General features: G+C 45.1%; 3 protein-coding genes across 3 annotated transcripts in view; 1 reads left to right on the top strand and 2 right to left on the bottom strand.

Annotated features, from left to right (window-relative positions):
* Positions 1–4116, bottom strand: part of SYNGR2 (synaptogyrin 2) — a 5378-nt gene extending 1262 nt beyond the window's left edge. Inside the window, exons 1-3 of the mRNA XM_056861296.1 lie at positions 3987–4116; positions 1334–1571; positions 361–500 (exon numbers count right to left, since the gene is read on the bottom strand). Of these exons, the coding sequence (XP_056717274.1) occupies positions 361–500; positions 1334–1571; positions 3987–4091 (483 nt within the window). The 5' untranslated portion in view covers positions 4092–4116. The remainder of the gene's footprint in view (positions 1–360; positions 501–1333; positions 1572–3986) is intronic.
* A 6992-nt stretch (positions 4117–11108) lies between these two features.
* Positions 11109–27525, bottom strand: TMC8 (transmembrane channel like 8). Its single transcript, XM_056866991.1, has 15 exons — positions 27491–27525; positions 26071–26219; positions 24650–24802; positions 24440–24519; positions 24010–24149; positions 21337–21484; positions 20156–20314; positions 19099–19247; positions 16980–17103; positions 15611–15708; positions 15048–15231; positions 14255–14385; positions 14012–14167; positions 11333–11411; positions 11109–11187 (listed from the first exon to the last, which is right to left on the bottom strand). Exons 1-15 carry the CDS (start codon positions 27523–27525, stop codon positions 11125–11127), a joined length of 1848 nt encoding a protein of 615 aa, XP_056722969.1. The 3' UTR covers positions 11109–11124.
* Positions 27526–39752: 12227 nt separating this feature from the next.
* Positions 39753–67517, top strand: TMC6 (transmembrane channel like 6). The gene is made up of 19 exons (XM_056867338.1): positions 39753–39796; positions 40879–41012; positions 44585–44716; positions 44906–45064; positions 45784–45889; positions 46349–46442; positions 47401–47655; positions 48676–48869; positions 49613–49757; positions 51937–52092; positions 53396–53568; positions 55913–55994; positions 57740–57837; positions 58530–58625; positions 60206–60281; positions 61208–61341; positions 62845–63021; positions 64120–64198; positions 67451–67517. The coding sequence occupies exons 1-19, from the start codon at positions 39753–39755 to the stop codon at positions 67511–67513; spliced, it is 2397 nt and encodes a 798-aa protein (XP_056723316.1). The 3' UTR covers positions 67514–67517.
* Positions 67518–70994: the final 3477 nt, after the last annotated feature.

Raw genomic sequence — 70994 nt, 5'->3', positions numbered from 1 at the left:
CTTCTCTAGGCATTTCTCTCCAAGTTGCACTAATTATAATTTTTGCATTTGAATTTTATGTTTGTTAAACTATTTCCTGTTTCTTCCCTAACTTTGTGGAGATAGGCCAGAGCAAGGAGAGATGACAAAATTCTGCAGGATTTCACAAGTCCCAAGAGCTTTTCAACCAAAAGGAGAGTTGAAAACCTGTGGCTTTGTGAGCAGAGTACCATTCCTTATGAATGTGCTGTTTCCTGGTATTCCCCAAAAAGCAAGGTAACATTACCTCCCCACAAATCACTTTTGATTTTTCTGGAACTGGCTAGCTGATAGGATTCAACCATGAACTCTATGGGGCCAGAGAGAGTAACCCTCACTCACCCATGAGAAAATGGAGAAGAAACTGAAGGCAATTGAAGCACGAGCAGAATCAGCCCCAACCGTTACATCACGAGGGTTCGTTGATGCCCATTGGTTTGTCAGCACACAGAACCCAATGAACCACAAAAAAGTCCAGAGAGCTAGAAAGAAAAAGGAGAGAGAATGCTTAGGAACAGTTGAGAAAGCTACAGTATATAAATAGTATACAGAAACTTTTGTTAACCCCTGTTCTGGGACTCTGCTAGTTTGGAAGCAGGGAACTCAACAGAAAGATGTACTGCATACAGGCACCATTCACTCTCATATGCTAAACCCCAGCTGATGGGCATTCTTTACTGTCACTTATCATTCTGCCCTTTCTAGTTTCCTTCTCGCGGGGGGATCATAGCTATTGATTCCCTTTACCACTACAGAGAGTAGCTTCCACTATGATCTGGCTTGTCTGGAAATTTTATTCTGAACAAGCTAGGCTTACTCTCCAGTCAGTCACATAATAGTATGCAAAATACAATTTTCCTTTGTGTAGTACCTCACTCAGCCCTAGGCTTCGAACGGAGTCCATTATCTGGCCTGGGCAAGAATTGAAGGCCCTGTTCTTCAGGCTACACTTAACACTGCCTAGCAGCCTCATTCAAGCAGCTGCTGTCATTTTCTTCAGGGCATGAGGCACGCTTGTTCATACCAGGACCCCGGGCGTTGTCCAGCACCACCCTTGCCAAAGAACTGCAGTATCAGTGTTTCTGTAATTCAAGCCCTTTCTCCTGTAGGGCACTTTCATACTTAAAAAACCAGGCTCCAATAGGCACCAGGCCAGATCCAAACACACACATCATTCTGACAGCAAGACAAGGGCAGCCACTGTTTGACTTTGGAGAGGGAGAGCTGGGAGAGGAGGAGGAGCAGCTGCGACAGCCACACAAGTGCCCGGCCCTTTAATATTTTATTTCAGGCCACTCCTTTGAGCACCAAATACCTGAGAAGCCCAAGTCTGCCATAACGAGGTACTTGCGATCAGTGGCACTGCTAATCTGTGGGAAGTAGGCATCAACCATGAAGAAGAATACACAGGCCAGGAAGGCAAGCACACCAATCCCAATGCCATAACGACAGGCATCCTCGCTATGGTTAAAGATGCAATAAAGCTGCTGTGATGAAGGATGGTTGGTGTAGCCTTCCCCAATGATGCAGGAGAAAACTATGAGTGCAAACACCTGCAAAGAAAGAGTACAAGGCTAGCACCTTCCACTGTGCAAGGAGGGAATTCAGCAATCCAACCAGGATGGGGTATGAAGCCATTAACAATTTCAACCAAACCCCCAAGCCCCTATGTAAACATTACTTTTGCAAGATCCTCATGTGTGAGATACCATGCCTAAGTGACAGGGAAGCGTTCTGCAGTACTATGCAGGTTGGGGATGAGGAAGCGAAAGCTACTGAAGTTGTGTCCCCACCAAAAGACAGAAGGCTACATAATACTTAAGGCACCATCTGAGGATTCTGTTCTAGATTTATGTTAAGACTCCCAGAATATAAAGTAGGCCCCAAATGAACCACTGCTGTCCTAGCTACAAGTCAACAACTAGGCATACTTGCTCACTGTCCTGAAAAAGGGACCTGAATCTGAAATAAAAAAGCAATGCTGAGACAGATCAAGTATAAGCACAACAGAAAGCAGAAGTTTCAGAGGGTAGATGTGTTGGTGTGCAGTAGAACAATTAGTTTCACGTCCAGCAGCACTTCACAAGTGCCAGAAAGCAGAAGTGTAATTTCAGTGGGTGCAGAAAGCACCTTTCCTCAGAAGACAGCTTGGAGGATTAGGAACTACAGGGTCTGAAGCCTGACACAGGCCTTTTATGCATGGGTAGTTTCTGCTGGATATGCTGCTCTCTCGATGGACAGTATTTGAACAGGAATTCTCAACTCACTATGCACAGGGGGGTTTTCCCCTGAAGAAATTCCCAGCATGCTTAAGGTTAAAATTTATGCACTATCAGGGAAAATGCATAGCTTCAGAACTTCTCGCTAGTAGCAAACAAAAAAAAACCTGTTCAATCAGACTGACGTCTGAAACAGAGACACTTCGCTGTGAAGCTGAACAAATAAGCAGCCGCATAGGTGGTTTGTGATTATTTCAAAGTTCTCCCTAGTGGCAAACAAAAAAACCCTGTTGGATCAGGGGTATGAAACTGACCATCCTCATAGGATTCCAGCTTGGAGAGGAGGGGTTGGATGAGGGCAAAGACAAGTGGGAGGGAGAAGCGAGAAGGAGCCTGGGGAGAAAATCCCGAATGGACAGATATGCACAAGACCAGCTTTCGATTTGGGATCGAGGCAGACATTAAACTCCGGGTAAAGCAGCATCCACAAACGCAGAAAAACCACAGGGGAGAAGAGCTAGGTGACTTCTAGGTAAAAAGGTAAAGGTCCCCTGTGAAAGCATTGGGTCATTCCTGACCCATGGGGTGACGTCACATTTCCAAGGCAGACTTTTTTTTGTTTTGTGGGGTGGTTTGCCAGTGCCTTCCCCAGTCATCTTCCCTTTACCCCCAGCAAGCTGGGTACTCATTTGACCGACCTCGGAAGGATGGAAGGCTGAGTCAACCTTGAGCCGGCTACCTTACAACCAACTTCCGTCGGGATCGAACTCAGGTCGTGAGCAGAGCTTTTGACTGCAGCACTGCAGCTTAACACTCTGCGCCACGGGGCTCTTAGGCGACTTCTAAAGGTCAGAAAATGCATGCATAATAAAAAACAAAGCCCCAAAGTACTTGGGGCTTGACAGCGACAAAAACCACCCATGCGTAGAAGGCCTCAGCGTGGCTGCTACTCCGTTCCCTCTTGCTCACCATCTACAGAAGTTAACGGGCAGTGATGGACGGGGCCCCCGCCAAAAAAAAGTTTACTAATAAATGGAAGCACCTAGCAATGCGGCAGCCGCCCATGGTAATATGAAGCCTGAAGCAGACTCACATGCTCGTCACCAGCAAGTAAACAGGCCCTGAAACGAGCCGCCCCCGTCTCCTTCACCCCCCTGCCCATCAGCTGACACCCACATGACCAGGTTGCGCCTCACCTAAAGCTCCGGCCTGTATGAATTGGCCCCCTTCCCTCCCCAGAGCGCGCAGGCCCGTTCACATTCAGGGCGCCGAGCGTAGTCCTGGACAGGCACGTGAGGCCCGGCACCCGCGGCTCCACATCCGGGCCCACAGCGAGGGCAGTCGGGGGGGGGGGTTAGGGCCACCCTAACGGGATACTTTCTGAAGCGCTCCGCCGCAGGTACTTTTCAAACTCCCTCAACTCCTCCTAGCGGCGGCTCGGGACAGGCCTCTCACCGAGTCAGCGCCGCGCAGGGCTGACAGTTGCCCCGGCGCCCAGGCAGACGTCCTCAAACGGCGCCGCGCGACTAACCCGCTCCGACCCGGAGACTCCCCCCACCCACTCACGGCACAGGAGCCGGACTCCGCAACGATCTCCCCCCCCTCCTCCAATGGAACGGTCCCACCTCAAGCTGTTCCCGGGACGCCTGAACCAGCCTCCCCAGCACAGGCGGGCGCGCCCAACTCCACCCGGGAAAGGGGTGAGAAGAGCGAGACGGTCTCCGGCGACCCACCTCGCCCGCCACTCACCGCGCTCAGAACGCGCGCCACCACCTGCGGCTGCTGCAGGAAGCGCCACAAGTCGAAGGTGCCGCCGGCCTTCTCGGCTCCATAAGCGCCCCCACCGCCCTCCATGACTCTGACGCGGCTTTCCAACACCCTCCCGGGCCGGAACTTGCCGCCGCCGCCTCGCCCCAACTTGTGCCTGCGCGCCCGCAAGCCCCGCCTCCAGGGAGGAGACCTAACCCGAGGGCAGGCGAAGCGGGGGGAGGCGGCGCCCTCCCCAAGTCCCAGGCGAGGCTTCCGGGCTATGCCGGGCCCATCTTTTCATTCGCATCCGGTCGTGGCTAAGGTGACCGCACTTTGTATTCCGAGTTTGAAAACGTTATAAAAAATCCTGTTCGCACTTTCTATGTATTCCCACCGATGTATTAAGAGTTTGAAAACGTTATAAAAAAATCCTGTTCGCACTTTCTATGTATTCCCAGCAATGTATTAAGAGTTTGAAAACATTATAAAAAATCCTGTTCGCACTTTCTATGTATTCCCAGCGATGTATTAAGAGTTTGAAAACGTTATAAAAAATCCTGTTCGCACTTTCTATGTATTCCCAGCGATGTATTAAGAGTTTGAAAACGTTATAAAAAATCCTGTTCGCACTTTCTATGTATTCCCACCGATGTATTAAGAGTTTGAAAACATTATAAAAAATCCTGTTCGCACTTTCTATGTATTCCCAGCGATGTATTAAGAGTTTGAAAACGTTATAAAAAATCCTGTTCGCACTTTCTATGTATTCCCAGCGATGTATTAAGAGTTTGAAAACGTTATAAAAAATCCTGTTCGCACTTTCTATGTATTCCCAGTGATGTATTAAGAGTTTGAAAACGTTATTAAAAAATCCTGTTCGCACTTTCTATGTATTCCCAGCGATGTATTAAGAGTTTGAAAGCGTTATTAAAAAATCCTGTTCGCACTTTCTATGTATTCCCAGCGATGTATTAAGAGTTTGAAAACGTTATAAAAAATCCTGTTCGCACTTTCTATGTATTCCCAGTGATGTATTAAGAGTTTGAAAACGTTATTAAAAAATCCTGTTCGCACTTTCTATGTATTCCCAGCGATGTATTAAGAGTTTGAAAGCGTTATTAAAAAATCCTGTTCGCACTTTCTATGTATTCCCAGCGATGTATTAAGAGTTTGAAAACGTTATAAAGAAATCCTGTTCGCACTTTCTATGTATTCCCAGCGATGTATTAAGAGTTTGAAAACGTTATAAGAAATCCTGTTCGCACTTTGTTGGGCCCCTTTCACTGTGAAGACGTCTTCCAACCATTTATAAGCCGTGGTATCCAAAAACCCTTTTAAAGCGATGTTTTTTACAACATTTTCAAACTCTTAATACATCGCTGGGAATACAAAGTGCGGTAACCCCCATCGCTTTAAAAGGGTTTTTTTTTTTTTTTAGACGTCTTCACAGCTAAAGGGGCCAAACAGAGTGAGAACAGGATTTTTTATAATGTTTTCAAACTCTTAATATATCGGTGGGAATACAAGTGCGGTAACCCCCTTAGTCTCATCAGCGGCAGGCGAAACTGAGGCGAGCGTCCGGTTCTTTAATGGCTAGGGATAGATCACCAGCAGTAGAAAAGAGCTAGAGTCCAGTAGCACCTTAAAGACTAACAACATTTCTGGCAGGGTATGAGCTTTCGTGAGCCACAGCTCACTTCTTCAGAAAGCTCATATACTGTCAGATATTTTGTTAGTCTTTCAGGTGCTACTGGACTCTTGCTCTTTTCTACTGCTAGTAACAGACTAACAAGGCTACCCATCCTGATCTATCCATAACCATAAAGCAGTGGTTTTAAACCTTTCGGGCCACCGCCCCCTTGGTTCCACAAACTCAACCCCAGCGCCCCCTTCCCTATCCAACAACACAGTTGAAGGGGCCCACCTCTAGCGCCCCGCTGCTGCCCCCTTGCCTCTTAGTGCCCCCCTAGGTAATTCCACCCCCCCTGGGGTGGTACTGCCCACCTTGGGAACCACTGCCATAAAGACTAACAAAATTTCTGGCAGGGTATGAGCTTTTGTGAGCCACAGCTCACAAAACCTTCAGGTAATTACTCTTCAGGTAATGAAGAAGTGAGCTGTGGCTCACCAAAGTTCATACCCTGCTAAAATTTTGTTAGTCTTTAAAGTGCTACTGAACTCTTTAATGATGGGGCTTTTCTTTGAAGACCCAACTGATGAATATTGGTGCACTCCTAAGCAGAGTTATAACACTACTATACCCATTCAGCTTAGATGTACCTGTTCAGAATTGCACTGCAGTGGCTGTTGCTTCCCCTTCCCCCACACCAGTTGTGGTTTTTCTTTCCTCTTGAGGTACGCCTAACCATCTAGATGCTTTCCAGGGGGAACTGAAGACTTCTTTATTTTGGAGTGGCTTTGAAAAATGATCATTCGTTGCCGTTCTGGTTTAGATTCAAGATCTTGATTGCTCCTAAGAGCTATTATTTTAGCTTTCTTTTGTTATTTTTACTGCTACTTATTGTTGGTTTTATAGTGTCTGGTATTTTTGATAATGCAAGATATACATCCTAAAATAGTACAAAACTCTCTTCGTTACAAAGCATAATTCCAAAGCTTCAGGAATATCCTGTGTGTGAGTCTGTAAACGATTGCCTCTGTTCTGTGGATGGACCAAACAAACTATAGCCCAATTCTGGGCATGTTTATTCACACACCTAAACTCCACTGAAGTCAGAGGAACTTATTTCCAAGTAATCATATATAGGATCATGAGGTATATGTGTGTTCAGGAATACAATCCAGAAGACTTCATAGTGCCACAGCGTCATAAGCTCTTTAAAGCAATGAAAACTAACTCCCAGCCTTTGGCTATGCGCGTAGAACATTTCCTCATCTCGACTAAAGCGTCCTTGACAATGCTGAACGTTGGTTCGTTATTCAGTTTAGAACTCCAGAGGCAGTTCAGAATAAGAAACTGCAATGCAATGCAATAAAATTTGAATAAAACAAAGACATATATGATGGAGGCTGTATGCTACCCAGTCCCAAATCCCTTTATTACACATAGTAAATACTCTCAAATATGTTTAAGAAGCTGAGTTACTGGTAGACCCCATGCCAGACACTGGAAACAGATTAGACATTACAATGTAGATAGTCCTGCACTCCAAAATCAGGAGCTGATGTTCAGTCCAACAATTGGCTTATGCATAACTCTTGGGGGTGGTACAGAGAAGCAGCTTACTTCATACTGGGGGTTTCTATCATTACTTATTTGTTTGTAATACTTTTATTCCTCCTTTATCTTGATCCAGAACTAAAAGCAGCTTACATTTTTTTTAAAAAAGCCTGTCCAATACACAATACTTTTTATTATTTTATCTTGGCTTTTTCTTTCGCACCCACATGGCTGTAAACAACTTGTTGACAATACAATATCAGCAATCAAAAACAAAATTCAATTTATCCCAGTCAACAGCCTTTGAATGATGAAAACGATTCAACTGAATACACTTATTTAGAAAATGTATACACTGTCTCTCCAGTGACCCCCTTGAGGTGGTTCACAAAGTAAAACCAAATACAGTAAGATAATTTTAAAAACTACATGATTGCTAATAAAACAAGCTGCTAAAACAATACCAAGCAGCCCAAAACGGTATCTATAAAAGAGCTTTCAGCCTAGAAGCCTGCCATAGAAATAGCTTTAAAAGGTTGCAGTTAAAAGCCTAGGGAAAAAGCAAAGTTTTGGCCTCATACGTAAAGGACAGTAATGTAGACACAAGGCAAGTCTCAATGAGGAGAGCATTCCAAAGATGAGATGTCACCCCTGTGGGGGGGGGGGGAAACCTTACTCTGGGACATCTGACCCCCCCTCCATTATTAACCCTTATGGGGAAAGACCATATTGCTGGCTTAAGTGTTTCTGAGTGAAGAAGCCATGGCAGCAAAACACATCAACTCTCCTTCCATCCCTTGGCCATCTTGCGTCACTTCTAGCTCATCCCCATTATAGGGCTTTGCTAGCTCCCTATTGCTATGCAAAGCTGTTCATGTTCTTACAATTAATGTTCCGTGGTGTAGTGGTTAAGAGCGGTGGTTTGGAGACAGTTTGCAGTCACAGAGTTGCAGGATGCAATATATAAATCCTGACTTTTCAGACCAGGGAAATTCTTTGCCTCCAGAATCAAGATGCATAGTTAGGGTTGCCAGCTCTGGGTTATGAAATACCTGGTGATTTGGGGGGTGGAGTCTGAGGAGGGCAGGGTTTGGGGAGGGGAGGGACTTCAATGCACAGAGTCTGCATGGAGAATGTGATTGGTAAGTTTCTGGTTCACACATTGTGTGGCGGACCCAAGCAACACAATATCTGCTGATCCCCATTCATTATTTTTTATGCCTTTTTGTAGCTTTTAAAGGGATCCTTATACAGGTACAATTGTATAACAACTGGCTTGGAAGGGTCCCAGAGGTGGGTGGAGAGCCTGCCAAGGGGGCAGCGAAGAAGGGGTGCCAGAAAGAAGGGGAGTTGACCCGCGTGCTGAAATACACAAGCAAGCACTCGCGATTTCAGGGATTCTTTATTTTAATTCGGGGGGAAACTGGGATGGGAAAACCAGGTAAAGTTTTGTGACGGAAGTGGGTTGGTCCTGCAGGAGGGAGACATCCATGAGTTTGGACAACTGAGATTCGCTACAATTGCCGGAGAATCGCAAGACAAAACAGCCATGCGTTATCGCCGACATAACTAGTCTGACTTACTAAGCAAAATCAAAGACAGCAGCTGAAGTTTCATGAGTAAATATGTTGTTGGGAGTCTAGTGTTACTTTCTATTGCCTGCAGCAAGCTTGGAGGTCTACTGCCTAGTCATGCTTTACAGACAGCCAGACACTGTAAGAGCCACAATAGGACAGCAGCTGGGACTCCCCTGATTGAGCATCCATGTCTATGGGGTGGGATAGAGGTTACTTGCTAGTTAGAGGATTCTTTGTGGTTTGGAAGATTCACAGAGAATCATCCTATGTGCTGTCATCGTTTGTGCAGAAATGGGATCTGGATTATGAGTGGCCAAGCTGTCTTCTTTCTACACAGGACTTGCATTAAGCTACACATAACACATACTGAATGTTCTTGTTATAACACCAAGCATAGCAGATGCTACCACTGAGACAGAAGTGAAGCATGAGGGGTGTGATGACATTCTAAGTTTTACAAGTTTTCATGGGGCCTGGATGGAAACAAAAGAGTTTGATGGCACCAAGAGAGGGAGGGGCATCACCCCAAAGAGGTGTGTGAGAATGATTGCTTTGTCAGATTTCAGTGGGCATAGGGGTCTTATGAAATCTGAATTCTAAGCACACTGGTAAGATACATGCAGATATTACTGGTAAGATATTGGTTTTGAAGATGCAATGGGAAGAATAAGCTTGCATGGGTTTATAGTTTTCTTTTCTCTATATTCAGTTTTACTTCATCCTTATCATCCCCATAGCTGCTCAAACATGTAACCCAATCAAACTCCTATGCATGACCTCTTCACACTGATTGCTTACGGACTAAGGAGAACAGTTATCTCAGAGTGCCTTATCTTCCTGGAGTTAGTCATTCCTATTGTCTGTGGTTCTGCAGCATGTTGGATGTTACAAGGAAAATTCAAGCAGAGTAGGGAGTAGTCCAAGAAAAGTTACTTGCTGATGAATGGGACAAAGGTAGCTTATGCATGGGTACTTTCACTCACATTCGCCCCCAGTCTGTCTCAGTTGTTCTTTGGAGTTATGCATGAGTTTTCCGTCCATTAGAGATGACTTCGTTGCCAGCCCTTAAAAATCCCGGACCTTTCCGCTCCTCTGTTAACCAGATTCTTCCCTCTCCCCTGTGCTCAGTCCGGGTGAAATCCCCATGCATAATGCAAAGCGCGGGACACCCAAGCTTGGTTTCTATCACAGAAAGCATGCAGCCAATTACAAAGCAGCATGTACAGAGGCAGGGATTCAAATGCTTCCTGCTTCCTTGGAGCTCTTTCTGAGCAGAAGAAAGCCTTTTTAAAAATGAGGTTTGGATTCCCCCCCTTTAAGATTGTTCCATTTTTTTGTTTTTTCTTCTTAAAATGCTTTTTTATTAGCAATTGGGTTTGGGGGGATTTTCTCTCACAGTAAGCACTGCGAAGTAAGCCAATTATAAAGCAGCATTTAAATGGACGGGGACTTGATTTGAGCTTGGAGACTGCTGGTGCATAGATTCCCAACAGAAAGGTATGGGATCAGCGAGCAATCAACCACAGGTAAAACTCCCAAGCATAAATGACCAAAGTGGCAGCTTTCCCACTGCCTAAAATGTAAATTGGCTTGTTATGGAGAACAAAGTCAGGAATGCCCAATATGTGACTTGGTTCCATTCCCCAAATTCAGGAATATACACATGTGTGCACTCCTTCCCCTGTACACATCCACATCAGTCCCTCTCACAGACTTGCCCGCATGCATATTATGTATAAATATCTTAAGTGCAAATTTGAACAACCCATTCCTCTGATATTTGGTACACAAAATCCATTCCACTTGATTTCTTTTGATGACGAAGACATTCATGAAATGGATAGAGAACAGACTACTTCCATCAGGACCAACGGCATGCTCCACTCAATAAGTTTTAAGTATAGAAAATACCTTTTTCTTATGTCAGTATCATAAGCTTGCATATCTTTATTGACATGCATGTTGCTCCCCAAACAGCAACATTTCTAGTACACAGTAGCAGACTTGCCATTTTTTCCCAGTGTGAGACTGGCCAAATAGGCTGGGAGGGAAGGACCAATATAAGGTATATAATTCAGTACACAGGCAACCTGTACACGTAGTGAGAAAATCGATATTATACCTATTAAAAGATACAGATGAAGGGTATGATAGAGCGGATGCAGGAGCCAGTTTGTCCGCATCGCAATGAGGCCTTGTTTGGTATAAAAGCCAATCAAAGGGGATTCTCTGGTTTCTTCTGTGAGAAGTCCAAGCAAATTCTGGTCATTCTGTGCTCTCTTCCCTCTTCAGAAGCAAGGCACATTTTCCCACTGTTGCCATATCAGGCTAGCCCTTTCACAAGAAGTTCCTTTCCTCTTGATTACTTTCCCCACCAAACTCATGGAAGATCCACTAGGTACGAAGCCAGTTTCTTTACCAAGCACCATTTTTCCTGAACACACTAGATGTATGCAAAAGAGAGATGGATTGTGTTACACAGACTGAACACAGAACTTCAACCAGTCACAGCTTATTAGAGACGCAGTGATGGATATAATTATTATAGACCAGCTAATGCCCCTCTGTAATACCTGAGGACTACTCACCTGTGCTCGTTGCCTCTTGAGCCTTTCAATCTCTTGTCTATTTGCTTGTGCCTGAGAAACGTAGATGGTGAGGATGATGCTGTGGGAAAGGAAGATACCATCATACTGCTGTAATGGCAACAATTTTCTTGGAGGTCTTGGCTTCCACTCAACCACCTCACCGGAGAAGGAAACAGTGGTGCCATTTTAGATTTTGAGAACGTGGTTGCAAGAGTTCACTTATAGATATATTCACAGTTAAATAAAAAATAAAGTCTGCTTTACAGCAGCAGTAGCTATGGATTCTCTTTGTCCTGCTGATATTATCAAGGCAAACTGATAATCAGATGAACTGGTGGATGTTGTGGAGGTTTTCTATGTGTGAAATGGTAGATGTTGTGCAGGTCTGTTGTACCCATAATATGCTTTAAAGCAACAACAACAGCCAGGGGTATGCCACACAAGTGACTCATCTAGACTACACCTGTTTAGCTAGAGCATCAGGTTCTCCTAGACCAGTGGTTCCCAACCTTTTTTTGACCAGGGACCACTAGGACTTTTTTGTTTGGTGAAGGGACCCCAAGGTCCAAAATAAAAATTCAGATAATTTGAAAATAAACTTTAATCATAACTGTTAGTTAAACATTAAATTTAGAATAATATTTGAATATGTTTTTTTATAATAGAGAACTTTTAATTGAAAAATATTAATTTATTATGGGTTTATAACTTTGTTTCGCGGACCTTAATTTAGTTCTTGCGGACCCCTGGGGGTCCATGGACCCCCGGTTGGGAACCAGTGTCCTAGACCATTCACTACGATGTCAACAGAATTGCCATCAACAATATTGATGGGCTCTTGCCAAGACTCTGACATTTTTTAGAACATCTGTTAATTGGTTTTTCAAGCTGTCAAGAGATAGACTGAACCAGTCTCACATGAACCAGTCTCACAGATCAAGGATTACACCTAGCATTTGGTCAAGTCACAAAATTTAGTAAACATCCTGTTGGATGAGAGAGGGCCTTAGTCTACATCAAAACACACAGTAAAATTGTGGAACTCCCTGCCCCAGGATGTGGTGATGGCTGCCAGCTTAGAAGGCTTTAAGGAGGGAGTGGACATGTTCATGGAGAATAGGGCTATCCATAGCTACTAGTCAAAATGAATACTAGTCATGATGCATACCACTTCTCTCTAGTATCAGAGGAGCATGCTTTTTAGGTGCTGTGGGACAGAGGAGGAGGAGAAGAGTTGGTTTTTTATATGCCAACTTTATCACTTAAGGAAATATCAAATTGGCTTACAATCACCCCTTCCCCTCCCCACAACAGACACCCTGCGAGGTAGGTGGGGCTGAGAGAGCTCTAAGAGAGCTGTGACTCACCCAAAGACATCCAGCTGGCTTCATGTGTAGGAGTGGGGGAACCAACCCAGTTCACCAGATTAGAGTCCGCCGCTCCAAACCACCACTGTTAACCTCTACACCACACTGGCTCTCAGGCAGGATGCTGCTGCAGTCATCTTGTTTGTGAGCTTCCTGGAGACACCTCATTGGTCACTGTGTGAACAGACTGCTGGACTTGATGGGCCTTGGTCTGATCCAGCTTGGCTTTTCTTATGTTCTCAAAGCTATGAGATCCATTTGCACAACAAAAGAGCTGGCCTGAGTGTTAACATCCTGACCAAATGTGAAAGAGCAGCCTGACCAAATGGAAGGGGGGGGGGAGCCCATTTCTATAAGACAGGCAGAATGAACAAAGAAAGCAGCTCACTCACTCACGCACAGGCACACACACACAAACACATTTGCTGAAGCCATGGAACCGCCTGAGACTGTACTTGAAAGTGAGTATTAGGAGTTAGATATAATTATTTTATTGCACCAACTTACTTGAATAATGCTTGTACCTGAATCTTTTATTTTATACTGCTTAATAAAGTCTAAAGCTTTTACAGGAGTGGTTTTACTGTTTGCAAGGGTTTGACCCAGACTTGGCTATGACTACCTTAAAAAGGGGATTTAATTCCAGGGTCCAGGCACTGGTCAGGGGAATTAAAATCACCCAGGCTGGTGAGGTACTACCACCAAGGTTTTGAAACAAGCATGGGTCTTGATTATCACAGTTATAGTTTCTGTAATTAAAAAAAATGAGTTCTTTCCTTTTGGTTGCCTTGATTCCATTGGGGCTATAATCCAACAAAGTAAATGCACTTAAACCAATGAAAATAAATTTTTTTGCCTTGCCTATTTGGGACAGAGCTTGAAGACGGGACATGGTTCTTGGAGAGGGAAAGGTTTCTTGTTCCAGTGGTCATGATAGGTCAAAGTGGGTGGTCTGAATTAAATCTAAGAGAGCAATAGGACATGGCAACCAAGGTTAATCACTTCAATGTGTCAGATTTCCTATCCCAGGCCAATGAGAGACAACTAACCTAATTTGGTTAATAAGCTATAAGGTGGTTTGCCAGTGCCTTCCCCAGTCATCTTCCCTTTACCCCCAGCAAGCTGGGTACTCATTTTACCGACCTCGGAAGGTTGGAAGGCTGAGTCAACCTTGAGCCGGTTACTTGAAACGACTTCCATCGGGATCGAACTCAGGTCGCAAGCAGAGCTTTTGACTGCAGTACTGCAGCTTACCACTCTGCGCCATGGGGCTCTTACAGGTATTCTTACCTATGCCTCAAATGGGACTCACCTGAGCAGCATCAAGAGTAAGAGACAAAAGACATTGGATGTGGCATAATTCAAAATAAGCAGTGCCCAGGTAGGTAGATGGGACATTGCTTTAGGCACTGCCTGCCAAGGAGTCGAATAGTTGGCAAACAGCCCACAGGGCTGGGATGGGTGGACACTGAAAGAGAAAAGAGTGACTGTCCATGAAAAGTTTCACCAAGCTTTAGACTTAACTTGTTTACTCCTCAGTCTTCCCTTGACTCACCTGATGATGACATAGCCCAGTGATGTGAAGGCCAGAAACAGGCCTAGCAGTAACATAATCTGGAAGAGGAATTTAGAATGGGTTGCTCGAAACAGCTGAGTTGAAGGCTGGCAGTTCTGGAACAAAGTGTACTGGGGTGAGAGAAAGAGATGGCGTGAGAGAGCAGTTTTACACAGGGTCTTGGAGCACAGGTAATCTCTCCTCACCAGGAGAGATGAAAGTCATGAGGTTTAATGGGATGAGATACATTTCTGCTTAGCCATAAACAGAATTCACTTCCTCCCCACACTTCTGTATATATAGTGCAAAAGTCCTCTACCACCAGCAAGTGTTGAGATACTCCCTCATAAGGCCATGTGGCTGGTTTGTGGGCTGTGGAGGCCTGCTAATCCTTCATGCTGATGTGTCCACGCTGCTGGAGCTGGGGAGAGTTGCTTCCTTAGGTGCATGCAATCTAGCATTAACTATGTTTCAGCACAGTGGTGTAATACACAGCTGAATACTAGACAAGGCTGCCTTAAAGTGGGGACAATTTTGGGATGTTGCCTGCGTAGCTGGGAGAGATAAAACTTATTTAAATAGAGTCCATCTATGGAGTGCTTACACTGGAGAAGACGGCCACATTGACATAGGAGATGATAAGTCCTTGGCCCCTTAGCTGGTATCATGCCACCTCACTCACAAGCCAAAAGGGCTGGGGACTTCTTTCAGGGTGGTGCTCGAAACCCACTGGTATCTTCTTGTAGTATGCGCTCTTTAAACATGCACACTAGTACAAACAGAGAGTCTTTACCTTTTTTATATAGAATGTAAGGAAAATGGCGACACATCCGAGCAAAGGCAGGAGAGGACAAAAGAAGATCCCAGTCCATAAGACTGTTTGAGCTGCTACAATATCCAGTACATTGTGAGGCACCAGGAATTCTTCTTTGCCAAGCCAGCGAGCCAGTGCGCAGGATGAATGCCTAGCTAATAGCCTGGGAGCAAAAGCAAGAGAGAGAGAGAGAAAGTTGTAGCAGGACTGCGCTCAGCTGCTTACCTAAGCTATAGCCTTGGAAGTGACCCACAGCAAAGTAATGTATTCTGCCCCTCGCTCACAGGCAATGCATCTTGCTTTACAAGTGTTCTCCAATCAGCAACAATGAGATGACAGCTGGCCCACAGCTATCCTTCCCTACCACCCAGTATTACTGGGAGCTAGGCAAGTGACACAGAAGATCAACTACATAATACCTCCAAAGGAAAGGAGTGATCTACCTACTGATGGCAAAGAAGACTATTTGCCTGGCCCTTGATAGGCCAACAGTCAAGGAAACCCTAAGGTAGATGAACACCCGTGGTGATCTCTTGCCTTACCTCCGTGGCAGACTGATAAGGAAAGCAAATGCCAAGGTGGTCAAGAAGCTGAAGACAGTCATCTTATACATCTCCTGTCCAATATGAGTTTCCCAGCACTGCAGGCACAACAGATTAAACAGAGTGATTCACACAAGGAATGCTGTTTCTAGACATGTTATCCTGTGTCAACATAATACACATAGGCCATTTATGCTTGGTAATTAGCAGTGTGTTCCAGGTTAAAGTGCCCCACATATTTTTTTGAGTTTTTTACGCTGAACCTTAATTCAGAAAGTGACTGCGAAGCCGACACATACCTGCTTCACATTTCTTGAGAGCTCCTTTAACGGGACCTCTGCACTGAAGCGTTTACTGAAGGAACCATGAAAAATCACAAACGCGGCTTCACTATGCAAATGACCATTGCCAATGGCTATGCAAACGAAGGAGCGAAGGAGCAGGGGAGTGTGGGGGGTGGTATTTCTCCTTTTGCATGGGAACCGTGAATAGGCATTTTAAAGGTCGCATTTAAAAAAAAGAGCTTTGAGCGATCATCAAAATTGACCCTGCATAAATGGCCATAGACTGGCACATGGAGTTACTGTTGTTTTTTTTAACGTTAAATTCACAGTAAACTTGTGCAATACCATTTTATAGGTGCTGATGGTAGAAGTACAACATATGTTTGCCTCTTATTCCAATTCTATGGAGGAAATCAACACTTTATTTTAATTTTATTTAAGTTGGGCATTTGTAATGAATGAAGACTCCAAAATCAGACAGTTTTAATGGCTCATGATCAACCAGGACTTCTTTATTGCAGGATGACAATCACTCAGAACTGTAGCCATGCAAGAAGTCCTAGGTGAGGATATCAATACAACAAGTGAAAACAAGACATAAATGTCCAAGGAAAGATGCCAGGGAAAGGAATGCCAAAAGATGTCAGACTAGTGAAAGAGCTGCCGTTAAAAACCTAAAGTCATATTCGCTGGCTGGATATGCTAAGGAGCCAGTGTATCCTGTCCTGCATCAAGGGCAACTAAGGGGGTTACCGCACTTTGTATTCCCAGTGATGTATTAAAAGTTTGGAAATGTTGTAAAAAACATCACGCTTTAAAAGGGTTTTTGGATACCATGGCTTATAAATAGTTGGAAAACGTCTTCACAGCTAAAGGGGCCAAACAAAGTGCGAACAGTATTTTTCATAACGTTTTCAAACTCTTAATACATCGCTGGAAATACAAGTGCGGTAACCCCCTAACTCTCTGCCATATAGACAGACACCTCATTCCAGAATATTTCGCACCTGAACGCATTATTACTTGGCACAATTGGCTCCAGACAGGAAACATGCAGCCTGATTATCCCGTGCATCTCTAATCACCTGATAGAGTTCATTGTAACCACACGGCTGGCACTGGGGAGCTTTTCTGCTCCCTGTGCACAGGACCCTGTAGCCCAGGAACAGCAGGAACATTCCCAGGCTGGTCAGCTTCAGGATCACGCACCTGTAAGACAGAAGACGCTACACATTACACACAGGGTCTAAAATCCTGCCCAGCCATTTAAACCATACACTCTAGGGTCTTAGTACCTGACTGTGGGCACTTTCACACATGCTGAATAATTTTCTTTCAATCCACTTTCAATGTATTTTAACGACTGTTTGCAAGTGCATTTTGCCACTTCACACAGTAACATCCAGCTGCAAAGTGCATTGAAAGTGGATTGAAAGTGAATTATTCGGCATGTGTGAAAGTGCTCTGTGTGTGGATACTGATGATTATTTTGCCAAATATTTGCCACACATGATCTGCAACTAATATCTGCAGCTGCATCTCTTTACCACTGTGCAAGATGACACACACACACAACAGCTTACCAAGTGGTTTGTTTGCAAACCATAATCAATTACTACATGGTAAAAGAGTGCCTAACCACGGAGCACCCCACCCACCCCAGGCATATATATCTGTGTGCTTAAGTTTCCCATGCTAGGAAGTGCCAGGCTGTTCACTCTCATCTTCCTACATCTTTTTAGAAAAATTCCAGCCTTCTGTCTTAAGAGCGAGGGAAGGTTTTGAGTGGTTGTAATGTGGATCAACGGGGCAATGTACTCTGAATTTACTCTTTGTGTAAATGTGTAGATTCAGGACCGCGTGAGACCCTTGTGCCCGGTCTGTTATAATACCAGGAGATCTCCAGCTTGTACCTGGAGGTTGGCAACCCTACCCTTCCAATGGGACCACCTCTCTACCGGTGAGCTCTCTGCCTGCTCTACTTCCTGGTCTACCCCCTAGACCTCTGACCTGCCACATGAACATTAAGAAAATCAGAAATGTGCCTCATTCATTTTTAATATGATAATAGTATTTTGTATTGATATTGTGTGGACTGGGAATCTTATCAACAAGGGATTACTGATAATAAGGGATTAATAGTTAGCGATGTAGCAGGCCACAAGTAATGGTGGTGCATGTGCTTTGGAGTTTCCCTTTGAAAAGATGTCAGCGAGCCAATTAGCATGGTTCTATGTTTGAAATTGACATTTTACAGAAATAGGCTAACGCTAGTTCACATTTCATCATGATAGGTACTTCCTAAGGCTCAAAGATAATGGTTTTCTATGGCAGTGCTGAAATCCCACCCACTTCTGTCCTCGGAAATTGTGTGGAGCACTGGATTTGGCCACCAAGGAACTCCTCTGAGAGCCATCGTGGTGTAATGGTTAAGAGCAGTGGTTTAGAGCAGTGGATTCTAATCTGGAGAACCGGGTTTGATTTCCCACTCCTCCACATGAGCAGCAGAGGCTAATCTGGTGGACCGGGTAGGTTTCCCCACTCCTACACATGAAGCCAGCTAGGTGTCCTTGGGCTAGTCACAGCTCTGTTAGAGCTCTCTCAGCCCCACCTACCTCACAGGGTGTCTGTTGTGGGGAGGGGAAGGGAAGGTGATTGTAAGCCAATTTGATTCTGCCTTAAGTGGTAGAGAAAGTCGGCATATATAAACCAACTCTTCTTCTCAGACAAGTTTGGCAACAATTTCTAGCGTATATATATGTATTTTTACATAATTTACCTGTTCTTTGAACACAAGAAAAGCTGTGCTGAATTACATTAATGGGCCACTTAGTCTAGTATCCACTTACACGCAGTGGCTAATCAGATGTCCCCAAAAGGCAAACAAGCAAGGCCTGGAGGCCAGTCCCTCTTCATGCTTTAGATTATGGGCTAGGCTAGGGAATTCTACCTAGCTGAAGTCTTTCTGTTCCCCAAACCCTGCCCTCCTCAGGCTCCACCTCCAGATCTCCAGGAATGTCCCAAGCCAGAGTTGGCAAACCTACTTAGTATCAATACAAGAGACTAGGCTTGACGACTAAGTGGGCTATTTTATATCTCCCAACCTTGGAACTAACACCGCGGGCAAAGTCTGTAAACTCTTCCTCCCTCTCAACTTTTTTTGCCACAATAAATATCTGTCACCACTGAGGTAGAAGCACCTACCTGACTAGGGTGAGGTTAACTTCAGTTCTGGGAGAGCAGCCCTCCAGCTTGGCCAGGGCATGGAAGAGAAAGGGCAGGAGAACATTCACTAAGGAGATGACCACGGATGGCAGGTACTGGTTCACTACACTGGGGCTAGCAGCTTCTTGCTGGGAATAAAGAAATCAGAGATGGATTTGGCACAGAGAGGCATATTTATGGGCATGAGATGTTTCTATCATGGTTATAGCTCCCAGTGAGGCTCCTATTCCAGAATTAACTTGGCCATTCATTGCACGGTGATCCTACGTATGTAGGCATAATCACTTGTGAAAAGTAATCTATCCTGTACACCATGAAGATCCAAGTGGCTGATTTAGCATATGACCATAATTCATCACTATCTGCCCCACAGCCTGTGAGTGAATTAGTATGAAGGGAAATTCAAGTAAGGTGTCAGTTAAGGATTTGGCTCTCAGGAATTTGGAGGCTTGAACTAGCTTCATGGTGGGAAATTGGGATATAAATGTCCAGAACTACATGAGGGCTCAAGTCTCAAAGTCCTTTCCAGGCACAGCAAAAAAAAAAAAAAAAAAGGCTGTGCAACACTGACCATTGGCATCAATGAGAAGCCTCTACATTGGCCAGTCCTAATATAAACTCTAGGAGGGGCCATGGCTCAATGGTACAGCATCTGCTTGGCATGCAGAAGGTCCCAGGTTCAATCCCCGGCATCTCCAGTTAAAGGGACAAGGCAAGTAGGTGATGTGAATAACCTCTACCTGAGACCCTGGAGAGCCGCTGCCAGTCTGAGTAGACAATACTGACTTTGATGGACCAAGGGTCTGGTTCAGTATAAGGCAGCTTCATGTGTTCATGAGCTCAAAGTCCCTGATCCAGGTCTGGCAACCGACCTTCTACCTTCTCCTGCACCATCTTCTGCTTGTTGCAAGCCTCCAGTTGAGCTCTAGCAACTGATCTGGGTTGGTGAACATGAACTCCAGATCCAGATGGAGGCTCAGCCACTGATGGTCCTGTTATGGAGCTGACCCTGTCTAGGTAGGAGGAGCTGGCCTACCTGGGAAACCTCTGTGGCCAAGTGAATGCAATAGAAAGCAGTGGCCATCAGAAGCAAGACAACACTATTAATTAGCAAGCGCAGCAGATAGAGCCAAGTCAGTTGTTTCCACGTCCGCTGCCGCTTCTGCGCACTCCAGGTCTGCTCTGCCATGTCAATCTGTTCCAGGTGGAAGAGAAATAAAGTCAATTACCAGTACATCAGTGCAAGGAATAATGTGTTTCTAAGGCTCAAGCATGCAACGGGGAGAACATGAAAGGCCTCACCAGCAGACGCATGCTTGGCCCAGCAAAGAAGAAGAAAAGAAGATGAGTTGGTTTTTATATGCCGACTTTCTCTACCACTTAAGGAAGAATCAAACCAGCTTACAATCACCTTCCCTTCCCCTCCCCATATCAGACACCCTGTGAGGTAGGTGAGGTTGAGAGAGTGTGACTAGCCCAATGTCACCCAGCTGGCTTCACGTGTAGGAATGGGGAAACAAATCCATTTCAACGGATTAGCTTCCGCCGCTCATGCAGAGGAGTGGGGAATCAAACCCAGTTCTCCGGATCAGAGTCCACCGCTCCAAACCACTGCTCTTAACCACTACACCACACTGGCTCTAACACCTGAGGGCAAAGGATGTACAATAATCCAAGGCTGGAAACAATGACTGCAACCATTACCTACCCCTCTAGCACTGGGAGATTACCCTGGAGTCAGGAATTCAAGGGTTTCAATCCTGTTTCCCTGGGCTACTTCAAAGATCTCAATCTAGTCAGGAACTATTAATGGCTACTGCCTGGCTTATAAGGAGGTGACACGAGAGCTCAATGAAGATTGAAAGCCAGGCAGCTAGCACAGGAGACCAGGAGCTTAATGCCCGAGCCATTCTTCTAGCTCTCTTCAAACAACTGATAGGAAATGTGATGCCCTTTTCTAGGCCATAAGTCAAAAGGGGTTAAAGGGCACCCTACAGACAAGATGGGAAGCTTGGCTTATGAGAGGAAAAGGATTTTAAATGTATGCTTACATGTATATATAGCTCATACTTCAGAAAAGGTTATTTTTTAAGACTAGCCAGTGGTTTAAGCAATGGCTTATTTAAAATGTGTTATCAACATGCATGAATTTATAGGATGACTTGGGTCAAGGGATAGGACCAGATTATCATATTCTACAAGCAAACTATACTACACCTTAAGGAAATTGTAAATACTCCGCTGTTTGAGGGCAGCCATCTCAGGGCTTCGGATGCAGAAATCCCATTCCGTAAAGATCCTGGCATTGATGCACGTCTTGAAATCACATCGTTGCATCAGCCACTGCACCAAGCTGGCCACAATCCTGCATATTGGGACAGTAGATGGGTCAGTGCCCTGACCTGGATGACCCAGGCTAGCCTGATCTCATCAGATCTCAGAAGCTAAGCAGGGTCAGCCCTGGTTAGTATTTGGATGGGAGACCACCAAGGAACACCAGGGTTGCTGTGCAGAGGAAGGCACTGGCAAACCACCTCTGTTAGTCTCTTGCCATGAAAACCCCAAAAGGGGTCGCCATAAGTCAGCTGCGACTTGAAGGCACTTTACACACACACAGATGGGTCAGTCACAGATATTATGCAAGACCTTTCTCCTAGCAAACTGCTGCATTTGCCCTATGCAATGTAGAACCCAGATGGTACGACAAGAAGATGGAGCTTGTCACAGCACAAAGATCAGCTCAGGGGATGTTTTTCAACACTGGGTAACACCCAAATTATTCTAAGAATAGAAAGAGATTGCAGGAATGAACAGACATGCTTGGTAGGCCATGAAAATGGGAAAACCACCCTGAGATGCAATGGTGAGGGTAGAAGCAGGAAGGAAGGGATAAAAATGTAATAGATTATTATAGAATACAGAGAAGATGGGCAAACGGCCAGGAGATTTTGCTTATCCTTATATCTGGCAACTAAGGACTGGCCACTGTGTGGATCAAAACATGCACAATATGGGGCCAGCAGCTGGCTACAATTTCAGGCTCTGAAAACTCTGGGGAACTCCTAGTTTTGCAGAAAAATCTGAAATGCTTAAAAGTAGCTAGTGTCTTCCCCCAAAAAAGGTAACAGCGTGCATAGATATTGCAAAAAAAAAAAAATTGTTTGGATGGCATATTAGGTTGCTACAGCATCCAACATGCTGGTAATGGTCATCACAAAAAGGATGAGGAAAGCATAGCTGGAGTCAGGGAAGAGCTGTGAGAGGGAAGGAAATTACAGGGGAGGGGAGAACAAAGCCTGAGCCTGAGCTGGTGGAATAGGAGCCAGTGGGTGTTGGCCCCCTATCTGTCCCAGCACCCTGGTATATCATAAAGTGTATAGGGTCAAGGCTGACATGGGGAGAAGAGGACTGTTGCACAAAGCTGAACTTAGAATCCAGGGCTCTGGACTCCATCTTTGTGTTCTGTGTAAGCCTTGAACGCTGTCAAACAGAGATGGGTTGGTTTGTATTTCCCTGACCTCAAGGTAGAAAAAGGCTAAGAATAATAGGGAGTAAATAGCCTCCCTTGCATACTTAATGAAGTGGACACCTGGAACTGATAAGCAGAACACCTAAATCAGCAATTAGAGGCTATTCCGAGAACTCTCACCAGTTCTTTTGCATATCTGAATCACTCTCCAGCCTCATCTAACATGCAGAGATTAAGTCAGCTATCTCCTTCCACTCCCTCCATTTCTGGGAAAACCTCGGAAACATCTTCATTCATCTAAAATTCTATACTTGATGTATCACCGGTACTCCATCAGACAAAGTCAGGAATTCTTCCATGTTGACATTATCTCATTCCCTTTCATCCTCTGATATCTTAGCCACCAAAGGAGTAATTAACCCTTTTGTACCTGGCAAGTCCATAGTTTTTGCCAGTTACCTCATGCAGCCTCAGGTCTCATTTTGCTTCTGGATTGGTAAATATCACCCTCAACCCTCATATCCTTATGTCCAACCTCTCCTTCCTTTTATTTCTTAGGCTCTTGTGTGAATCAGGTGTATGATTTTTGCTGCTCATGTGTGTTTCAAACTATTTAAAATAAAATCCATTAAATTTGGAAACAATGCTTCTCTATTTAAGACTCTTCCAAAGGGGGCTCATCACCATACAAGCTGTATGAAAGATCCTGTACCCCAGCCTTCCGTGCTAACTCCCCCAACTAAAATGGAGACTGCCTAATTGGGGTAACATGGGATGGAAGTAAAAGGGGGGAAGTCAGAGCTGGATGGGGACGAATAGGACTTCCCCATTGCAAGTCCTCCTCTTGTTAATATTATAATGCGTGTGTGTGTGCTGTCAAGTCACAGCTGACTTATGGTGACCCCATAGGGTTTTCAAGGCAAGAGATGTTTGTAGGTGGTTTGCCATTGCCTGCCTCTATGTGGGCTGAGAGAGTTCTGAGAGAACTGTGACTGGCCCAAGGTCACCCAGCAGGCTTCATGTGAAGTAGTGGGGAATGAAACCCAGTTCTCCAGATTAGAGTCTGTCACTCTTAACCACTATACCACACGGGCACTCTTAATATTATATTAGATACATGTTTCTAACTATGATAATTATTGGTCAGTGTGACATGCTGTCAATAGAATATGTAGCAGTGAAGTTCTTCACTGAGAACTTATGTCAAGTGATGAGTTATCCCCCTCTTTGTGGATGAGTTATGGAAACAAGATGACTTTTTGAAGTAAGGGAGAAATTAATAACTCCAGAGTCATATGATACTACATATGCAAATTCCTCCCTGCCTCAAACCTTCTGTTCTGCCACTACTTACTTTTTCCTGCCCCCCCCCTTCCCTACTTTCATACCTAGTCACTTTGGAGGCCTGGTCTCTATCTTACCGCTGGAGGATCCAAATGAAGCAAGCAAAGAAGTATCCCAAGATGCTAAGCAGGTAGGCTAAGTGTACATTATAGCGGTGGTTGTTATCCTGTTTTGCACGATAAGCACCATAAAACAAGACAGAATGCTCCAAATAGCCCTGAAAAGAAATGAGAGGAAGCTTGTAGATTGGCCTGACCCACAATCATTTTCTAACATTTACACTCAGAATCTTAAGGAAAGAATAAGTGGGAATCCTTCTACCAGTTCACCTTGAATCCAAGAGAGACCACTGCCTGTCTTTACCTAAGGATTTCCCTCTTTTCCATCACTCAATTTCCCACACTTCAGGTACATTCCGTCCCAAATCTCCAACCGCACACGCTTGCCTCCCCATCAAACTTTCCTGCCCAGGAAATGACCCACAAACCATTTTTCCTGCAAACTCACTTCCCCAGTGAAGATGTCCTGAAGGTGTTGCCAGGCTGATCTATGACTGGTGTCACTGCTGTAGTTCATGCACGGCAGCTCTAGGAGAAAGGATGTGGTGCCTTTACAGTGGATCCTCCGACCCTTAGATATCAATGTAGGATTTAATCCAGCTAGAGTGCTGAGGGAAACCCTAGTACTTATGCATTTGAAGGTACAGCAAGGACTCACCTGCACCTGGACCCTTCAGAAAACTGGCTGTGTCATGGGAGATGGTAACAGGCAGCAGTATAAAGCTTGTGATGAGCAGAACAGCCAGGAAATTGATAAAAAGCAGGAACTTCAGGAAATTGAAATAGGACTGGATGCCCGGGCCAAAATTCCCTAAGAGGAAAAGAGGAGGTGGAGATGATACACAGGGTTTCCAACCTCCAGGTACTAGCTGGAGATCTCCTGCTATTACAACTGATCTCCAGCCGATAGAGATCAGTTCACCTGGAGAAAATGCCCGCTTTGGCAATTGGACTCTATGGTATTGAAGTCCCTCCCATTCCCAAACCCCGTCCTCTTCAGGCTCCACCCCAAAAACCTCCTGCCAGTGGCGAAGAGGGACCTGGCAACCCTAATAGTACACAAGATGCATTGTGTCCCTAAGTCCTCCTTGTTGGTTTTGTCAGGCCTGATTAGAGATTTTGCCAGTCACTGGGCATGCAGAAATGTCCACACAGTTCAATTTAATTAATATATGTGTGTAAAGTGCTGTCAAGTTGCCCCCAACTTATGGCAAACGAGTAGGGTTTTCCAGGCAAGAGACTAACAGAGGTGGTTCATCACTGCCTTCCTCTGCAATAATGACCCTGACATTTCTTGGTGATCTCCCATCCAAGTACTAACCAGGATCAACCCTGCTTAGCTTCTGAGATCTGACGAGATCAGGCTAGCCTAGGCCATCCGGGTCTTCTTTAATATACAAAAACATACACCAGAAATGGGGTGGGGTTCCCTTTAGAAGAAGAAGTAGCCTTACTCATGGACTGACTGCCTCCTCTTCCTGATCAACAGCAAATCATACAACTTTCCATGCTATTTCAGAAGCAGATTTAATTTTCCTTCTGTGCTCTCAACAACCTTTGCAGCCAACCAGCCAGCCAGCCTCTAGAGGTCCCCCTTGTCTCACACCAGCTCACTTGGTAGTTGTAAAAGTCATCAGCCTGGCTGGTGTAGGGTTCTATATGAGTGCCAGTATTTGTGAAACTAAGTCCCTCCTCAACCACAGAGATAATTTTCTTTTTCTTTCAAGTGTCCCAACTGATCTGATGCCACAAGACACATTTTCTTTAGCCCCATCCCCAGTTTTAATGTTGGACACAGATACCAGTAAGTAGGCCAGTGACCTTCTAGCTAGGGTTGCCAACCTCCAGGTACTAGCTGGAGATCTCCTGCTATTACAACTGAACTCCAGCTGACAGAGATCAGTTCACCTGGAGAAAATGGACGCTTTGGCAATTGGACCCTATGGCATTGGAGTCCCTCCCCTCCCTAAACCCCGTCCTCCTCAGGCTCTGCCCCAAAAACTTCCCGCCGGTGGCAAAGAGGGACCTGGCAACCCTACTTCTAGCAGGTCTATTTATAAAGCTGAGTGTTCCTCTTACCCTCAATCTCATTCAGAGAAGCCTTCCAGATCTGACAGATCCTGGCAAGATTCCAGATGCCTTCTCGAAGTTGCCTATAGGCCCTGAATCGTCTTTGGCACCAGATCACCCAACTGGACACCTGTCTCCCTGTGGAGGCATTCAACCGCCTGCTCAAAGAAAATGTATTTGAGTTTCCTTTCTGCCTTGTGAATCTGTGAGGCTTTGGGAGATGAAGTTAGAAGGGAGCCACATGCCCATGTTCCTGATTAGGCTGCTTCCCCCCACCCCCAAATAGGGATACAGTCTCTCTCTGCTTAACCACCACCATCACCCCAGTCAGCAAACAGATTGTTCCTAGGTGGGATAGCTCCTTGGCTCCCTGTTACAAGATAAGAGGGAGACGTAATTAAAAACAGATTCAGTATCTCAAATAAACAATACAGACTTCAACCCCCCTTTCTTGGTGGATCATAACAATCTATAGCAAATACCGCCACCCAATGGGTAGGGTTGCCAACCTCCAGGTAGTTAGCAAACCAAGAATAGCAGAAAAAATCAAGCAATAATTATCAATGCAATAATAATCTTGTTCAATTTAGGCATATATAAACATTCAGTTGTACATTCATTGTCTGTGCAATAATATGCAAATAAATCATAACTTGTTGAACACGCTGTTGAATCACAAGCGTTTAAAAATAAAGCCAAAAAGTCTTAATGCGAATATATCGCCAACTTGCACCAAGGAGACATTGAGTTGTAGTCACAATAGTGTCTAGGCTTTGGTAGTGTAGATAGCAGTTGTCTTCTGTTGCTGCTACGTAGAGTATAATAACTCATAAGACTTTTTGGCTTTATTTTTAAAAGCTTGTGATTCAACAGTGCGTTCAACAAGTTGTTTATGATTTATTTGCATATTATTGCACAGACAATGAATGTACAACTGAATGTTTATATATGCCTAAATTGAACAAGATTATTATTGCATTGATAATTATTGCTTGATTTTTTCTGCTATTCTTGGTTTGCTAACTAACTATATAGCAGGCTAACTTACATTTACCTAACCTCCAGGTAGTAGCTGGAGATCTCCTGCTATTACAACTGATCTCCAGCTGATAGAGATCAGTTCACCTGGAGAAAACAGCCGCTTGGACAATTGGACTCTATGGCATTGAAGTCCCTCCCCAAACCCTGCCCTCCCCAGGCTCCGCCCAAAAAATCTCCCACCAATGGCGAAGAGGGACCTGGCAACCCTACCAATACGGCTGTTCAACCTATTACAGTACTTTTCCTGAGAAAGAGAGGAAATTTCCCGGCTTGTGACTGTGTCACTGGGCTGTGGTTTTAACCCAAATATCATGGACTACGTCAGCTGTTCGTTGCAGTTAGATAGCACAGTGCTAATGATGATTTCTCACAAGATCTCACTCCCAACCTGAGGGAACGCTTCTCTTGCATGGAACAAGGCATGGCTCTGAGCAACAGCTGCTGGTCACCCAACCCCTCCAGGGAGGCTTCTGTCTTCGAGTCTGGGCTAGCGGTTAGAGCACCATGATGCGGAGGTTGATGGCGTAGGTTCCGGGAGTCCTCCATCACCTTGAGTCCCTGTAACAACAACAACAACAACAACAATAAAGCTATGGGGCCATGGAGAAGAAATCCTGAAATTAGATGTTTCTATTATCCTTTACCCCTAGGGTTGCCAGCTCTAGGTTGGGAAATATCTGGAGATTTGGGGGTGGAGTCTGAGGAGGGTGAGGTTTGGAGAGAGGAGGGACTTCAATGCCATAGAGTCCAATTTCCAAAGCAGCCATTTTCTCCAGGGGAACTGGAGAACATTTGTAATGGTGGGAGATCTCCAGCCACCACTTGGGAGGTTGGCAACCCTTTTTACCACCATGCTTGTGCTCCAGGGCTGCCTTTCAAAGACTACAGCCACACACTCTAGCCTAATCCTAAATTGTCCTTCATATTTTGTTAGGAAATAGGCAAACAGCAAAGTAAGAGGGGGAAATACATTGGCTATTGTATTTTAAAGCTGAACGTTGAGGCAAAGCATTTAAAAACAGGCATACAGATTTCTGTAAAATATATCCAAGCCAAACGAAAAACTAAAGTGGAGCAAACCATAGTCTGACAGGACGTACATTACCTGGAACCAGTTTACATCCACTGGGCACACGCCTGTTTGTATATAGGGGGCTCCCATGCATGTCATTTCAGCCCTGCATAAAGCCATTTTGGGGATAGATATGTCACTGCAACTTGACACTCTTTCCCATTACCCTTAGGTGGTAGTTCCCAGGCCCGGGATTTCTATTTGTGGGTCATTCTGGGATACAAAGTATAAACCATGGGTCCCCAACCTTTTTGAGCCTGCAGGCACATTTGGAATTGTGACATGGCACGGTGGGCGCATCAATAAAACGGCTGCCACACGAGGCGGAGCCAGCCACAAAAATGACTGGCACCGCTTAACTTCAGTAACACAGTGCAGATCCTGGTGCTGTGGTGGCAGCTGCTGCCAAAGCAACATTTTAAAAAATCTGCACAGCCAATCAAATCTCTAATGGTCAATCAGATTCCTTGCCCTACCCGGTCCCTCCCACTTCCCAAAATCACTTGGCAGGCACCAGAAAAGGTGTCGGTGGGCACCATGTTGGAGATGTATAAACAGATGATATAAACAAACTGTTTCATCCCAATTTGCCTGGAAAGTACTACTTACAAGTGTTGCTTTTTCTTGCAGTCTTCTGAAAAAGGAAATGCCACCCTTGTTCACTGTACCACCAAACCCTGTCCAGCCACCCCTAAATTCTGCTCTGGCAAAGAGGCACCCTCAAGAAACAGGCAGGAAGTACAAACAGTTTACCCCAGTTATGACTTCCCCCCCCCTTGTTTGAGGGGATGATATAGGAACGTGGCCATGTGACAGGAACAGGCAACTTCCTGTACTGCAATAGGTCAGAGTATCTGGGGTGGAATCATGCAATGAATCATTTTTACATATTACTAGTATATATTAGGGCAGTGGGGGAGGGACAACAACATCTTACTGAAAAGTGTCCGCTGTGGGCAGAATGTTTTGCTCTGGAGTCCTCTTATCTATGGAAGCTTGTTCCAAGTGCAACTGTGCATGTGACAGGGTGACCCCTGGTGGGGTTTTCAAGGCAAGAGACTAACAGAGGTGGTTTGCCATTGCCTGCCTCCGTGTCTCAACCCTGGCATTCCTTGGAGGTCTCCCATCCTAATACTTGCCAAGGATGACCCTGCTTAGCTTCTGAGATCTGATGAGATCAGGCTCCAGTGTCTTTACTGAAGGTGAAATGCAGAAATACTGCACATAGAATGTGTACTATTCAACAAAGGCAGCATCTTTGTGTAGACTTCTGAAAACTCCAGAATTTTGATGCTTTTGTATACCCTGCTGCATTCTAGAACGAGATGAAATGCCTAGTTGTCTTATAGTCCAATGATAGACAACAAGGAGGAGGTTAAGTTAAAAGCAACAGTTCTTTATTTAGCTAAACCCAGACCTGGGGTGAAATAACCACAGCTAAGATGCAGGGTTACTCACCAACGAACAAAGGAAAGTCAGTATCCTTTATGCATTCGGATGGGGCAGGCCCATAGCTGCTGACAAGCAGATTGATACACAAAAGCACCAATACACATTAGGTGTCTACTCCACTCTAATTAGCATAGCCTATAGATATTGCCCAAAGGCGTTCACTGAGCGAATGCTTTATCTCCTGAGTTAGGAAGTAGAAAACATCTTCCTAAGGATAGAGGTAATTCAGAAACAGCTTTCTTTACTGGTGACTGGCAGTACCAAGCACAGTGAGCATGATTGGTTGGTTCATGGCTCCCAGATGCCAACTTCCCCAAAGCTTCCATGTGTGTGCATATGAATACATAGTATTTTATACCAGCCCTTATATCTGGGCATTACAGAGATACAAGTATGTTGGCTGGTTTTGCTGGATATTCTTATAATATACCTAATCAATGTTACATTTAAACTGTTTACTTTTCAACTATATATTCCTTTCATATTCAAAGTTTCCATGGGAATTACCATTTCATTTGGATTTAGGAAGTCAGCACTGCATACAAGTAGGGAACAGGGACTGAATGTTGTCACTGTAGACCAGTGATGGCGAACCTTTTAGAGACCGAGTGCCCAAACTGCAACCAAAAACCCACTTATTTATCGCCGAGTGCCAATGCGGCAATTTAACCTGAATACCACCCCCAGAGGGGGCCCAGAGGGAGAGGCTAGGGTTGCCAAGTTCCTCTTCGCCATGAGTGGGAGGTTTTTGGGGTGGCGCCTGAGGAGGGCGGGGTTTGGGGAAGGACTTCAGTGCCATAGAGTCCAATTGCCAAAGTGGCAATTTTTTCCAGGGGAACTGATCTCTATTGGTTGGAGATCACTTGTAATAGCAGGAGATCTCCAGCTAGTACCTGGAGATTGGCAACCAGTTCCTTAGTGTTTTCTCTCTACATATCAAGACAAATGGAAAGGTGTTTGAAGGATGGCTTGTGGGCACTTCAAAGGTGGAATAGGAGTGCACACCCCTCCGCCCGCACAGACCCAGAGGGCGCTGGAGAAGCCGCTGGAGGGAAAGAAGGAAGGAAGGAAAGAAGGGAAGGCAGAAGGAAAGGGAAGGAAGGGAGGGAGAGAAAGAAAGAAAAAGAGAGAGAAAGGGAGAAGGAAATGGAGCAAGGGAGAGAAAGAAAAGTAGGGAAAGAAAAGGACAGAGGGAGACAAAAAGAAAGAGGCCATTTATGCATGGGAGGTTTTGCCTTGGATTTGCCACTCAGTGGGGCGTGGCAGCGGCGGCAGGCTTGTGAGAGGCGAGCAGGGTAGGGCAGAGGACGCCTCCTTCGCACCCACCGGCCAGCCACGCCCCTCCACCCGCACAGAGGGCGCCGGAGAAGCCGCCGGCCATGCCGAGTGTGGGCGCTCAGCTTCTGTTCCCCGCTCTCCCACCCACCTGGCCGGCCACGCACGCTCCAGTGGCAGCAATGGCAGCAGCTTCTGTGGGAGAGTCCGGGGGCCACCGCCAATGATGTCGGAGATTCCCCACCCCTGGGCTACAGCCTCCCCCATCCGGGGCAGGGCAGAGCCGGAAAGGCCAGCGGCTTGGAGGAACCGCGCGTGCCGGCAGAGAGGGCTACGAGTGCCGGAAGTGGCACCCGTGCCATAGGTTCGCCAACACGGCTGTAGACTGTCTTCCCCGGTCTTAACTTGTTTCACAGACTTTCCTTTTTCCCAGAGGACTCTGAGGACTGTCATTCTGTGAGGGAGAACAGGGATTACATAAGAACATAAGAAAGGCCCTGCTGGATGAGACCAAGGTCCATCAAGTCCAGCAGTCTGTTCACATAGTGGCCAACCAGGTGCCTCTAGGAAGCCCACAAACAAGACGACTGCAGCAGCACCATCCTGCCTGTGTTCCACAGAACCTAATATATTTGGCATGCTCCTCTGATCCTGGAGAGAATAGGTATGCATCATGACTAGTATTCATTTTGATTAGTAGCCATGGATAGCCCAGTCCTCCATGAACATGTCTACTCCTCTCTTAAAGCCTTCCACGTTGGCAGCCATCACCACATCCTGGGGCAGGGAGTTCCACAATTTAACCATGCGTTGTGTGAAGAAATGCTTCCTTTTGTCAGTTTTGAATCTCTCACCCTCCAGCTTCATCAGATGACCTAGCATCATCTGAAAGAGAATGCTCAGGACCCTCACGAAAGCACAGTTTCCAGGATACTTTGAGGAAAGCAATGACAGATAAACTGGCATAAAACCTGTGTAGGTTTGAAGGGCAGAGATAGAGTTTTAGGTTTAGTAGGGATAATTAAGGAGAATTTCCAGTAAAAGCAAACAAAACAAAAAACAAACCCTGTGCAAGAAGCTTCTACCTGTGCTAGTTGACCTGAGACCTGAGATCCACACAGGGCCTTTCTTTAGGACCCATCTCTAACTAAAGTTTGGCTGCCTTCTGTGTGGAAGTGCTATGGCCACAGCATACCTGCACCCACTAAAAGGAGCTTCAACTCGTAAGTGCTCTATGCATATATCTTAGCACAAAAAGGGGAGAAACAAACCAAAGGCTGGAGTAATCTAGGACTGCGCTGTTATTAGCCAGAACCTACTTCATGAAATGCAACAGCCTATCAGAATAGTCCCCCTTGAGACCATTTGGATGCATGCCTTTTGGGAAGCACTTTTGAACAAACAACATCATTTGTCCTTTTAACAAAATCTCAAATAATCCTAGGAGTTTACTACAGGAGGAGGCATCAGAAAAAGGACTACAGCTCCCAGCATCCTTTGTTGTACAGGTAAGGCACAGGGTGCGGTCTGATTGCAAGCTCGGGAAGGAATTTTGGAGAAGTTTCTGGGGCAGCCTTAAGAGTATTTAGTTTCGTGGTAAAACACAAGAAGTTACAAGGTCAGTGATGCTTGAGAGCATGGGTTGTTTGGGGTGGGTGGGATTATGAATCAGCTGTTTCTTTTATTTTCTCAGCTTTGAAATATTGTTTGTTTTACCATTTCCTGTGTCTGATCAGTGGCTTACAGCTGTGTCCTGAATACTGGTTGGGTACACACTGGTGCTGATTCTCAGTCACATGGCCCACACAGGTTAATACGGTATAACTTTAGAGAATACAGAACAAGAGTCAGATAACTTCCTAATAAGTAGTGCAGTGATCTGGGCTTTTCTTATTGCCAGAGTGTTAAGAATACTGCCCTTTCTATTCTATGCAGCAGTGGTCATGTCAATCTGGTTGCTGATTAATGAAAAAATATTACTGATGTACACTAGTGATGTAATAAACACTTGCCTCTTCCTGCCCTTCTTCCTGCTACAAGTAGAGACAGACTTCTCTGGGTCCTAAAACTGCAAGTTTCTGCAGAATCCTGAGCCAAAAGAAAGTGGTAATGGAAACTGGAGTGTTTATGTTGGGGGATTAGGCAAAAAGTCGTTATCAAGTGACAACATGAAAGCCTTACCATACAATTCTTATCCTTAGAAATCCTAGGCAGTTGCTCATTTTAAGGTTCATTTATTTCAACCCATACTTTGCATTATTTACTTATTGTAAAATGCCATCTGAGATGTAATGGTTCCTGCATACTAAAGAGAGTTCAGAAACCTGCCCATTATGATGAAAAAACATTAAGAACAGAGCCGCATCAATTATGCCAATATGTTTGATAAAAGAAAATATAGCATGATTTTGAAGCCAGTTCTGCAGTTGGTGGGAACAGTTTTTGATTGGGAGGGGGTGATGCCCCACCTTCTGTCCCCCCCACCTTATCAGAACCGTCATTTCTAACAGTTCTGAAAGCAGCCATTCACTTGAAAAGAAATACCAGCAATTTAAATAAATTTTCTGGGCTGTAAATATACTTAGGACCCAGCTTTAGTGTAAGAAAGGGGCATGTGGTGTGGTAGAGCAGTTGCTTTGCTGAAGACTTCTGTGATACCCAAATATACCAGACAAGCTGGTTGAAAGGAGACATTTGCAAAAAGTGCATAGAGAAGTGGGAAGGGTGGAAGATGAGAAGGCAGCCTGTAATGCCTGGCACAGCAGGGGTGGAGATCCCTGGGACATTTTCTTGGCCCGGCAGGCTAATCTTGGGCAGTTAGTATTTCCATTGTTTCAGAAGCTGCTGCATAGAAAGGGCAAGAGCGATTGTAAAATTGCCAGGAGGCTTGCCAGGAAACTAGATGTAGGCTGTATCTAACACTGGAAGCATGAAAATTTCTATGGAGTAAAAGATCTTCTGGGTAGCCTTACGCAGGTAAGTTAAGCTGCCTGTATTTGGAGGGTGGGAGGTACCAATTACACTAAAGGCACACCCTGACAGCAGCTTCTCTCTTGCTTGGGTACTGTAGTGTTCAACTGGCAGCATGTGGGATTTCTTTTCCTACGGGGAAATCCTCCAGCTCTCTCCAGGATATCATATCACAGATCATATTGGCTGGCAGGGAATTAGCTCAGACTTAAGCCTCCAGGAATGTTGGTTGTAGCAGGGCTTTCAAACTGTAGCTGTGCCGTTTGGGTGAGGATAACAGGGCTGGGTTTTCTTCCTCTTTAAGGGTTTCTGCATGACAGGCTGGTCCCTGGTCTCTAAGGAATCATTCTTACAAGGTGACAAAAAGCTTCAGCACTTCAGACCTTAGCTGTTCCAGATATCATGTTTTCACATATTATGCCCTAGGGACAGCCCTTACATGTAGTAGGAAGCATGAAACTGTGCACAGATAATCGTATGACAACCACACGTTTCTGATTCTTTTTCTCTGTGTTGGGAATATGTGTGAAGATGCTGCTGATTACATAAGTCACAGACTTCCCATTCCATGTACACCGAGGGGTGCAAGCACATACAAAAATGATGCATAATGATGTATTGACTGGATACTTTTTTCTATACAAAAGAGTTTCTCTGTAAAGAAAGAGATATAATAGATCTTTGCCTAAACTTGCTGCAGAGCTGGTGAGCAAAAACACTGAAATCCCTGCTACTGGGGGCTGGGAGGAGAAGCTGAAGCTGCTCCGTTTAACTCCTTCATGTCCAGCTGTAGCTAGGCCAGCAGAATTATCCGTCCTCTTTCTAAAGCTAGTCTGCATTATGAAATGGCTGCTGAGGTTTGTGGGGCATAAAACTGGGTACAGCCATTCCCACCAAAAGCCAGGCACAATCTTGAGTCCGTACCTCTTACAAAGCAAACAAAAAACAAAACAAAAAAAACCCAACAACAAATACCCGCTTCTCTGTGGTGTGGCTTCGGTTGGCACTTGTCACTACTTCCAAAAGAGAAAAAGAACACAATTGACCACTTGAAAGTGCAAAATACCTTTCTCCTTGTGCATACCTTTGAAAGTGCCCATTGCTTCGTTTAATGAATGTTACATAGGGTTGCCAGCTGTAGGTTGGGAGATACCTGGAGATTTGGGGGGCAGAGCCCGAGGAGGGCGGAGTTTGGGGAGGGGGTGGAATTTGGGGAGGGGAAGGACTTCAGTGCCATATAGTCCAATTGCCAAAGGGGCCTTTGGCAAACTCCATGTGAACTGATCAGCTGGATATCAATTGTAATAGTGGGAGATCTCCAGCTACTACCTGGAGGTTATACAAAGCGAACACATAAATAACGTGTTTTAACATATATTCTACCAAAGTGCAGTGATACACGTAACTCACACATACAACTATGTACACAAATTTACAATGTTCTTTCTAATGCAGTCTTTGTGCAAAAAAATATTTTCCTTTAAAAAGGTAACAATAGTTGTAGAGAATGTCTTTTATGTCTTTAGATGTTTTTAAAAGTCCATGAGGTACTTGTAATATTCCAATCTGTGGAGGAGGACAATAGCTGGGGGACGGCCGTTTCAAGAAAATTTCTTCAGCCCCAAATTATTCAATCTTACAATGTTAAATATCCTGCATTCAGTTAACTGGTTCCCGTAGGATACTTCCAAGTGTGCTTACACTTGGAAGTATCCCTTTTTAAAGGAAAATATTTTTTTGCACAAAGACTGCATTAGAAAGAACATTGTATATTTGTGTACATAGTTGTATGTGTGAGTTATGTGTATCACTGCACTTTGGTAGAATATATGTTAAAACACGTTATTTATGTGTTCGCTTTGTATAATTATTGCTGTGCTGATTTCCAAACCGTGTGGTAATGGCACAGGAGTGCTCTTTTTTGTGGTTTACTACCTGGAGGTTGGCAATCCTAATGTCACATGAAAACTGACCGGGAGTAAATTCAACTTGGAGGTCCAAGACAGGAGCCCAATAAGTGGGGGGAGGGGCAGAAACAATTTCTGCGAGGTGAAATATCCTCCGTAGACTGAAGGAGACGGGTGTGGCTATTTGCTTGGCTGCAGTAAAGGTCTGGCAGTCTGTTGGGCTGATGCCAGAACAGGACAAAGCCATTTCATTCACATGGGGTGGGGAGGGTCGAGGGAAGGGGATGGGCTGGCAGCCCTGACCAGGCAAACAAATGCCTTTTTGTTTGCATCCTTAGCTGGGCCTCTGCATTCTTGTAAGGAACAAAAGAGAGCAGGGCTTGGCACTTGAGGGTCTGGTTCAATATGGCTCATGCAATCCACATGCAAGTGGAAAGCCAATGATATTGTAATCTAAAAGTCAGTGCATAAGGAAATGCTAAATTATTCAGAAAGTAATCACTTCATGGGCCCTGACCCAGATGGCCTAGGCTAGCCTGATCTCGTCAGATCTCAGAAGCTAAGCAGGGGCAGCCCTGGTTAGTATTTGGATGGGAGACCACCAAGGAAGACCAGGGTTGCTGTGCAGAGGAAGGCACTGGCAAACCACCTCTGTTAGTATCTTGTTATGAAAACACCAAATAGGGGTCACCATAAGTCGGCTGCGACTTGACGGCACTTTACACACTCACTCACTCACTCACTTTATGGAAGGGGAAACATTTATTTATTGTTATTTAGTGTGTCACCCTTCCCCTCCTCCAGGGAGGTCATGATTCTCCCCTTCTCCATTTTATCCTCACAATTATCCTGGGATAGGGTTGCCAGGGCCCTGACCTGGATGGCCCAGGCTAGCCTGATCTCGTCAGATCTCAGAAGCTAAGCAGGGTCAGCCCTGGTTAATATTTGGATGGGAGACCACCAAGGAAGTCCAGGGTTGCTGTGCAGAGGAAGGCACTGGCAAACCACCTCTGTTAGTCTCTTGCCATGAAAACCCCAAAAGGGGTTGCCATAAATCGGCTGCGACTTGAAGGCACTTTACACACACACACAGGGTTGCCAGGTCCCTCTTCACCACTGGTGGGAGGTTTTTGGGGTGCAACCTGAGGAGGGCGGGGTTTGGGGAGGGGAGGGACTTCAGTGCCATAGAGTCCAATGGCCAAAGCGGCCATTTTCTCCAGGTGAACTGATCTCTACCGGCTGGAGATCAATTGTAATAGCAGATCTCCAGCTAGTACCTGGAGGTTGGTAACCCTATCCTGGGAGGTCGGTTAGGTGGAAAGAGGACGGCTGGCCTAAGGTTACCTAGTAAATTTCCTGGCAAGCAGAGATTTGAATCTTGGTCTCCCATTCCTAGTCCAGCATTCTAACTACTGTACCGCTCTGGTCTAATTATATTTAATCTGGCAGAGGGAATAAAATGGCTCCCACATATCCAAGACTAAAAAAAAGAGAAGGCAGAAGGCAGGTCAAATTTGGCTGCAGAGTTAAAAAGCTTAAAAGTTGCAAAGGCAGAAGTTTGGTTTCTTACCTATGACATGAGCCAGTCAATGGAAAAAGTACCTCTGATGACATAGCATCCAGCATTGTTCCCTGGCGGTTTAAATAAATATCTGCCACATATTATTAGACTACCTCGTTTTGCAGGGTTTGGGGCTAGTCCACATTATACAGGAAAACTGAGGCATCCGGTGCTATTTAGACGGATGTACAAGGGGCAGCTCGAAAGAGGGTTTGCAGCCACCAGATAGGGGCTAGATTTTTCCCCGGGATTACAACTGATCTCCAGATGACAGAGATAAATTTCCCTGTAGACAATGGTAGCTTTGGAGGACGGACTCTTCGGCATCACATCCCGGCTTAGCTCCCTCCCCAAGTTCTACCCACAAATCTCAGGAATTTCCCAACTCTGACTTGACAATCCTATCTCCAGATGATGCAGGGTTGCCAACCTCCAGGTACTAGCTGGAGAGCTCCTGCTATTACAACTGATCTCCAGCCGTTAGAGATCAGTTCACCTGGAGAAAATGGCCACTTTGGCAATTGGACTCTATGGCATTGAAGTCCCTCCCCTTTCCAAACCCTGCCCTCCTCAGGCTCCACCCCAAAAACCTCCCGCCAGTGGCAAAGAGGGACCTGGCAACCCTAAGAGGATGGCAAGATCAGGCATTTGCTGGGCTCAAAGTTTGGCTAAGGATCTGCTGTTCCCAAAGGTACCACTATTCTGACTTTGCACAAAGCACCTGAGATGATTACAGGCAATATGAGGGAATTGTGAAGTCAGAATGTTCTGCCACTTCTACTGTTACCACTTTTAAAGATTTGTCCTCGGTTCTTCTAATTGTAAAATAGTTGTTAGTGTGGCTTACAATAAAGTTTAAAAAAAACAGAAAATACAAAATGCCACATTACAATCAGAATTGCAACAACAACCGTTCAAAATAGCATACAACATTAAAACCTGCGATAAGCAACCCACATCAATGAAAGCAGTAAAAAAAAATATCAAAAGCGTTCGCATTCAGGCCAGCAGAATAAATTCTAAGAGCAAAGTTGAGAGTGACAAAAGTTTGACACAGGTCAGATTCAGCCACCACCAAAAGACCACTGGAAATGTGCTTTCAGAAGGCCAAGAGTGAGGCGCCAAGGAATTCTAAAGGCTGGGGGCCACTGCTAAGAAGCTCCTGCCTCACAGTATATTTCCAAAGGATTCTCAAAGGACTGGAGCTAGTAGTGTCCTAAATTGCAGTTAGAACCACCAGATTAACTTCTCAAAAAAGAAAGGACATAACAGAGCGCCTTTGTTTGTTCTGTATTGTTGATGTAGGGTTGTGAAATAACGTGTCCTCGGAAGTGAAAGAAACATGTTACCACTTTTGCTGAATTACATCTTAGAGGAAAGTGTTTTGCTGGCTTGGAGCACCTGCTGTACTGTTCAGACAGGCGCCCTTAGCCTTTATCTTACATAAACCCTGTTACGAACACCCAGTCACCCCCTGCTTCATGTTCGGCGCACCTTCCCAGTTTCAGATCTCTGCTGCAACCTGCTAGGGGACAGATTGTGGCGAGGAGAGATTTCCTGTCAGCCAGGAAGCACCAGTTGACGTGCTTGCTTGCTTGCCGTCCAGGGCCCGAAGCAAGCGAAGCGTTCGCGAGGGAGGTCTTTGCCAGAGCTGGGCCTGAGCTGAGCTCAGGGGCTAGACTATCCTTGTACCGTCCTTGCGCCCCAGACTGCAAAACTCCTTATCTCCCGGGCAACATGTGGTGAGGGTTGGTTCGTGAACTCTGAGAATCAAAAGAAACTTTAGCCTTGGTTGCTTATCTAACTCTGCTGTTGTCCAGCCTGGATTAAAAAGCATCTGCAGGTAAACTCGGAGACCTCCCCGGGCCCTTCCAATTTCATTCCCAGAAAGGCAGAACGGTCCTCTCCGGTTTCCCACCCCAAGGGGCGGGAAGTATGCAGGCCTGGAGCTAGCTGCTGTGTTTGCATTATCTGAGTGTTGAAATGCCGAGAAAGATTACCGCACCACCATACTGAACTGGAGCCTTTTTGTCTGGCCTTTGTTTCCTTCCTCTTCGTGGGGCTTTGTTCACAGCTGTGGACAGCTGTGCTGTGATACAAACTTAGCCTTTTGTAATAAGTCCTGCATGGGGAGATGGTGGGGAGGCATTTATCGCTTTGCATTCTTCTCCTTTATGTTCCTTGTAGCATACGGGCGTAAATGCCCTGCCAGCAGCCTGCTCTTGCTTTGCGGGCCCTGGGAGTCAGCAAAGGGTCAGATCAGTTGTCTTGACCTCAGAGTCTTCACATTTGGTGTGATGAGCCCAAGCAGTTCTCTGACAAGGAACATCGAGTGGTACTCCGATGCCTGCAACTGAAAAATGAAGACGGGAACGAGCTGCTAGGCAAGAGGTCGTGGATCTGAGATTTCAAGATGGCCCACACGCTAACCTTCAGCTTTGGCTCTGAGAATGGCAAGTGAGTGTTACAGTTTTATGTACAGTTGGTGTTCAAGCTGCACTCCCACCCGTTTTAAAATTGTTTTAAAGTTTTCTGCCTCGTGAGCATAGACAAGCCCTGAAACTGATATTGATGTAGCTCAGGGCACCTCCATCGCTTGAGGAATCTGAAAATAAAGTGTGCATTCTTCATTCCTTCAAAAAGGGGGAGACAAGGTGTGACTGCAGGTTTTTAAGATATTTTCAGAGATTTGAAATGTGGTGCACACATGACTGATGACTAGAAAGTTTTCACAGGGGGACATTTCATTTGTCAATCCCTTCCCCACACAAAACAGTTTGTACCTCCAAGATTTGGTATACACATAGCCTGGCTCGTTATTTCAGAAGTCAACAGGGGAGGCTTTTGGGTTTCTAGGGTTGCCAACTCTGGCTTGGGAAATACCTGGAGATTTTGGGGGTGGAGTCTGAGGAAGGCAGGGTTTGTAGAGGGGAGGGACTTCAATGCCATAGAGTCCAATTGCCAAAGCAGCTATTTTCTCCAGGAGAACTGATCTCTGTCACCTGGAGATCAATTGTAATAGCGGGAGATCTCCACCCCACCACCTGAAGGCTGACAATACAGGGCCATGGTGGTGGGGCCGTGGTGCACCTAATCATAATTCATGCAGTGGTGTGCATTCACATGATCACCGTCATCACAGTTTAATTAAACCATGGTTTCGTGTTATGTCTCAATGGAGTCAAGAGACTGAGGGATATGTTTTGATTTAGAAGCTAGTGATGCACGCCTGCTTCTGCTATAATGTTTGAAGTATCTCTTTGGAGAAACAGCATGGCAGGACATGGGTTTTCCTGTTCACAAGATGCAATATGAGCCCTATATTTTATACTAATGTGTTGCATAGAGAATCTGATGTTCCATAAGAGCAGTTGTGGCTGAGGAGGCATATGGGCTGGTAAGACTTTCCCCCCTCTTGTTCATTATATATGTCCACCTCCAAGATTATCTCATGTGAATCCATTGAAAGTTGGAGTGCTGTCCTCTTGGACAGTCTGCTAATTGAATGGATCTGAATCCTGGTCCTCTGATTCCTGCAGCCAAGCCCCAAGTCCCTATGACGAAGGTGCTGTGCACGATTCCTTCCACCAGCTAATCCAGGAGCAGAGCTGGCTGGCTGAACAGGAGATGATGGAGATGCAGGAGATGGCAAATGTGACTTCCAAGGGAAGAGGTGAGTCTTGGTGCCTGTGTACCATACGTCTGCTTACTGAGTGGAGGGAAATACCTGGTTCTGAAGTAAGAGGTATATGTTTAACGTAGTTTCCCATGACTGCTCTTTTCCTCAAAGCCAGCGTGGTGTAGCCTTTAAGAGCAGTGGTTTGGAGCTGTGGACTTTAATTTGGAGAACCAGGTTTGATTCCCCACTCCTCCACATGAGCAGCGGACTCTAATCTGGTGAACCGGGTTGGTTTCTCCACTCCTGCACTTGAAGCCAGCTGGGTGACCTTGGGCTAGTCACAGCTCTCTTAGAGCTCTCTCAGCCCCACCTATCTCACAGGGTGCCTGTTGTGGGGAGGGGAAGGAAAGGTGGTTGTAAGCCAGTTTGATTCTTCCTTAAGTGGTAGAGAAAGATTGTATCGAAAAACCAACTCTTCTTCTCCTCCTCCTCTAATGTTTATTGCAGAGACAGAGGCCATTTATGCATGGGTACTTTGCCTCATGTTCTCCACCGGACTGCTTCAGGTCTTCGTTGGAGTTATGCATGATTTTTCTATCCCTCAGAGTTCACTCCCACCCCACACTTTGCCTGTATTTTCCTGATGCTGTTGTAGTGGCCAGCAGCCCCTCCCCCACTCGTTCAGCAGCTTTGCATTATCACAGGAGAAATATGCATGGGCACATTACTCTAAGATTAGACTCAAGAGTTCTTCGGGACAGTAAACTGCCATGCATATAGTGTTGAGAATTAGGATGAGAAAAGTGTGGATCAAGAGAGCATCAAACCCAAAGCAAACTTCCCATGCATAAATGGCTAGAAAGAGAGAAGGAGAAAGAGAAAACGTTTCTGATGCACGCTCTGACTTGATTCTCAGTTCCCAGCTTGAAAGTCAGGGTGGCAGTAGTTTCTTACAGCGCATTTCTGAGATGCACTGGCAGCCAGGACGAAAGGCCTTTGGAGGCTGGTGAAGGCCTGCACAGGCGCAAGGGCCCACAGCGCCGAAGCCTGGGTGGCATACGCCAGCGTCTGTGGGCCTAGCGCCGGCGTGCAGGGTTGGTTGCCGGCTGCTGTCACAGCAGCGCCAGGCCCAGATGCCGCCGGAGCCTGCCGCCAGTGTCCGGACGCCGGCAAAGGCTGCCGCGGCATCCCGGGAGGCATTCTCGGGGCGTCCCAGCGTCCCAGGAGGCGTTCCCGGGGAATCACAGGCACCCTCCTGACCCGTTACAGCTTGAGAATGCCCTATTTTTGGGGGGACAAGATACACCACCTTTTAGGGTTGCACGTATCTCCCGTGCAACCCTCATAGGGTTGCATGGATTTTTTGCACCGTTGCGTTGCCTCCTAAGCCCGGCACAGGCATTCCGCTCAGGATGCACAGTTATTGTCAACCATTATCCTGCTATAGGATCATTTTCCCTCCACAGACTAGGTGCCAAAGCCATGAACAAATTATCATTAAGAGTTTGATCTACTGAGCTTACTTCTGCACAATGAAAGCAGAATGGGCAAGTAATTAAATAGTATAATTTCTCAAGTGCTTCTCAAAATCTCTTTGCAACAGTTCAACAGATAAACATTACTCAGTAAGCTGTAGAGACCAAACAACTCAGACAGCAATCTTTTCTAGTCATTGAAAGAGCAACTTTTTACAACAGGACCATATTTTAGAACATCCCAGGCAACATAATTGCCATATTAGATGGACAAGCTTCACTAATTTGTAAATAAGCATATTGTAGTAGCACGTCTCCTTTGTGCCATCTGTGGCATGTGTTTTGTCTCTCCGCCTGCCAAGCACAGGAATAGCCATCATCCCTATCTGATCTAAATACCCCAACATGAGTGGTTTGGTAACAGCTCAGCTCCACATCTATAAAAAGGAGGATTATTAATCATTATGATTATTAATACTGAGGTGGGTCCACCCAGCTTTTTCACTGACTCTTACTCAGTTCCCCTTCTTACTACAGCTCCTATCCAACATGGCTTTTGGTCCATGATCTCCAGCACAGCTTTTTTAAGGTCACAGGGGATCCTACCTTCCTTTTCCACTAACTAAAGAGCTGTTTGACTCCAACCCAACAATAATAATAACCAGTTGTTATTATTATGTTGATCTTGTCATGCCTGTCCTGGAAATAATATTTTATTTAATTCATTTAATTCATTTATACTCTGTCTCTCTCCCCAATGAGGACCCAAAGCAGCTTACATCATTCTTCTCTCCTCCAGTTTATCCTCACAACAACCCTGTGAGGTAGGTTAGGCTGATAGAGTGTGACTGGCCCAAGGTCATCCAGTGAGCTTCCATGGCATAAGTGGAGATTCGAACCCAGGCCTCCCATATACTAGTCCAGCTATTGGGTGCCGCTGTGGGGTCTTGGCCCCCTTCTGCCCCCTGCTCATTGACTGGCCTCTTGATTGACATCCTCAGCCGCCTGGGCCCTGGGGGCATGGCTGCGCCAAAGGATGGGGGGACTGTTGAACTCCTATAATGAGGCATTATGGGCTACGCCACGATTTTACCTTGTGTAACTTTACACCAGGAAGAGTGGGCATTCCTGGCCTGAAAACTTTCAGGAAGCTGACTAATGTCGGCCCCACAGTTGGAAACGCTCCCTTCCGCGCCAGCGTGGACCCCTGCACTAGAGATGCACCACCATGGGGCCTGGTCTGGTGTTTGTGCAGCTCTGTGGTGCCCAGGCGCCGGTATGTGTACTACCCGGGATGGTGTAAGTGCCCATTATCCCAGGTTAAATGGGAACTTGCACCGGTGCAGGGTCACACCAACTCCTATGGAGCTTTGCCCCCCTCCTTCAGGATTGCATGGTTAGGATTTTGAACTTGGATATTTCATTTTTCTTAATACATGTTGAGTTTTCAAAATTCCACCTGACAAATTTGAGAATGTCATTGAAGCACAAGCATTTATTATTCACTGTGGGTAAAAAGTGATGCATTTGCTTTTCAAATGCATTTTTGAAGATGTACCCACCATTGCACAGTGAATGCCAAGATTCTTTGAGTTGTCATTGTTTTCCCTCATTTGGCCAGTTTCTGACCTGTCTCTGAACCTGGTGATGCACCTGGAATCTGGGATGATCCCTCAGTTTCCACCCACATGCCAATTTTCATCTTTATAGAAGTGGGTCTTCACATTCACATTGGGTGTGTGGGGTGACTGTTTTCCCACTTGTTGTAGCACCTCAGCCTTTTAAAGGAAAAGTTGCTCTCTTGTTCTAATGGTGCTTCTCTGTATGTGGTTTTAGAAAGGGTCAAAGCTGCCTCAATCTAACACCTCAATCCTCAGGTACTTGCATAGAGCAATGTATGCACATGATTGCATGCTAAGATTTCTGCAAGCACTGTTGTGGAAGAAAATAGTTGAGGGCAGAATAAGTTTGGAGGAGTTGGTTCAGCTCAGAAAATTTGAGAACTGCTGATGTATGCTAAACTAGATAGTAGGCTGGAGATTTTTTTTAAAAAGTAGGGATGGAGGATCCCAGCTTTGACAGGGCAGCTAACAGGTTGGCTGTCCTCAAGCATGGCTTTAAGACAAAAAAGTTATGTTTTTCTCCTTCCAGAGAATCTGGCCTATATGGCTTCTCCTGCCCGCCGGACTGAGGCTTGGGAAGCATCAGAACAGACTGAGGAACATCCTGGCTTTTCCTCAGCTACGCTGCGCATCCTAGCCAGCATGCCCAGCCGTACAATCGGTGAGTTGAGTGAGCAAGGAAGCCCCCTATGCAGCCCTTGCCCCAGTCTAGCTTGTTTTGTGAGAGTGGCTTTCAGGACAGAGTAAAAAAAGTGGGGATTGAAAGCTGAAGGTCAGAGAAGAAAACCCTTCTTCTGACGGGCTCCTTCCCCACCCCCAACACTCATTGTGCCTCGCCTTCTGCTTGCAGGTCGCAGTAGAGGAGCCATCCTCTCCCAGTATTATAATCGCACTGCCAGACTGCGGCGTAGAAGTACTCGTCCCCCATTGCAGGAAATGTCCCGCTCTGCACGGCCTAGCCTCCGGCAGCTTGAGATAGACCTGGATTCCAGTCGTGAAGAAGAGGATAGTAAGTCTGCTGAAAGAGTTAGGAAGATGATGCTGGCTTGGCCCTTGCTGCAGCGAGGAGGTGAACCCAGCACCCATACATCTTTGTAGCTGCTCTGGTGGATCAGCGTTATACGGAAACTTTAATACGTGTGGCCTCATTCATTTTATGTTTTCATACTCAACCCCTCTCTCCAGAAATTGATGGAACATTATACAAACTGAGCTCTCTCACCAATATAGATGGGGCAATTTCTATTTCCAGGTAAATGATACTACAAGGGCTGAAATAGCCACTGTCCTTCAACACAGCAGTAGCAAGTTATGGATTTCTCTCGTCCCTCCAGCTCCTGCCTGAGATGTTGGAGAGCCACTGCCAGTCATAGTAGACAATACTGACTTTGATGGGCCAATGGTCTGATTCAGTATAAGGCAGCTTCATGTGTTCTCCTTGGGCAAGGCCGGCCTCAAATGGTGTCACGAGGCAGCTATTTTTGTAGAATAGTGGTTGCAGAGTCCAGATGTGGTTCCGTTTTTCTGCTTTCAACCTCCATGTCTGTGTGGAGTTTTTTTTTTAAACTGAGCTGCATTCCAGAAGCCATTGGGAGCAAGATGGCCAGCCTTTTGACATATTTTTCCCCTTTTGGGGCCAAAACATCTGAGACCTTCACTGAACGTACTGTTGTACTTTCCTGCTCTGATACCTTCCTTTTTTAACCATCAGTGTGCTTCCTTCCCTAGCCAAGCGCAGCCTCCTGGTGAAAGAACTCCAGAGCTTGCCAGCAAGTCAACGTGTTAATATGTTGCAAGCGATGCCTCTGAGCCTGGCAGAGAAGCGTAGCCTCAGGTGAGGGCCTTGGAGCACGTGTGCTTTGCCTTTTCTGCTCCTGAGCTCTTCTTGAACAGGGAATGCAAAATAAAATGTGGATGGTTCTGTGCCTGAAAGCCATGCAAAGAACCTGATTCCCTTCAGAAGCACAGTTTTTAAGCACTCCTGTCTGTGTAGTGGTTAAGAGCGGTGGTTTGGAGTCTGATCTGGAGAACCGGGTTTGATTCCCCACTCCTCCACATCAGTGGCGGAGGCTAATCTGGTGAACTGGATTTGTTTCCCCACTCCTACACACAAAGCCAGCTGGGTGACGTTGGGCTAGTTACAGCTCTCTCAGCCCCATCTACCTCACAGGGTGTCGGTTGTGGGGAGGGGAAGGAAAGTGATTGTAAGCCAGTTTGATCCTCCCTTAAGTGGCAGAGGAAGTCGGCATATAAAAACCAACTCTTCTTCTTCTTCTTCTTTTTGGCTTTGTAGGCAGGATTCAAGTGGGCACTCGGGTACCTTGAGGAAACCCAAGACAACAGCTCCTTTGTCATATTGCAGCCGGCTTAAATACTACATCATCATAGTGAGTCATGAACCTCAACCCATTCTGTATAGTTTAGGAAGATTTTCTTTAGCACCACCTGCCTATGGGCAGTGAGGAGAATCTGTGCTCAGGCCCAATGCAGGTGTTGCCAAAATGGAAGCATAACTGCACTCCTGTTGAAGATATGTTGCCCACTCCCCACATCACGCGAGCCAATTCCATTTGTACAGATGAAATCATTCCTCTTTTTTCTTCATACCCTGGCTGTACAAACACCCTAAGAAATAAGATTTAAGAATATATGTATCTTCCTTGTGTGGGGGGTAAAAACAGTCTCTGGGGTCACTGACTTCTGTGGGAAAATGTGGCCTCCTCTATGAAGTTGGAAAAAGTATACCTGGGGAAAGTATCACCTGTAGAAAATAGCCATTAAATTTCTTTGAGGAATGTCAGAGTTATTTGGAGAGCCAAAGGCAGACCTGCAGAAGGCTTTGGCCCACTATGTTAAGTTTTTTTGCCAGCTTTGAAGATTCTGTTGATTCCAACAGGGCTGGAAGGTTGTTCTACATTTTTGGGAAGATCTTGCCATGTTATTACACAAGTATTTTCTATGGTGACAAAAGGCGTGGGGTGGTGGCTCTGGATTCAAGTAGGTTCGCAGTGCTCCACAGTTTGGGCAAGAGGTGTCCCTTCTGTAACACTTTTTAGGAGCTGCCCAAATGGAAATTATTCCTTGGTTACTACACAAAAGGGAGAACGGACTAGAGTGTTTCACAACTGAAACAGAAGCTGCCAGTCCTCTTCTTCATCTCTCATAGGCATGATGGCAATTGGTTGCCAAGGGCAAAATGGGAGCTTTCTTTTTAATATAGGAGCACATTAATCCTTGCTTCCATTTTTGAGAAGTCAAAGGAGTTAATTGTTCAGTTCCACGTAGTTCAGGTGCCTCTGGCTAGAATCCGCTCAGCTAAAGAGAATTCTCTTGTTTTCCCTGCAGGGGTTCCGAAATTTCTGGTACAGTTGGCTTTCTTTCCTTCACACTCTCCAGCCCTGGCATTATTCCCTTAAGCAGATCAGTGGTCGCTTTGGATCCAGCATTCTCTCCTATTTCCTGTTCCTCAAGACCTTGATCATGTTTAATCTTTTCTTGTTCCTCGTCCTGCTGGTTTTTGTGGTTGCCATGCAGGCTGCTTACCCTCCTGCCACACCTAACAATGAAACCTTCACCGGGCTTGAGCTCCTCACTGGAGCGGTGAGTATTCATCAGATGAAGTCAAGCTCTTGCTAGTGCCAAGAGGTGTCTTCTCAATCATATTCTCCTCTCTCCCCCGATCTATGACCCGGCTGAGTGGTGTACCTGTAATAGTGGTGTACCTGTAATGTGAATCTGATGTTCATTCACCTCCAGGATAAATTAGCACACCTCTGACAAAGGCATGTGCTGGATGATATACTTTAGTGCATCTGGGTATCTTGGTTCTAGGGTTGCCAGGCCTCCACTGGGAGCAGGGGATCCCCCACTTTGGGCCCCCTCTCCCCAGCACTGTTCAGATGGCCGGCGGGGGTCTTACCAGCTACAAATCGAGACCTAGGCCTCAGCCCCATCAGCATAATGATGTCGTTCCAGAAGTGATGTCATCTCGTCACCACCGACATGGGAGACACTCTGGTATTAGGTAGAAGCTGTTTTCTCATAGAGTTTTGCCCAAATAAAAGAGTGTCTCCCATGTCATTGACAACATGATGACGTTACTTCCAGAAGTGACGTCTTTGCACTGATGTGTCCACTGATGGGGCTAGTAAAAGCCCCAGCCACCCCCGCTGGTTGCCTACCAGATACAATGGAGTGTTTTTGTTTTTTTTTAATCCAGACAAAACCCTTCATATTGGGGAAAGAATGGGGAAAATGTAAACCCTGTATGGGATAAGGCTTGGGGAGGCGCTGTTTCAGCCTCTAAGTCCCATCGGAATGAAACTGGCAATTGGCAATTTACCTATAATGTTATTGCTGTGATAAGAGATAGAGATTGTTCATCTCTTATTTCTTAGTGACTGGTGCCTGAATGCGTGTGAATGCAGAAAAGCACTGTATTTTAGATGAGAAGATTCACAAATTCTATCTGTGGTGTTTTATCTATTGAGGCCCTTTTACATGTTATTGATCAGCCTGCATTAATTAAGTGACAAACGTGTGTGTATGAAACAGCCCCATGAAGCCACATCCTCTGGAGAGTGACAGCTGCAGCTCTCAATGTCTCTCTTCTCTTTTCAGGGCTACTTCAGTCACACACTGATGTATTACGGCTACTACAGCAACTTCACTCTCAATGATCCCTGTGCTTCTGGCTCTCACATCAGACATTGCCAGCAATCCAGGGAGGCCCATCTGCCATACAACATGCCATTGGCTTATGTGTTTGTTGTCGGGGTCTCCTTCATTGTGACATGCATTCTGCTAGTGTACAGGTGAGATGCATCCCTTGGTTGTATTGCATGGTAACAAGGCACTTACTTCACCCTGTCTTTTTCTACAGCATTTTGTCTCAGGTAGAAAACCGCATCTCATATTGGCATTCCCTCTGCACTGCAATTAGAAATTATCTGGGTGTCTTATAATTAAAAAAAACACCAAAAAAGGGGGGGGAATCCTGATGGAACTCAACCAAAATGCTGATTACAAACCAAAGAGGTTGAGATGAAAAATGCTAAAATTACAAATATATAATGTTTAATAAGGTGCACATATAGATCAAAAGCATAAAACTCCTAATAAAGACAAAAACTAACACATTAAATATATACAAACATGAACAACTGCGATGTACAATCTTTCATTGACCAATATGAGATCCAAAAAGGACCAGACGCGTTTCGGCCTGGAAAGGCCTTCCTCAGTGGTCAGTATAAAATTATAACTTATCACATATCCTAATAATACAATCATATCATAATGGGCAGTAAGAAATATCTAAAAGCCCTTCTAGTGCAGTGAAGCTCCCTGTAAATTTCTTATATGTTAAAACCTGGCTTCACTGTCTCATCTTCTATTGTATGCTGGGCTCTTAAGGATGTGGATACATCAAGCAGTGTATAAGGTCTTATAATTTCTGCATCATACCTTTATTTGGGCCTCTGCCCTAAAAATAAAGCTACCTTCTGGCCTATAGGTGTCAAAAAATCATAATCATTGCTGCATCTTCTCCTTGCAGCATGTCTCGTTCCTTTGGGGAAAGCTATCGTGTGGGCAGTGGCTCTGGGGACCTGGCAGTTAAAGTCTTCTGTGCCTGGGACTATAAGGTGATCCAGGAACGTTCTCTTCAACTTCAGAGTGAAAATATCTGCACTCAGCTGAAGGTAAGTACTGAGCAGGGGGATTCGGACTATAGAAGGGAAACTACCAGGGGCCTCCTTGTGAAAATGTTGGATCTCTGGAGGTCAAGCATCTGCCACTCCTGCTCCAGTGCAGCACAGATCACAAATGTGAAGTTGCACTGACAAGAAATTGTTCTGCCCATTATGCCACAATGCTGATACCACTCCAAACCATCAGTAGTTTTTAACCACTGTCAGCTGTAATCTGCTGTTTGTGCAGATAAACTCATTTAAATTGTAGATTTTAATTCAATTACAGTTCAGCATTTCTTTGAATTCTTGGGTGTAATGATCTCTGATAGCAGATCCCTGTGTTTCTCTGACGCCAGCCATGGGCTCTGTACATTCCCAGCCTTTTTTGGACTTTTTGGGAGATACACCTTCGGTAGGTTCCCTACCACTATCTGGGGTGTAGCATGGGATTATCCCCGGCACCCTGATGGAGACTCTGTACTCGACTGATTAGCCACAGAGCTCTCCAGGGTTTATCACGTAAAGAAAAACTTTTCTGCCTCTAACTCTGATAATACAAAAGTATTTTTGGGGATGAGTCAGTTCTTTTTCTCTTGAACTGTTAGGAAACCAGACAAGACTCTTGCATAAACATTTATATTTTATTGAACAAAGAAATAATTCTTTTTATTGAGCAAGGCAGAAAAAAATAAAGGCAAAAAAGAATTCTCTCCACAAGTTCTGTTGAAATTAGTGCTAAAATTATCAATATTCCTAGCATTTCTAAATCATATGATAGTTTTAAAACAATGATAGTTTTAAAACAAATGATAGTTTTAAAACAAATCAGGTTTCAGCTTTTGTCTCACTATTTTCAGGGATTATCAAACAAGCCCAAGATACCCAAAATTTTACCAAGAGATCTCACCTCTTACTCCGCTGAGACTTCCAGCTAGAGAAATCTCATTTGCTTTTCACAGGAATGCTTATTTATAGAAAAATAACAATCTTATCTTTCTCTGAGTTGATTTATCACAATTATGTGGTTATTTCTAGATATCTGATTGTTTACCACTAAATAAGAGATAAGCAACATAAATGCAAATAGCCAATCAACAAGTGCATATGAGACCATCTGATATAACAAGATAAGTAGGCCAATCACAACCCTTAAAAACCAATTAATATAGTATTTTTCTGTAACTGTCCCAACTGTTCTAAGCAACTGATTTGGGCTAGTGTTTGTTATGTGCTGCATAGCATAGGCAAGCAGTGTTTAGAAAAACAACATTTAAAAGCCCAGACATCACAAATAGAAACATATTTTTCTTTGTTTTGACATCACCCTTTGTGGAAAAAATCAAACACTTTTACCCATGATTAATGAATATGTCATAACTGCCATCCCTACTTTATTAAAAAGGTCACACTTTTGTAGTTTATGCTAAACTAATCACTATTATTTCCTGTTTCTGTACTCACAATTTGTAAACTGCATTGGAATTCCCACTTCACCCCATAAAAAACCCACATTGAATTAAAAAGAGTTCCTACTTGCATTCCCCGGTTGTGATTACAACAGGGTGACATAAGCATGGGCCTGATTCCACACTCATTAGTCATCAAGGATAATCAATCATTCCATATATACTTACACTGAAATAGTGGGAAAGATCCCCTCTTTTATCATTTCTGAACAACCTCACTCATGTGTATCAAGTAGTAACTAGTCCAGAATTGCCTCACAGTTTAGCATCAGCCTCCCACATCCACTATTGCAGAAAGGGGATGAACTACCATTTTCTGTGCCATCACTTGAGGAGACCTTCTGAGGCAGGGTCCTGGACTTCCAGCCCAAAATCCAGCCCTGATGTCTCTGAAGTGTCACACGTCTAAGTTGTTTTGCCTCTAGCAGACTTAGCACAGGGGTTCCACTGGAATAAGATTTTATTTCTTGAAGGCTATAATCTCCTTTGCCCCCATCTTTTCTTGCAATTGTTTTTCCTCACTTCCTGTTCTAAGTAGGCCTATGACTCACTCCCCTGGGCCTTGAAGTATCTCAAGTTGTTTTAATCAATGGACTTACTGCTGGCCCTTATGGATGGGTGTATTATTTAGAATGCTGTGCTTTCTTTAATGGCCATTTACTTCAGAAGTCATGATTCAGGCCTGTGCTCATGGCCCATTCTAATTGGCTTTCCTTTTACAGGAGTGTCTGGCCGAGCGGCGGTCCAGGTCACAACCATTAAACCTGTGTAAGAGGCTGCAGAGGCTGGTAGTCTGGCTGCTGGCCTGGACAATATCCCTTGGCACAGTTCTGGGTTGCGTCGTTGCTGTCTACTATTTCTCTGAATATATACACCACGTAAGTGACCCGTAAGATCTCCCATTCCAAAATCTATCTTGCTCTCTTAGCTACAATGGGGTACTGTCTCTAATAATTGTCTCTGATTTCCTGGAAGCATGATGGGGAATCCTGCACTTCTCCTGGGAAGGGGGCCATTCACTATGCTCTCAAGGTATGGTGCCTGATCCCAAAAACAAATACTAAAGTATTCTTTGTGACTGGCGTTATCCAGGAAGGGATGAGTTCACTGTTTCCATCATACATGATCACATTCTCTCTCACTCTCCCCTCACCCAGCCCTCCACGGAGGATCTTACTTGGTAAAGTCATATGAGAATATCAAAAAGTTCTTTTCTACTCTGTTCTCCAGAAACAACATTGGCATCTATTCAAGCATCATGTGTATACATATGCATGCATAGAAGCTGCTGAAAAGTGTGGCATATTCCTGGCAGCTGCTAACTTAGAGGGTCTCAGTACAATGAAGCCCCTACATTTGTTAAGCAGATGTTCAACAGTAACCTGATAACATTATTCTGGAAATGTTTTTTGATGGCTTTTGTGCAGATGGCGTACACCATTCTAAACACATTCTACTCCCTATTATGCCAGTGGAGCTCAATGGACTTAGGGGTCTAACTTTGCTTAAGATGCCCCTGCTAGTGTTTCAGCTGTAGTGGCAACAACCTGGGAAGGTACGCAGAAGGCCCTCCTCTAGGACCAATCACAGGGGCAAACATTTATGGAGCCAAGAGATGGGTTTGTCTTTGAAGTCCTCACTCATGTTCCCTCCGCATTTTAATTTCTCTGTCTGTCTCTGTGAGTTCGGTATAGCACATTCAGAGTTTATTACATTAAAACAATCATTTGTGTTGCCTGTTCTCAGTGTAATAAATACTTTAATCGGAGACTAATTGCTCCTCTCCTGAGGCATGACTCTTATTGTAATTTGAGCGACTCTCCAGTAATGTAGAAGGCCTCCTGAGGCCTAAATCCGGTTCTAGCTCAGTTTGAGTTAAATGTGGGGAAGTATACGTCAGGAGGACGGGCCGTGGCTCAGTGGTAGAGCATGTGCTGGGCATGCAGAAGGTCCCAGGTTCAATCCCCGGCATCTCCAGTTAAAGGGACTAGGCAAGTAGGTGATGTAAAAGACCTCTGCCTGGGACCCTGGAGAGCCGCTGCCAGTCTGAGAAGACAATACTGACTTTGATGGACCAAGGGTCTGGTTCAGTATAAGGCAGCTTCACGTGTGTTCAGGAATTGGGAACGCCCAGCACAACACCTTGTGGGACAGGTAACTCATTAAGTGTCTCCTCCTTAGGTTCACCATGACAGGCTCACAAGAAGCAGCCAGTCTGGGAATGAAGCCCTTCTCCTGGCCCTGCCTCTGCTGGTCTCTCTGATTAACTTGCTTATGCCATACATGTACAACCTCTTGGCTGCCTGGGAGAAGCAGGAGTCTCCAGTCCTTGAGGTATACATAGCCATCTGCAGGTAATCCAGAGCCTGGAAGCTTAAATCAAGGGGGGTGGTCAAAAGATAACGGGAATGCTGCTTCTGCTGCCTGTTCTGGACATTTATGTAGGGCCTGGCTACACAATATATCATTCCTGGTCTGCCCTGGGGACTGTCAAGCAGATGTGCACAATGAGTTCCTGAGTAAAACTTAAATTCCCAGACAGGCAATGGCCCATTTAAGATTGGGACCATGGCATACAGCACGGGGGGGGGGGGGTACGGTATTATCCTCCCCCTCCTATTATACACACAGTGTTTTCAACCCGAAACGGCCCTGAGGAAATGTTCTTTGCCCCTTTGGATAAACTTTCTTGTAACTGATTGGTTCATCTGTATTACTTAACAGGGCAAATACAGAGTTCCCTGGGTTATTTCAGGTCGGGAAATCGGTTTACAGGGTGGGGAGGAGAAGCCATAAGCCCCCTTTTCCCATATGCAGAGGTCCTGATTCAAATTGGGCTCCAACGCACCAGGTAATTCTACAGTTTTACCTTAAAATCCCCGATACACATTCGCTTGATAGTCCCAGAGATGGATCCAGGAGCAAGGTACTGTGTAGTTACGCATTATGTTAACTGCTCCCATTAGATGACCTGGATCTCAACATGTGGCTCTCTTATCTGAATATGCTGGTAGCCTTTCTTCTTCCTCTGCACAAATATGGAAAAAAGACAACTGAATGTCTCCCATTTCTAAGGCTTCTCTAAGGACTTTGATGATTGGTAGCAAATGCTACAAAGATGATTGGTAGCAAATGCTACAAAGAGGGGCATCCTCTCTTGCTTTATGTTTATGGGAATTTTCAATTTGTGTTATTTACCTGCACTCTTGACGTAGAAAAGATGTGAATATTTCTTTCTGCCAGAACCATTAGCACTGGTGCCAGGGACCAAGGAAGAAGCAGTACACTGGAATTATACAAATTTAGGGTCTTGAAAAAATTAGTAACTCTGCAAATGTCAACAGGCTATTTCTTGCTGATGCTTCTTGTTGCTTCGAATGAGGAAGCACACAAGGGGCATGGCATGGTTCGTGAGGTCAGACCTTGGAGTCGATTCTCTCTGCAGGACAGATTCAGAATATAGATGCAGAAGCTGTGAATGCCGGAAATGATTCCAAGCTCATTCCCAACCCATTTCAAACATACAAATTCTTCCTCAGGGGAAGCATAGCATTTAAGATACAGTCTATATTTAACCTTCCATGTTACAATGAAGCAGAAAGATTACTCTTAGTAGCTGAAAAGAGATTAAAACAACACCTCTAATAAGGTTTACAGTACATAAAAGGGGCTATCTCCAAGCCTGCTTTCATGTGCATTCAACTATTTATTTGCTTCATTTATACCCCATCTTTCTCCACAATGGGGACCCAAAGCAGCTCACATCATCCCCCTCTCCTCCATTTTATCCTCACAACAACCCTGTGAGGTGAGCTAGGCTAAGTGAGTGTGACTTGGCCCAAGGTCATCCAGAAACCTTCCATGGCAGAGCTGGGATTACAACCTGGGTCTCTTGGTCCGACACTCTTATAGCAATGTGGCTGTCTGCTGAACTATTGAATAAGTCTCTACAGTAATGTGTAGGAGAAGAAATTGGACTAAAATGTTTCTTAATATCTTTTATCTATTATTTGATCTGTTGTTTGTTGCGCCAGATTTCTGCCTTCTGCATCTTTCTGCTGTGTGGGGCAGTCCTTCCTCCTAAACTGCAGGAACACACTCCAAGAGGGCAGGCAGACTTGGTTCCACTGCAACATCGTTGTGCCTTCCTGCCTTTCAGAAACCAGACCCCGAGGAGATCAAAAAGCGATCTCATCCAATGCTCTGTAATAAGGCAGGGACCACCCATTCTCCCCCTCCCCCAACTGATCATCAGTCAGTGCCTTCTAAACCAGTGGTGAGTGAGCACAAAGTAGTGAGCAGACGCATTTCAGGAAGGAGCTGTCAGACCAAACAGTTGAGATGACTTGCCAGCACAAGCCAAGGATTACCAGGTGGGAAGGCAAAGAACCTCCTTGTCTCTTCAGTAGCCCAACAGGAGTATAAAAGAGAAGTCCAGTGAGGTTTATCCTGCCCAACTGGTCATCTTGTTCTGTTGCTCAAGCTCGGACTCCCATTTGTCGGAGCAAAAGGAATCCTGCTTGCATCAGCTGAGAGAAGGGAGAATAGGAGGGCAACTGACCAAGGAGAGAAAGTCCCAACAGCATCCTTTCCTGAGACTGTGGGGCTACTCTGGTGACAGTGGAAGAGGGGGAAGGCCAGGGTCACTGGTAATCTGACTGGGAAGCATAGGAATTTTCTCTCTTTTTTTCCATGCAGAAACTTAATTCTGAAAATGGTCATTTTAGGCCTGCTGTGTTACCACTGGCTGAGCCGAAAAGTGACATCCTCAAAGATCAAGGTCAGTGTCAGTTTGGGGAGAACTGCAGCAGTTGCTGGGATACTTTTCACAATGGCTGGTCCAAATTCTTATCTCACAGCATAACAGAAAAAGAGCAGGGGAAAAGTGGCCTTGTGTAACTGGAACAAAAGACTTTTTCTCTGTCCTTGGTTCAGCATTGACTAAATAGCTTCCAGCGAGACAGCTCATGGATGCTTGCTCCAAAAAAAAACAGAGGGGGCCCTTTGCAAACAAAAGGTTCTATGCAGCAAGCAGCCTGTCTTCTTGCTTATGTTAAAGATTAGGGATTTACATCAAACTATCATGTCCCCTTTTCTCAAATACAGAACTTGTTGTACCTGTCCATCCAGGTTCTGAAAACCTCCCACTTGGAGTATATAACTGTATTATCTGTGTGAGGTTTCTCTTGAACAGGACTTGGAAGCTGGAGATGTAACAAAATTCTACAGACCTCCTCTTAGTGAGAGCAGGCTGCGTCATGTTTTGTGAATTCTTGGCCTGGTGCAGTTTTAATATGTGGGGTGTACATGACTTTATCAGCGTTGATTTGTTAAGAAGAGGGGTTGGATTGTTACACAATGCTTCTGAGTGCTATGTTGTAGAAAAGCATTTTATCAATCTGATTTCAGCTGAAGTATTCAACAAAACACAGTACAAGGTTTCCTATTCTTCTGGTTGCAGTAAGGATGGGCTTGTATTCCCTCATTGATCCCGCACCAAACTGAACTCGGCCCCCTTCAAAAGCAAGTAAGAAGGATTCTCCAGTCAGCAAAGGCCTTTCCACATAGCAAAAATAAGCCCTGCTCAGATCTTAGAGTGGGTAAGGGTTTTATGAGCAACTGTGGCCCCCTTCCCATACAATATTGAGAAGAGAAGAGAATCCCATACAATGTGGGAAGGTGCTTGTCAGACATCTCCAGAAGAAGAGAAACTTGCACAAATAGACACAGCATCTCATGGCTGAGTGCAAGGATGTTCTGGTTTGTGTGCACAAGTGTGTGTGCATATACCTTGGGTTGTTGAACATACATGTGGAGGAGCAAGGGGATGTTCCCCAGTGTTGCTCCTAAGACGACTGCATCGTTAGTAAACAGAAACAGGCAAGTGTTGTCACCAAGGGATCAGTCTGACCCACAAGGCTCTCTTCTCTGGTCACCAGCACAATCTCTAATCCCTATGGCCACAGTCTGCCTTCAGTATCCTCCGGCTGAGACATCAGCAAAGTGCTCTTGAGCTCACTCCTGTCAAACATGAGTAGCACAGAGGCTCTAGTGCAGTTCTCCCCCTCCGCCCTGCTACGTACCTCATCTGCTGCATGTGAGCAAGTCATCCAGCAAATGTGAATGATCAGATGAAACGTCTAAGGGAAGAACTCTAACATAGTGTGTTATTATTGGGATTGAAAAAGCCATTATGGAGGGGTCAGTGGGAAGAGCTGGCCCTTCAGTCCTGGCTTCAGTTCAAATTGGGCGCCTTACTACAGAAGCATTTGCTCAGCAGGGTTATAAAGGACTGAGAGCCACAGCTCTAGTGACTACATACAGTAGGAATGAGAGTTGGATCCTGCCTGTGACTGCTAGCTAACACTAAGGAAGCACAGGAGCTGAGCACTGTGTGTGAATTTGAGAACTACTTCCTGATAGTTTGCCTGTTGCAAGGATATGCGGGGGGGGGGGCTGCTGTGTGAACAGTGGTGGGAAGAGCCTTTCCTTCGGTATTCTCTAATGTCTAACCTCTTTCCACAGTGCTGGGAGACTTTTGTGGGGCAGGAGCTATACCGTTTGGTGGTGATAGATTTCATTTTCACCCTATTGGACACCGTCTTTGGAGAGCTGATTTGGAGGTAATGCTCAGGCTACCCCTTTCCCAAATATTAACATTTTCTCTGACATGCCAGGACATAAAAGCCTCTCTCCACCTTTAGTATGCTCCGTGTCATTTAGTGCAGATTGTGTATACCTTAATGCACTTGTACTCAAGAAATAAGAGACTGACTACAGGGTAAAATTGTTCCTACATTTTTAATGCATGTTTATGAATGAAAGAAGACTGACGTTGGGATGCTACCAAGATGCATTAAAATTGCTATTAACTGCAGTAGGATGTCGATTGCATCCCTGCATTAGAATCCTAAGAAAGTGACATTGGAAAATATTTACTTCTGAGTAAACACGATTAGGACTAATATGGTTCTCCCCATTAGTTTGCCTCTCCAAAGACAGGCCCAGGCAAATGTAGAGCAGGTGAATGAAAGCCGGAGCTGTGGGGATGTAAAAGATGCCTGCTACTGCTTGGTGGATGCCCCCATTAAGAAAGATGACTTTGCTGGAAAATGAGAAGATAAAATTGTCTAGGAAGGGTCGGGGGCAGAAACAGAGAAATAGTCCCAGAGTGTGTACTGAGTTTCTGTGGAGTTGAGTTTGGAAACTACTCTTTTCTCATTTGCCTGTTATAAGGAATCAGGGGGAGGCACTCAGCAGCCAAGTTTTAAATTTTTGACAGCTGTTTTCTTAATCTATGTCTCTTGTCATACAGGATTATCTTGGAGAAGAAAAGCCAGAATAAGCAGAGGCCAGAGTTTGACATTGCTAGAAATGTGCTGGAGCTTATTTATGGACAAACCCTCACATGGTGAGAAATCCTCATTCCCATCCTCTGCAGGATTGCTACCTCTCCATTTCCTCATTCATGCTGGGGTTTACTAAGTTCTTCCCGCACTGAATAGATAGAAGCATGAAACATTTTTTTTAGACAGCTGAGCATCTTTAGAATGTGTTTATTATTAGTTCAAAACATTTGGGCCCCACCTCATCCACAGGGTTCAAATTAACGTCCAACATGTCAAGATTAGCAGTAATCAATAGCAATAATACTAGAATATCCAGGTCAGCTCTAAAACTGAACAGCCCTAATTAGCCGCTTTCAAATGCCTGTTGAAACAGTTTGGCTTTAGTTTCCTCGCAGATCTCCACTCACCCACTCCCATCCAGCCTCAGCTTTACCACTGAACTCTACATCAGTTTTCAGAGGTTGTGTAGATGTTTTTTCAGCTGTCTCCCCAGTAGACCTTAGCAGGGGAGGAGGTTTGACATGGGGGCGGGGGGAGAAGAGCAATGTCTGAGATGTGCAGGTTTCAGGCTACAAAGTGTTTTAGAGGTGAAAAGGCATCTTGAATTGAACCTGGAACTTCACCAGGACCCCAATACATCATGCTTCTGCCAGAGAGGGTGGGCTATAAAACTAATAATAATAAATAAATCATAATTCTGCCTCCCCACACCTGTGAGAGTTTAGGCTGTGACATTTGACTTTAGAGTTCAAACTATCCAATGACAGCTCATGTACTACACATTATAACAGCTAAATGCTGGAGGTTACAAAACATAACAGACAGATCAAAGCTTTCCAGGAAGGGGTACAATTGGCAGATTAGCAGATTCTTACTAAGATTTTTTTGTTGGAGGAGAGAATCCTCCAGTGCAGCCTCTCACCAAGTTTCATAGCTACTTCCCGTTCTCGAAATGGTTGCTTTCTTTAAATTATGATTCTTTGTGTACAGTTCAGAATATAGGGATAGACATCCATTGCCTTTGCACTGTATACCCAGCTCCATTGAATAAGCCTACCCATCTTCAAGGGCTCACTCTTGTTACATGTACTTCTTCAGTATGTAGAGATATGAGCTCTGCATTCATAGGATGGCCATGCAAGCATAGAAACTGGCATGGAAGTTAAAATCTGGAAAGCCTTGGTGTACTATATTTTTTAAATCCAGGTTTCTAACCTTAAATGTTATTGAAAGTCTGAAAATATTTGGGCAGTGTCTGATGGAATCTCAGAAATGAAAAGGGTAGGCAGCTGAAGTTGCCAGTCTGGTCAGGGGGTGAGCCCCCCATTTTTAAAATGTTAGATATATTTTAAAGTCTTTCACATCAGGCCGCAATCACAAACGCTTCTGTGTTGGGTAGAACCTCCGTGCTCAACACAGCTCCTTACCATTGGCCCCTGCTGCCCACCTGCCTCCATCCCCAAACTATTGTGCTTTTCTTCCCTTCAGCTCATGCCAAAACATTCCATGGTCTATGATCATCCTTGAATTATGCGAAATAACTTGCAAGGTGCTGACTGCAAAATTTAGGTTTGTTCTGTGCAGATGTGTGTGAGTATCCTGCCGGCTTGTTCTAACCGTCTTTTGTCTCCCTTCCTTCCAGGCTGGGGGTCTTCTTTGCCCCGCTCCTCCCAGCTGTCCAGATCCTCAAGTTGGTGCTCTTGTTCTATATTAAGAAGGTAATGAGCTGCACATCTCCTACCAGCTCTAATGCACTTTTCCTGGCAATGAGGCAGCCTTGGCAGGCACGAGCATAGAGGTGGATCACAGAAAGGGCTGCAGTGCAGAGAAGGGAGGGGGTGGGAAAGTATTGAGCCAGGTTTAAAGGAGGGAGGAGCTGTTCTAATCCATAGCTAAGAGCCAAACTTGATGTACATTAGCTTTTTTAAAGAATTGGGTCTGGGTTCCCCACAGCCACAGAGCAGCTGTGGGAAATGGTTTTTTAAAAATACAGGAGAGCCCAGATGGGCTTGGAGCACAGTCGTGGGGGGATAGATCATGATGGGTGGTCGTGTTATTCTGTCTGTAGCAATAGAAAAGAGCAAGAATCCTGTAGCACCTTAAAGTCTAACAACATTTCTGGCTGGGGGGAAGGCAGGAACAGCCATTTTCCTTGCCACAACTGCATTGGGGGGGGAGTTTCTTCCCTGTTTTTTCTGCTCCATATGGAAACCTGGAACCAACTCTTAAAAGCTAATGTGTCGGTTTTTTTCTTCGTATTTTAGGGAGATAGTTAAAGGAAATCTGTCCGGGGTCCCTGTTCCACAGCAACCAACCTATCTTTTGTTTTGTCACTGACAATAAGATGAAAGGCAAACTCCATGTTACGTACAAATGCACATATGGAGCCTTTATATTTCTAAACTGAAAAGCCAGTTTGAGGTGGATACACTTTGGAATGAACTAACAGCAGGGGGCTGACCCTTTGCCTGCCAACTAGTCTTTCTAAATGCATACACACAGGCACCATTCGTTGTTCCCCCTTATGGGTTCCAAATGTGTCTGTCTCCCCTGTACCGTTACTTTCTGATGAAGCTCCAGTCATAATCTTTTGTGGGTAAGAACAAGTGAAACAGTTTAAACCATTTGGATTTTCCCCTCCCAGACCAGCTTGATGAGAAATTGCCAGTCTCCTAGTAAACCCTGGCGTGCATCTCACATGAGCACCATCTTCATCACTTTGCTGTGCTTCCCTTCGTTCCTGGGTGCTTCCGTATTCCTCTCCTACACCATCTGGTCGTGAGTAGCTTTTCTTTTTAAAAGTTTTTTATTATTTTTATTTACAACACAACAAAATACACAACACATATACTTAATACACATATACTATTACCATACTAAGACAAGACCATATTCTACCCATATTTGGGGAAAGTCTACAGTCATCCTAGCTACTAATATTCGAAGAAGAAGACGAAGTAGTAGTAGTAGTAGTAGTAGTAGTATTGCTAAATAAATGAGGGGAGGGAGAATTCCCTTAAATAGGCGTGTGTGCTAAATCAGATTTTACTGCTGAAAATATAGACATGAAATATAGAGATGATGAAGGTAAAGGAGAAGAGTCAAGCTTCAGTGGAAGGACCGTCAAGGCGTGTATCCAGGCAACATTATGGCAACATTGGTACCTTTTCGGTATATATATAATGCATTTTCCTAGATCTCATGAGGAAGTATTTTATAGCTGTGATAATGCACTTTCTTTCCCTTCCACCCAACTAGTGCAATAGAAAGTTCTGTGCAGAATGTGTCTGAATGGGCTAATTGATTTTTACTTTTTACCCTTTAATTTTTCCCCTTTAAAAAAATGTTGTTAATTGATTACATTTGTATGTTGCTCTTTTCCAAGGAGCTTGCAAGGTCAACAATTGTCTCCTACCTCATTTTACCCCCAGAACAACAATGTGAAGCACGTTCAGCTGAGAGACACTAATTGGCCAATGAGCTTCATGGCCACTACACCACGTAGACTTGACTCTCTCAGTACCCCGATGTCATTGGTGTCCTAACAAAACGTTTGCACCATTTTTGTGAATTTGTTAGTTTTCAGAGCCTTGGCATGCTCCCTATTGTACAACATTAGCATGGAAGGGTTCTGTTATCCCTCAAAGAGTGGCCACTCTTTCCCATCACTCCAGCATCCCTTAGAGCAGGGACATGTACCGGTCTTGCCCTAGTATCCTCTGTGACACAGGATATTGCACAGTTGGTGCCATACCAAGACTTGTGTAAGTTTCACACTATGAGTCAAAACTACCTGTTTTTCCCCCTTCCCATTTTCTGGAATGCTACTAAAACTCTATTTTTTAGTTTGCATTTCGAAATATACTAGGAAGCAGATCCTCATCTGTTCACATTCGATATTAGAACCAGCACTGGTGTTGGAGTAGGATCTTGGAGAGCCAGGTTCAAATCCCCCCTCTCTCAGCCCCCTTTACCTCACAAGGTGTCTGTTCTGGAGAGGGAAGGTGGCTGTAAGCCAGTTTGATTCTTCCTTAAGCGGTAGAGAAAGTTGCCATATAAAAACCAGCTCTTCTTCTTCTTCCCTCTGCCATGAAGCTTGCTGGGCGATGCTGGGCCAGTCACCCTCTCTCAGCCTAGCCTACCTCACAGGGTTGTTGCTCAGATAAATGATGGCAGGGTGAATGGTGTTGTAAACTCCTTTGGGTCCCCACTGCAGAAGGAAAGTGGAGTATAAATACATTTAAATAAGTATGTAGCTCGTGTGTCTTTACATGTTTACAGAGTGAGACCATCAGAGAAATGTGGTCCCTTCCAAAGCCTGGCAACTATCTATGCTTCTGGGGAGATGTGGGTTACACAGCTGGAGAAATCTAACCCGAACCTTACCTGGTTTACATGGATTCATCAGCACATGATCCAAAACACCTTCTTCCTGTTTGTCATCTCTGGAATTTTACTGTAAGTTAGAAGAATTTTATTATATATCTAAGCCTAAACATCCACTGGCAATCCCTTCCTGTCCCCTCCCAGCCTAACATGCCAGCAGTTTGGGGAACACAATTGTACCAAGTATGGAACACACCTAACCTCATTGTATAATTAAAATGAAAGAAGGATGAGTGGGTCCCCTTTTCCTAGCCCACCTTCATAATCAGCAAATGTTCTATTCCATCTTAGTGGCTGATAGTTTCTGCTCCTCATTAATCCAGTTGGGTCACTAATTAACTGCCATGAATGGTGTTTGCTAAAGCAAGTTCTTAGTGATTGATACAGGCACTATGACCTAATGATAGAAGTTAAACATACTAACTTTTAACTTTGTACTAATGAGGCCACATAAGCTTCCTGCTACACAATATAATTGCAAACATGCAAACAGTGTGTGTTCTGTGCTCAGGCAAGCATATTTGCTGTAGCATTTGAGACATCAAATGCTCACTGGAAAGAGAGTTCCAGTGAACATCATGGGTCAAAACAAATGTGAAGAAGATCACAGATCTCCACCTGTCCATAAAATGTCAATTGTACTTTCAAGCACACTTGCACAGCTCCATTTTGAATCAGGGCTGCATGATAAGGGGAGGGGGTTTAACCCTTCAATGCCGTGAATCAGAAACAGCTCCCAGTGCTTTTGTGAGCATTTTAAATGGGGAAGGGGGAACAGATGGACACACTTTCTTGCTTGGGGAAGAAATCAGGGAAGCGCCCCCTGGCTAGTAGCAACTGGATAGGATCTGGATTAGTTGTTTCGCCTCTATTTACAGGTATTTAAGGAATTTAATTGCCTCATCACTTCCCACATGACCCAAATCTGAATCAGATTTGCACAGTTTACAGTTAACAGAAAAAGAGACCCACGTGTCTTTGTTGTGTTGATTTTGGGCCCTTTGATGCACCAGTAGCAGGAATTGCTGACTGCCTAGTGAATCCTTGCCTCTTTGAGCAGTGCTGTCTATATAAAGACTGAATCCTTCCTGCCAGTCAGCATCTCTGTTGTGAATGTAGCTCTTAGCTCCTCAGCAGTGATCTTTACATTCTATACCCTTACAATTGCAGAGCTGTGATCTACCTGAATATTCAGGTGGTGAAGGGTCAACGGAGAATCATTTCCCTCCTGAAGGAGCAGATTGCCAATGTGAGTTGTGCGGAGGGTTCTGCATCATTTGGTGGGTTGGTCGCTGAGATTATAAAGGCTTTGAACGGCAGTGAAATATTGCTTGGGTTCAGGGCAAGAATGGGTGTCTTTCAAATGAGCCCTTACCAAGTTTACAGCTACTATTTTGCTTTTCTGCAAAAAACACAGGAGACAAAAGGTGATCCTGTGTCCTGGCTTCAAAGCCAACTTTGCCGGGGGGGGGGGCTATGAGAAAACCCACAGCAATGTCACAGCACTGGGATCAAGACGTTGAATAGGTTCCTAGCTTTAACATGCTCCATGGCTTATTGCAAAGCATAGCAGATGTCTCCCTTGTCCTGGACTGGACCACTCCGGTTTCAAATCCCTGCTCAGCCATTGAGATCACCGCAGGACTTGCAGTTTGCTCATCTTCCTCACTGTGTGGTTGTGAGGATAAAACAAGGCTATTTACATGCATGCCAGTTCCTCATTTCTGTACCACTTAAGCATTAGCAAGAACTGGAAACCTGATTGGGCTGTGCAGATAAGGGGGCTTGGTTGTCAAAATGGCTCTCATCAAGGTGTACGAAACAAAATGGGTCTGCCTCTCTGCATATCCCTGAGTTCACCCTTTTCTTTCTCTCTCATGAGTTGCAGCCATTCACTTCTGTGGTGAGTGAATCCCTCAGTACGGTTGGAGGGCACATGTTACAGCATCCTTTCCAAGGTTAAACAGCTATGGGTCTGGTCAGAGCCTTGATTAAACTGCCTACGAATCCTGTAGAGTTGCCAGGTCCCTCTTCGCCACCGGCGGGAGATTTTTGGGGCAGAGCCTAAGGAGGGCGGGGATGGGGAGGGGAGGGACTTCAATGCCACAGAGTTCAATTGCCAAAGCGGCCATTTTTCTCCAGGTGAACTGATCTCTATCGGCTGGAGATCAGTTGAATTAGCAGGAGATCTCCTTCTACTACCTGGCAGTTGGCAACCCTAGAATCCTGTGTAGGCCTCTTTGAATTCCCATGGCAGAAGAAAGACTGGATACAAATGCAATAAAATTAAACATCAATGCATTATACATGGGAAGGCATTTCCATGGGGTCAAAACCTGGCCAGTGCCCTGACACAAGACGGCCCAGCTTCCATTGAGAGGTATCCCAAGGTACATACAATGTGCTCAGAGCTCACAAATACAGCTTATCTCTCACTTTAGATCCCTGGTAGTAGTAAAAAAGGGCAAGAGTCCAGTAGCACCTTAAAGACTAACAAAAATATTTTCTGGTAGGGTATGAGCTTTCGTGAGCCACAGCTCACTTCTTCAGAACTTCTTCAGAACTTTAGATCCCTGGAATATACAGGCCTTCTCTTCACACAAATTTTGCCAGTCTAGATTTTTTAAAAGGAAAAATAAACCCTCTTCACCCACCCCACCCTCCAATCTGTTACAACACCCAGAATTGTCCCGTACATTGCGACATACCCGGCACAAGGGTTTGACTGGGAATGGGGCTCTGATTTCACAATCACTGCTCATTCCTGAGCCTTGCAGCGGCCAGGGACGGGGTGTCTGAGGTGCCTCCGCAGCACCTCCAAAGAGGTTTCCCAGCCACTGCAAGGCTCAAAAAGGCCTTTAAAAAAAAACAAAAAAAGTGGAAACGGGGAAAACAGCCCCACTGAAAACAGCGATGCTGTGCCAAGAAAAACCCGGTGCAGCAACGCTGTTGCTGGAAAGGGCGTTCCCGGGCTGGAGGGGCTTAGGATGCTGACTATAGTCAGCTCCCCCCACCCGGGAACACCCCCCCCCCCTACTGGTGCCACATATCTCTCCTGGGATTTAGGTCCTGGAGAGGCTGCAGCATCGGAAGAGCACCGTGCAGCTCTGCAGTGCCCAGGCGCCAACGGAACTGCCCCCGCTGCCAGCATAAGTGTTTCGTATTCCGTGATAAGAGGGCACTTACACTGGCAGCAGGGTCCCGCCACTTCCACTCCACTTTCAGCTCACACTTCAGGAATGGGATGTCAGTCTGGTTTGAGTTGAATATCCTCAGTTTAGATTTTGTTTCTCCTATGCGAGAAACGAACCCACTACTGGTTCTTGTAGGTTATCCAGGCTGTGTAACCGTGGTCTTGGTATTTTCTTTCCCGATGTTTCACCAGCAGCTGTGGCAGGCATCTTCAGAGGAGTAACACTGAAGGGCAGTGTCTCTCAGTGTCAAGTGTGTAGGAAGAAAGGGGTTGGGTTGAGCTGAATCATTGTCCTGCAAAAAGTATCAAAGGTATTGTGCTAACCTACAAGAACCAATGAACTCTGACCGTGAAAGTCTTCAACAATATTTTGAACTCACTACTCTTTATTTTGGAATCAGCTTCTGTTTCCTTGTGCGAAACTTCTTCACATCTAATGCTGTGTGGGATCAGGGGCATGATCAATTCTACCACCACCCCTCAATCCAGGCAAAAAAGATCTAAAAATCTTTTGGGGCTAGTGGTACAATTCATCATTCATTTGTGGTCAATGTTGCACTGAGTTCTCCTGGAATTGCAAATGATCTCCAGACCACTGAGATTGGTTCCCCTGGAGGAAGTGGTGGCTTCGGAGGGTGGACTCTATGGCTTCACGTGGCTCCTTCCCCTCTAGGGCTGCCAGATCTGGGTTGGGAAATTCCTGGAGATTTGGGGGTGGAGCCTTGGAGGGTGTGGGATTTGGGGAAGGGAGGGACTGCAGCAGTGTATTATGCTATATAGTTTACCCTCCAGGATGGAGGGTAACTTCCCATTGTTCTCTATTAAAAGAACAGGATAGGACATTTATTCTCCAGGCAAGCTGGCAACCCTAGATCAGTGCATTCATTATTGATTGTTTAAAAAATCTTTTTCTTTGAGCCAAAAATTAGCTTTCAAAGTGGCTCGCAGGAATCAATTTTTTTTTAAAGGCTACTACCAAACATTTTGGGGAGTTTAAGAACTTTAAAGTTGCTCTGGCTGAATCAAAGCTGGTCAGCTTCTGCAGGTGGAAAGTAGGCAACAAGGATGGGGCATGCAGGAAGTCCCAGTTTCAATCCTCAGCCTCTCCAGTTAAAAGGACCAAGCAGTAGGTGATGTGAAAGACCTCTCTGCCTGAGACCCTGGAGATCCGCTGCCAGTCTGAGTAGACACTACTGACCTTGATGGACCAAAATTCTAATTCAGTATAAGGCAGCTTCATGTGTTCATTGACAGGCATCAAAAGAGCCCATTTCCTGCTGCTCACCTTAAATATTTCTGCTATTCTAGGAAGGCGAAGACAAGACATTCCTCATCCAGAAGCTTCATGCTGTTTATGGGAAACGAGAATGAAGCCATTGAGATTGAGGTAAGCCTTTGGCTCTGACTCCCATGGCAAGGACAGGAGGCTGCTGCTCAGAATGTACCAGAGTACATTCTGAGCAGCAGAATGTATCAGAATGTACAGCTGAATGTACCAGAGTTTTACCTAAGCATAGTATACACTTCATCTAGAGTCTACCCCAGCCTGTGTATTTATGGCGAGACGTTTCGTGCTCAGAGCTAGACTGCCTGCTAGGCAGGAAGAGGCTTCTGAATGATGTGTGATGGAATCATTTCTTTTTGATTTAGGCCTCTTTGCAATGAACATAATGCCAGCTGTGGCTGTGGGCAACATGAGGCAGCAGGGAATCTACCTCCCTCTAACTGGGACATTTCAAAGACAGCAGCAAATTGGTTTTCACATTACAAGCAGGCTGTGGCTGGCTGAGTTGCCCGCTTCTCTTGTTTTACCCAGCAGACATTTGTACCCACACAAAGAAAATGCTGACCTGTTTCCTTTGTGAAAGGTCTTTTTTCCAGAAAACCATCTTGATGGAAGTTAGCTGCATGATAGGGAGACCAGCTTGATGGAATGGGTAGAACTGGGCTCCTGTTGAATTTCTGCAAAGCAGGTACCACAGCTTAAATTACAGCATAGTCAGGTGAAAAGAGTTCCCTTCTATTCTCCCATTTTAAATAGCCTCTCCCATTTTTTTCCGTGAGTGGGGCTCTTAAGATTAAAAAAAAAACCCTGCCAGGGGAGAAAGGTGGTTGGGGGGCACAGGTTCAGCATCCCTTCCTAACCACCCATGCTATGCTTTAAATGTCCCTGCCAGCATTATAAGAATTCAGCACAGCCCACACTGAACTCCATGAGTTGTGCTGCTATATATCTAGTTGGTTTGTTTACTTTGCCTCTCTGTACAGAAGTCTCACCCTGACCTGGATAGCCCAGGTTAGCCCAGTCTCATCAGATCTTAGAAGCTAAGCAGGGTTGGCCCTGGTTAGCATTTGGATGGGAGACCACCAAGGAAATCCAGGGTCACTACCCAGAGGCAGGCAATGGCAAACCAGCTCTGACATCTCATGCCTCGAAAACCCTACAGGGTTGCCATAAATCGGCTGTGACTTGACATCACTTTCCACCATACTGAAGTCTCAAATTGTTTCATTCCCTAACTGAGACACCAGAGGGCACAACACGCTTATTCTCTCCCATCAGACTCCTGAGATAAGAACTTAAAAGCAAATAGAGGTTGAAGATCATTCCGGGAAGAGAAAAATATAAAAGTAGCAATACGAGAAACTGGAAAAAAATAGTTGTAAGCCGCAAGGAGCTGAGCAGTGCATTAGGACCATTATCTTGATTATAAAATTATTACCACCACTTTCCACTATCAATAACAACTCAAATTTCCCTTTCAATCCAGCAGTTACTTACTGAACATGCAAGATAAGCCTTGTGCTCTGCCTGAAAAATACTGCCTGGGTCCTGACAATAGTGAACAGATGTTGGACTTTCTCAGAATGCCCTGTGGGATAGTCCCAGCACTGCTAAAAACATCAGCCTCCAGTTGTCGGCCTTCAAGCATCTCCATTCTCAGAAGCTTCACAAGAACCTTAAGTACAAGAACTTCCTTTTCTAGTGTTTGGTGGTGTTTCCAGCTTCTGTGGACTGGCAAATGAAAATTTACCTTGTATATAGATCCCAGGATTCCTGAACAACTTGAATGATAGTGAAGCTGATGGTTTTCAGAAAAGAAGAACCAAACCGACTGAACTTTAATTACTTTTTTTGCTCTGAGGTTCCCATAGTGAATTTGCAAGGTCATCGAAGTACAATATGAACCTTATAACAGGATGTTAGCAGAATGTGTGTGTTTTTTTCTAACCGGGGCATCATCCAGTGTTTTACAAACAATCTCTTTTTTTGCAAATTTATCATTTATATATGAGTATAAATAACACTTCCCTTTTAATCTCTTCCTTTGTTGGTAACTGGTTTGGCTGGGTTGTATACATTGCTTGGTAAAGTACACAAGACCTGAATGTCCAAAAACAACAGGACACTATAGGCTGTGGCCAAAAACACAGATCCTTCTATGCATTCATTTTTCTAAATGAATGAAAAAAACAAACCACAACTGCAGTATGATCATGATCACTGCATTACTGAATTTATGGGGAAAGCACAAAGCAAGATAACATTCACCACCTTGCCATCTGGGGTGGAGTGGCAGATTAAAACACCTGAGGAGCAAGCTGGGCCAAATGGCCTTGGTGCCCCTGGCCAGTAGGGTAAAGGGCCACTCTGCTCTTCCTCACTGTTAGGTTGTACTCTGTTCTGAGGACGATCTGTGATTGGACCTCCTAATATATACTTTGACCTGAGAATATCAGCTGAGGGGATGGTATTGGATAGGAGCTGCAGCCCTGGGGAAACAGGGTTAACTCCTTGAGCTGCTACTAGCTACAGTGGAGATGTGGGGGGGAGGTTATCTGTATTATACCCAATATTTTTTCCCTGTTGGGTCTAGTAGCAGCTGGGGGAAGGTAATTTCTGTCATGTAAAATGTACACGGGAAGAAAAGTGTGTTTTTTTTAAAGAAAAAAATCCCACTTGTGAATCCCATCTAAACAACCTGCAGTTGCTTATCAAGGTAAAATTACACGTTATGAGATCCCATCTCAGATCCACAGCATAATGTGTGGCTTGGCCCTGGCAGACATCGATCCCCCTGCAACTTTTAAGACTAACTAAGTTTATTTCAGCATAAGCTTTTTTGAGTCACACCTTACTTCTTCATATGCAAATTAAATGAACATTTTACACAAACCTTCCCCCCCCCCCCTGTGATTCTGGTTATATGTGTTTGTTACTCTCCGTAAGTTGCCTTGACCGTCTGTATAGAAAGGCAGGATAAATATGTTTTAATATTTTAATATTGTGTTTTATTGTTATCTGGATGATTTTAAGGTCTTTGTCTCTTTGGGTGCACTTTGCACTGGAAGCCATGATAAACATCTTTTAAGTAATTAATTTTTTTGTGCCGTCAAGTCACAGCTGGCTACTTACGGCAACCCCATAGGGCAGGGGTCCTCAAACTAAGGCCCGAGGGCCGGATCCGGCCCCCGGAGGGCTTTTGTCCGGCCCGGGGACCAAGGAAGCCAGTCCCCCCTTGCCCCCCTCCCCAGAGCTTTTCTGGGCTTCCTGGCTGTGTACGCACAACTGGAAGCCTCCCTCCCGCCCCAGTCGCCCCCTTCCCTGCTCCCTCTCCAGCCCAAAACCCCTTTCCTGGGCACACAAGGCATATTGCTGCTTCGCGTGCCGCCCGGTCGCCCCCTTCCCCCTCTCCCTCCCAGGCCCAAAACCTCCTTTCCTGGGTGCGCGAGGCGTCTTGCTGCCTCGCACGCCGCCCAGTCGCCCCCTTCCTGTCCTGGCGTTCCTGTTTTGGCCACAGTTGGCAGCGTTCTCACGGCTCGGGCCTCTCTCTCCTCCTGGGGGTATCCT

This window comes from Euleptes europaea, chromosome 1, assembly GCF_029931775.1.
Source record: "Euleptes europaea isolate rEulEur1 chromosome 1, rEulEur1.hap1, whole genome shotgun sequence".
NCBI classification, from domain to species: Eukaryota; Metazoa; Chordata; class Lepidosauria; order Squamata; family Sphaerodactylidae; genus Euleptes; species Euleptes europaea.
This window is presented reverse-complemented; position numbering and strand designations above follow the sequence as displayed.

Coding starts and splice junctions, on each gene's coding strand:
- TMC8 (XM_056866991.1), bottom strand. CDS start 27,525: ATGCCTTGTTCCATGCAAGAGAAGCGTTCCCTCAG. Junction 15,232..15,610: donor CTTATCAGTCTGCCACGGAG/GTAAGGCAAGAG, acceptor TTTTGCTCCCAG/GCTATTAGCTAGGCATTCAT. Junction 11,188..11,332: donor TCAAGAGGCAACGAGCACAG/GTGAGTAGTCCT, acceptor GCATACATCTAG/TGTGTTCAGGAAAAATGGTG.
- TMC6 (XM_056867338.1), top strand. CDS start 39,753: ATGGCCCACACGCTAACCTTCAGCTTTGGCTCTGAGAATGGCAA. Junction 49,758..51,936: donor ATATCTGCACTCAGCTGAAG/GTAAGTACTGAG, acceptor TTCCTTTTACAG/GAGTGTCTGGCCGAGCGGCG. Junction 52,093..53,395: donor TCTCTGAATATATACACCAC/GTAAGTGACCCG, acceptor TCTCCTCCTTAG/GTTCACCATGACAGGCTCAC.